The sequence below is a fragment of the Pelophylax lessonae genome (assembly GCF_965119305.1).
Source record: "Pelophylax lessonae genome assembly, chromosome: 4".
Taxonomy (NCBI): domain Eukaryota; kingdom Metazoa; phylum Chordata; class Amphibia; order Anura; family Ranidae; genus Pelophylax; species Pelophylax lessonae.
Genome location: NC_138771.1, coordinates 64,098,465 through 64,170,553, shown reverse-complemented (window position 1 = coordinate 64,170,553; position 72,089 = coordinate 64,098,465). Strand labels below are relative to the sequence as shown.

General features: G+C 42.5%; 1 protein-coding gene across 1 annotated transcript; it reads left to right on the top strand.

The window, feature by feature from the left end:
- Positions 1 to 36,696: 36,696 nt before the first annotated feature.
- HDC (histidine decarboxylase) lies at positions 36,697 to 64,482 on the top strand. Its single transcript, XM_082255630.1, has 12 exons — positions 36,697 to 36,823; positions 38,026 to 38,198; positions 41,685 to 41,798; positions 42,993 to 43,115; positions 46,064 to 46,198; positions 48,204 to 48,347; positions 49,626 to 49,692; positions 49,807 to 49,969; positions 53,030 to 53,120; positions 56,022 to 56,120; positions 63,420 to 63,521; positions 63,620 to 64,482. The coding sequence occupies exons 1-12, from the start codon at positions 36,796 to 36,798 to the stop codon at positions 64,304 to 64,306; spliced, it is 1,926 nt and encodes a 641-aa protein (XP_082111756.1). The 5' UTR covers positions 36,697 to 36,795; the 3' UTR covers positions 64,307 to 64,482.
- The last annotated feature ends 7,607 nt before the right edge of the window (positions 64,483 to 72,089 follow it).

Below are 72,089 nucleotides of genomic sequence, written 5' to 3'. Positions count from 1 at the left end.
TTTCTTCCCTGCTCATGGCTGTTGCCTTGCCTCGCCCTGCTTGGTTGCTGCACTTGCGGCCTTCTCCGGTGTCCTCCATCTTTCTTGCAGCTCTGTGTCGCAGATGGTGGCTGGCGGGCACATACCGACTCCAACTGACAGGCAAGGGCGGAGCCACGCACAGAAAGCACGAGAGGTGAGAGACGTCGGTCACGAACCTTCTATAAAACCGTTAGCACACCGGAACTTTCGCCATTGTTACAGAAGTTCTACAGGAAAGTTTCTCTGTACTACGGAACTTTCTCCATCAACAAATTTCACCCACCGCAGAATCTTAGCTGTAAGATCGAAGGTAAATTCATTTCTTTACAAGAATATTCTTTGTAGTGTATATGCTATTACAAATGATGGTTGACATTCCTTATGTTGCAGGTGACATGGCAGACAAGTTCACATCACCTTCCTTCTTGCCCCAATTTATTGAGGAATACAGACAGATGCCGTGTTTATGGAAAATTAAATCCAAGGAATATTCTAACAGGGTTCTGAAAAATGAGGCTTTGGGAAAGCTTATGGAGATGTGCAAAACCATAAGTCCTAATGCAGACATTAATTATGTGAGTAATAAAATTTCCAATCTGCGCACAGTGTTCAAAAAGGAATTGAACAAGATTAAGGAGTCAGAACGTTCTGGAGCTGGAACAGAGGACATCTATGTGCCAAGATTGTGGTACTTTGGAAGCTTACGCTTTCTGACGGATCAGTGTGACTGCAGGCCTTCATTGTCTACATTACCATTTACCTCTCCTGAGTCTGAGTCACCTGAACTGGTTGGAGAACAGGAGAACAGCACGAGGAGATACCGCTCCCACAAGAGCCATCATTGACCCAGGAGTTCTCAGGGACACCGGTAAGTTTTTTTAATTTCAATTTATAATGACATTTTTTTTAGTTAGATGAAAAAGATGTTTATATGTCTTTTCTCATTATCATCTCTAGGACAGCGACACTGTAATGCCCACACCACGCTTGCATTAGGCAAAAAGAAAGCGGAAACATATTGAGGATGCTGCAACGTCGTTTTTAAGTCAAGCTTCAGAAGCTCTAACCAAAAAAATATGATGCTTCAGATGAGTTTGAGTTACTGACTGCAAATAAATTGCGTAGCATGTCTCAGGAACAAAGACAAATGGCGGAGTGCCTGTTACTGAACATTTGCAATAAAGGAGTAAGAGGTGATATTACCAACAACACTTGTGTGTCTGAGTACATGGCTCCTACTCCACCTCCACCTCCAGCTTCACCTCTGCCAACATCGTATTGGCGTTATCCTGGACCAGATGCACATAATAACTCATCATGGCCCCAGGATTACAGATAGACTAATTTATGAGTTTGGTTACATATGAAATCTTTGGTTTTTCAACTTTGCATTTGCACTTTTTTAATCATTTATGTTAAGTTACATTTAGGCTACGTTCACATCTTGGCATTGCTATTTACAGACGTTTTTTAGGCATTTTTCAGGCGTATTTATGGGCGTTTTTTCAGGCGTTTTTGTGCAGGCGTTTTTAGGTTGACTAGTAACCAATGGAAAAAAATAAAAACGCCTGTAATCTGCCCAAAAAGAAGCTCATGTACTTTTTTGAGCGTTGGGCGTTTTGCTTAAAACGTCAAAACGCTCAGATGTGAACAGGGGCCATTGAAATGAATAGGATTTGTCTTGTTGGGCGTTTTTTGAGCTGATCCTAGAGCAGAAAAACTCCCCAAAAACGCCTACATGTGAACTTAGCCTAAATGATAGTTGTGTTTTTATTTATCCCACACACACATACATCGTTGCAATGCGTATTTATATCTACATGTATACACATGTAATGTAACAACATTGGTGTATAGAGTTTGCATATCCCCTGTAGACTGAATACACATGTAATGAAACAAATGAATTGCTATACACATACAAAGACAATGGATATCTAAAGTCTTCACAACACTGTAGGTTTCTGTATGCTGACATATCAACATTGCTGTATAGAATTTACACATCCCCTGTAGACTGAATACACATATAATGTAACTAATGAATTGCTATACACTTACAAAGACAAGTAATAAAACGAATATAGATACGAATTATCCATTTTAGTTGGTTTTTTATGATAAACTTCCTGGTCGTCAGCAACTTCCCAACATGCGCGGTCTTTCGTAGACCATTTTTCCCCGACGTACTGTGTACACATTAAACGAAAATTGGTTGTGCTAAGGACGGGCGATGAAAATTTTGGTGTTTGTCCCGGTTTTTTTCTGTTGAAAATGTCGGGATCGGCTGCTGAAAAGTTGTGTACACACTAGCCGAAAATCAGACGATTTTACCTCGGATGGGAATTTTCGGCAGATTTTCTACTAGTGTGTACCCCACTTTATCCAGACTTCCCACACTGCATCCTCTTCCCAGCTGAGAACACTGCATCTCCATAGCTGGTCTATTTGCACCAGTGTTGCTAGGGACAACAGCAGCAACAGCCTTTCTCCTCGGCAAACTCTGTTCAGGCATGTATGGAGCTTGTTCAGGCGCTAACAACCCCTCCAGCCACAGAGCTCTGTCTCTCATCTCAGCCATCCTTGCTTCTTTCAGGAGCGTTGACCGCCCCATCTTCAGTCACTCCACAATTCTCTCTCTCTCCCCCTCTCTCTCTCTCCCCCTCTCTCTCTCTCCCCCTCTCTCTCTCCCCCTCTCTCTCTCTCTCCCCCCTCTCTCTCTCCCCCTCTCTCTATCTCCCCCTCTCTCTCTCTCTCTCTCTCTCTCTCTCCCCCCCCTCTCTCTCTCTCCCCTCTCTCTCCCCCTCTCTCTCTCCCCCTCTCGCTCTCTCTCCCCCCTCTCTCGCTCTCTCTCCCCCCTCTCTCTATCTCTCTCTATATATATATATATATATATATATATATATATATATATATATATATATATCTCTATCCCTCTCTCTCTCTATCCCTCTCTTTCTCTCTCTCTCTCCATCCCCCTCTCTCTCTCTCTCTCCATCCCCCTCTCTCTCTCTCTCCATCCCCCTCTCCATCCCCACAACATGATGCTGCCACCACCATGTTTTATGGTGGTGATGTGCAGTGTTAGTTTTCCGCCATACATAGCGTTATGCTTTTAGGCTAAAAAGTTAAATTTTGGTCTTATCTGACCAGAACACCTTCTTCCACATGCTGTGTCCCCCACATGGCTTATTCCAAACTGCAAACGTGACTTCTTATGGCTTTCTTTCAACAAAGGCATTCTTCTTGACACTCTTCCATAAAGGCCAGAATTGTGGAGTGCACGACTAATAGTTGTCCTGTGGACAGATTCTTCCACTTGAGCTGTGGATCTCTGCAGCTCCTCCAGAGTTACCATGGGCCTCTTGGCTGCTTCTCTGAATAATGCTCTCCTTGCCCAGCCTGTCCATTTAGGTGAACAGCCGTGTCTTGGTAGGTTTGCAGTTGTGCCATACTCTTTCCATTTTCGGATGATGGATTGAACAGTGCTGCTCCCTGAAATGTTCAAAGCTTGGGATATATATATATTTTTTTTTTAACCTAATCTTGCTATAAACTTCTCCACAACTTTATCCCTGACCGTCCTGGTGTGTTCCTTGGCCTTCATAATGATGTTTGTTCACTGAGCTTCTCTAACAAACCTCTGAGGGTTTCACAGAACAGCTGTATTTATACTGAGATTAAGTTATACACACAGGTGGACACTATTTACTATTTAGGTGACTTCTGAAGGCAATTGGTTCCACTAGATCTTAGTTAGGGGTATCAAAGTAAAGGGGGCTGAATACAAATGCACACCACACTTTTCAGATATTTATTTGTAAAAAATGTTGAAAACCATTTCTCATTTTTCTTCCACTTCACAATTATGTGCCATTTTGCGTTGGTCTATCTCATAAAATCCCAATAAAATACATTTTCGTTTTTGGTTGTAACATGACAAAATGTGGAAAATTTCAAGCGGTATGAATACCTTTTCAAGGTACTGTAGTATTAACCACTTCAATACAGTGCACTTTCACCCCCTTCTTGCCCAGACCAATTTTCAGCTTTCAGCGCTGTCACACTTTGAATGACAATTACTCAGTCACGCTACACTGTACCCATATGAAATTTTTATCTTATTTTTTTTCACACAAATAGAGCTTTCTTTTGGTGGTATTTAATCACCGCTATGTTTTTTATTACTTACCAAGATCGGGGTCGCGCCGTGTCCTAGCAACACGACGTGGCCACGATTGCCGTACTGCGCACGCCCGTGGGCACAAGAGAGAGGCTGTTCTGGTGCGCTGTCATATGACTGCGTCCCAGAACGCACCACTCTGTCGTCATTTGACAGTGGGCGGGCGGCAAGTAGTTAAACACAAAAGCAAAACATGGATGGCTGCATTTTTTTAGGCTTTCTTTCCTTTATTTTCACCTAATGATCTGTAAGGTAACTCTCTTGTTTTTCTAAAGAACAAGCTGTTCTGAAGATGTAGCAGTTATAGGCTTGAAACAAATCATTTATCACTGACAGGGATGATTACAGTGATCAGCTTTTATTTATGTAAAAATTTTATCCAAAAATAAAAAATAAAATGATTGATGTAAACTGTTTAGAAAGTCTCAGCTGGAGTTTGGCTTCAATTTGTGTGTGCAGCGCCCCACCTAATACTTACCTGAATCCAATCTTGATGCAGATATGTGCACCCACCTCATGGTAGGAATAGCAGGTAAGAATACCATGTTAGTTATTTTATTAAGTTTTCTTTAGTATCACGTTAATGTCATGTAATTTCTCTTTTACTACTACTGCTGCTGCTACAACAATTGAGAATACTGGATTTTCTGTGACAACACATCCTAAGCTTGAGTACAGAGTTTCGCCACTTTTGTTGCATTTACTGTAGCATGCAGTAAGTGCACTTGAGTTTATGTGCGTTAACACCTGTTTAAACAAATTATTTTGCAATGATGTGTAGAGTTTTGGTTTCATAGCAGGAGCCTGCGTTCATTATTTTTTTTCCCTCCACATGTATTGTCTGTGCATTGAAGACCCTGCCGATGGGCTCCAATGGGAATCGTCCATGCCAGGCAGTTATGTGGATGTGCAATCTCTGCAGTCTAGAGGAGAGAAGATGCAAGGCCTGGCACGTTACCATAGACTTGGGTAACTATTTTGGGCATTTTGATTTTTTTCTAGTAGGGCAATTAGCATGGGGAGGTGGAGGTCTCTTTTAAAGTTGACCACCAAACAGACCTAGCTGTTACAATAATCATACAACGACATCTTTGGTAATTCAGTGGGCTATATTAGAAGTTAAAAAGAGGCGTGTTAAAGCTTCTACCCCCAAGTAAGTCATAGCAAAGTCATTGATCGTCACCTGAGGATATAACAATGTCATCATTCCCCACTTTCCACTGAGTATTAACCGCTTGTGATTGTGTCTAACCTTCATAAAACTTTCCATCCCTCTAATTAATTTAGTTGCCCACGTCTGTGTTCCTAAACACCTATGTTCTTTTCTTACAAACTGGTTTCCAAAACTGGACCCCATATTCTAAATTAAATTTTTTATACACCCTTATAAATAGCATATATAACTGCCTCTCTGTTTTTACACACATCATGTCATTTAACATAGGAGAATGTCATTCCTCTGTAGTTGGTGCATAATCTATCTTTTTCCAATGTTAAATTTATTTATTGTTTAAAGAGTATCTCAAGTCAAATTTTATTTTTCATAGTTTTGGACAGAGTAGGGAAGGGGTAGACCTCCTGTCAGATTTTCACTTCTATCTGGAGCTTCCAAGAGATTTTCCCTTGATTCCTGTCCTGCTGCAACAATTTCACCAGACAAAAAGTGAGGGAAAATCTGTAACAGAGACACAGACCTAAATAAAAATCTAACAGGGGTGCTAGCCTTTCCTTGTTCTTCTAAAGCAAAGCATATTAATGTCTGTCAGTGTTGCTATTGGAGAGTTTCCCTCAATCTACAAAAAACAAACATATTAAAAGAGAAATGCGGGATACTAAAAATAAATAAATAAATAAATAAATATATAAATAAAGCCCTACATACTCTCCTAGATGGCTGCAGCACCTATCTGAGCTACCTCTGTCCCCTGCCAGATCTACACCCAGAACTGAGCGATCAAACCCCGCTGATCGCTCAGGTCTGCTCTGAGCAAGGAGCGATGACTGTCTGTCACTGACTCTGTGCTCTGCCCCTCCAGCGCTCACTGGAGCACAGGGCTGTGGAGGGGGTGGGAGCAGCTGGCTCAGACTCCAGGCAGCGCAGCGAGAGGCTAAGTCGACTGCCAGTCAGACATTTGGGTGGATCCCAACGTCATTGTCAGGATCCTTGCAAAGTCTGGACCAGCTCTTTGACGTCAGTTAACAGCAGACTTTAGCCTGCTGGCAGCTGAATCTGGGTCACAGGAGTACAAAACTAAGTGCATTCCTTTGACCCACAGGAGAAATATGGCCAAAAGAGCTCTGGCCATACTTCTCCTTTAATTCTTCCAAATGGGCACACATATGGCAAAAAAGTTTACTAAAGGTTCTAGACTTTTAAGAGTTATAATATCTCAGGTTTTATATGGTGCAGCAATTTGCCATGGCTAGAATAAATGTGACTGTGCTATGGCAATACATAGACACTTAATCCATAAATGTGAATACTATATATATATATATATATATATATATATATATATATATATATATATAAACATTCAATATGTGAAAACACAATGTTCCAAAACTTAAAAACATAAAAAGTGTCCCATGAAATCAATCATTGGATGCAATTATTCCATGCTTAAACTTCATCCACTGGTGTCCAAATTCTTGATACAAAATAATAGTGTTCAATGCAAAAGTTGTGCAGTACATCCAGTGTTCAACACACATAAAAAGTGCAACAGAGCGTCCAGAAATTATCGTGTCCAAGAAATGTTGTTTTCACAACTCCTCCTCATCTCTGCAGTCCTTCACCTTTCCCTCTAACCACTCACCAAACATAAAATCCATCAGGCTTTATTCTTTTTAAAACAACCTGAATCCTATCCAGCCAATACAGGGTTAACCTTACACAATCTTTCCAGCCATTGTATGCTTAATCTTTATATACTCACAAGTGTGTTTTAAATTTTTGAACATTGTGCTTTTTTGCATATTTGTATATGTTTTTTGTTTGTATTCACAGGTTTATGGATTGATTAGGTGTATATTGCCATAGCGCAGGCACATTTTTTTTATTTTGGATTTTGAGCACTTATCGATTTGAGAGACTGCAGCTGTAGACTGGGATAGTAGGTAGGTTTGTAAGTTTGCACGAGCGCAGATTTTATTCTGAAAGTTATTCCCCATGTCTGTCCTAGTGACCATCATCACCAGGACAGAAAGCGATGGAAAATTTCAAATTTTACAAAATACTGTGTTGATACCTATGTAGTGATGTGATAATTTCTTTGCCCATCTTTCAAGTGTGTATTCCTGTTATGCAGTGTTTGTTTTTGCCCTTTGTCAATATGGCTGCTGTGCTCTCTTTCTCTCTCTGCAAGAAGGATGAGGTCATCAAAAAGAGCAGAGCAAGGATTTCTGGGTAAGACTGGGGAAAAGAGAGACATGAGGTGACACAGACATTTTTCCTGCTGGAGAACAGACTGTAAGTGCTGTAACATCCCCTCACTGAGACACACAGAGACACTGCTGATGATTTCATGTTCCTATGAGGAGAATTTCTTATGTTGTATGGTTCACTGAATGTTATTTCTTCAATACATGGACATTTAAACACTCTGCTGTGTGGATTACTGTCTATATGGATATGTTTTCTCAATTGGGATTTCACTTGCTAATCACAAGCCCTGATTGAGTGGAGGCATTGGCGCTTACTATAAATCCTGTCCTGATCACACAGATTATATAGACTCCGCTCCTAAATACTACACAGGTGGCGTCATCACACCCCAGTAGCCGCCAAGAGTGATTAAAATAGCGCTACACCTGTAATGAGAGTATTCGTTATAAAAATTCCTTTTTTTCATTTCTTGCGTGTTTATTTTTATTTTTTTCTTCACATTTGTTAAGCAACAGTTACAGGATTTGGCATAAACCATATAACAATGTGAATGTTACCACAGTGAATTAAACCTTTTTTCCAAAAGAAAAATAAACTTGCCTAATTAGGAGCCTGGACAGCAATTATTTGCCCCACTGGGACTCAGTCACTCCTGTGGGACCCAGCCACCATTTGGGTAGGAAACGCTGGTTACCAGTGCCGTTACATAAAAATCACACTTTTGTTATACTCTTTTTAAATAGAAGACTGTGTCAGTTCTATCTTGGAGTAAATAGCTGGGATGTGCAAATTACATAATATTGTGTTGAGAAGCTTTACAGGAAATTAAAGAGGGAAAAAACTAAAATAATAAAAATAAATAATTTAAATGAATTAATAAATTTTACTTCACGTTTTTTTTGTAATAAGCATGTTATGATTTGGAACAACAGAGAAAAAAACGTCAAAAGAATTCCAAATAAACTAGAGTCCCCACTTACATCAGAGACTCTTATATCAGATTCCTGCTTACATCAGATTTATTCCTTACATCAGAATTCCCATCAAAGCCTCCCCTTACATCAGGGTCTCTATTACCGTCAAAGCCTCCCCTTACATCAGGGTCTCCATTAGAGTCCCCCTTGCCCTAGACAAAAAAGAGCATTTAACCATTGCAGTGCAGTGGAGCCCCACTGCAAGGGGAAACTTTTGATTTTGCCCAGAGTTCAGCTTTAAAGGAAGTGGAAAAATAAAAGCTTTACTGGCAGGATCAAAAGGCAGTAGAATTATCCTACAAGGAGAAAAACAAAAATGCTAGTGATAGACTGCATCATATAGTTTCTTTTTTTTATTTTGCCAGTAGGTCCAAGGACTTGGATCCAGGACACCAAGGCATCTTTGTGAATCAGTATGTCTGTGTCTTTTCATAACATGTTAAGCAGTAGTATGGCCTTTGATTTAGGTATATGATGTAGCTATATCGTATGAAAGGCAGAAGGACTTGAATAGGTTTAGATTACACATGAAAGAAAAGATGCAATGAAAGGGAAAGAAGGAAGATGGGAAAAGCGGAAGAGACTGTCATATGAAGTAATTAGGTTCTCTAGTCAAGGTCTAGTAAGAACTAAATGGCGCCCATTGTCCTCCCCAGGCTGAGCAAGAACCACCATGTCATTAAAAGATGATGGCGTCAAATCAAGAGAGACACTTGATTTTTTAAATAAATGTCAAGCGTGTGACACTTGAAATGTCACACGCTTGACATTTATTTTCAATGTTTCTTGTCAAACTGAACATAAACCTAATTTATGTTATTTTGTGTACAAAGTGACACATGTTTAAATAAACACTTCCATTTCACAGTAACGCTATATTTTGTTTGATTTCATTATCTGCTCATTACATACCAAGTCATCTGGATTTTTTCCCATGACCAACTTAATGTCCATGCTACGAAAAACAACCGATTCAAAAACAGATTTTTGTGTAAACACTAAGCTTCAGTAAATTGTATTCACTTTTAATTGTAGCATTGTTTCTAAATGTCACTGTATCTGGCCCAGTCTACTCAACATTTTAAATCTGTTTTTATTTCTTTTGATATGTTTTGTGAGCAAATGTTAATGTTCTAGCAGCAATTTAAATACCTTTTATAACATTGCAAAATTATAAACATTGCAAATAATTGAGTTAAAAGAATAATGCAAAGTGCCAGGAGCAAACACTGTTGTTTTTGTGGTTTTCTTTAACAATTTTATTACATTTCTTTTACTACTGACCATTGAAAACTGCCATGCCTTCCAAAAGAATACTTCACCAAAGCAAATATTTATTTTATGAATTGGACATAGTCCAAGATAAAAAAAAAACGTAACGATTAGAAGTCTGTATTATCTAGCAAACAGTGAAGTTTTTGGTGGATTGACCCTTTAAAGTGGTTCTAAAGGCTGAAGGTTCTTTTTTAGCATAATGCATTAAAGTGGTTGTAAGCCTCAGACATGAAATATGAACAAAGCACATCCCCCTATAATGTGTACCTGTCTCAATTAAGAGCACTAAGCGTCATCTCTGTCCGCTGCTTCATTTCTCTGCTATCAGCATGAATGACTTCTGACAAGTTTTCCTGACACCAAGAAAAAAATTGTGACGGGGGGGATCTCCAACTCATTGACGACCTCAGCTTGTTTCCTGTGTGCTGTGTAAGGGGGGGGGGGGGCTGTCCCTTCTCTCCAGGAGCGCCGCCGGCGGTAGACCAGAGCATTCTTACCTGCTCTGTGCAAAATCTTTGCACAGAGCAGCTAAGTACAACGTGTATGTATGACCTGACAAAAATTACTATTTTCAATCACTTTAAGGCCCCTTTCACACATGTGGACCATTCAGATCCACCTGTCAGTTTTTTTGGCAGATCTGAATGATCACCCCATGCATCTCTATGGGGCATCGGATGTCAGCGGAGACATGTCTGCTGACATCCGATCCGTCAAATCTGGACGGATGAAAGCCCTATTTTCCATCCATCCAGCGGATCAGATGGAATCAGATGAAAACGGACAGACGATCCGTTCCCATCCAATTCCCCCATAGAGTTGCATGGGGACCTGACAGCTGTGTATACGCACACAGCGCGGAGAACAGCTGTCATTCTCCTGATCAGCGGGGGATCGGGGGATCAATCTGTTTTTCATCCTTTTTTTGCTGAATTGGGAGTTTTCCCATGAATCTTTTCTTTTCCCCAGTGGGCATTGTACTTCCCATGCTGCTTTGCGTTTTCAGCTTTGTGCTTTCCATTTCCTTGCAGTTTTCTAATTGCTATATAGCAATGGATGACATATTTATTGACCATGTGACCTTATTTGTCATGATGTCGTATTTGAGGAGACAAAACCTCATGATGAGGAGGAGGATTTCTTCAAAAAGACGCCGGTACTGGACACATCCCATGCTGCTCAAGAGGCCCTCTGAATGTAGCTCTGCACTATGCAGATTTGTGCCGTTTTCCAACCAAATTTTTTAATTTCACATGAATGAACGTATCAACATTCGACTTTTTATTGGAAAAGTTGCTTCCACGTTTGGAACGGATGAACACATACATGAGACGTTGTGTGCCTCCAGAGGAGCGACAGACGTTCTGCAGACTCTAGAGTGTTTAGAGCATCCGAAATGGGGAGAAGGCTACTTGAGGGCCGCTTCCATTTACCAGCAGACCAACCCCTTCCAGGAACTGCAGGGCCAGATATGCCACATGTGCTTGTAGCGGATGAGGCATTCGCACTTTCAAGGCATCTCCTAAGGCCGTATGCCAGGCACAATCTAACTTCCCCCAAAAAAACATTTAATTACCGGCTCAGTCGTGCAAGGCGCCTTATTGAATGCACATTTGGCATTTTGGCAAGCAAGTGGAGAATATTCCATACAACCATACAACTTAGCCTGGAGAATGCACAACTAGTTATGCAACCATGTTGTGTGGTGCACAACATTATACGGGACAAAGAAGGCATTTCTGTTGAAGAAGAGGACGAGATCAATTAACCTTCTATCCGTTATAGTGGACTGCGACCAAACAATTCTGACATTGCCGTGCGTGATACATTTATGGAATATTTTGTGTCTCCAGAAGGAGAGCTTCCATGGCAGTATCAACATGTGTAAATACTCACCAGCCACTTTATCAGGTCCTCGTTTTGAACTTCATCAAGTCATCTCTACCACGTCTAAATCATAAAATGCACTGAGTTTCTTCCATGTGATTAGCTGATTAGCAACGTGTGTAATCTTTGCATCTGTTGTGCACTATGTTTAAACTTAGAAATAAAGCACATTGTTCTTGCCTCAAAAAAGATATTTTTATTTTAATTGAAACGCAACCATGTATCACAAAATTTATAAAAAAAGGAGACATGAGAACTCTCATTCAATCCTTTGAACTATAGCACTTTGAACTGAATTTAGAGATACAAGTGATGCTGATAGAAAACTAAAAATGTTGTTTGGGCATTTTACCCATCAAAATTGTATGGTCCAAGGGAAGGAACCTCCACCATATTGACCGTCCCAAACTTTTTGTTAACGTATGAAAATATAGAGAACTATGTCACTCACTAACCTCTGGATACATACAGTTTGAACTGTGCATCTGCTGACATAGTATCTCACAAAATTGAGTACACCCCTTACATTTTTTGAAATATTTTTTTATATCTTTTCATGTGTCAACACTGAATAAATGACACTTTGGTATAATATAAAGTAGTGAGTGTACAGCTTGTAAACACACAGCCATTAGTAATGTCTAAAATGCTGGCAGTGGTTGAAGGGGTGGGGGGTCAGCCTGTCATTGCTCAGACCATAAGCCGCACACTGCATCAAATTGGTCTGCATGGCTGTTGTCACAGAAGGAAGTCTCTTCTAAAGATGATACACAAAAAACACAGAAAACAGAAGACAAGCAGACTAGATTACTAGAACCCTGTCCTGTGTTCTGATGAGACCAAGATAAACTTATTTGGTTCAGATGGTGTCAAACGTGTGTGACGGCAACGAGGTTAGGAATACAAAGACAAGTGTGTCTTGCCTACAGTCAAGCATGGTGGTGGGAGTGTCATGGTCTGGGGCTGCATGAGTGCTGCAAGCACTGGGGAGCTACAGATCATTGAGGGACCATGTATGCCAACATGTACTGTGACATACTGAAGCAATGCATGATCTCCTCCATTCGAAGACTGGGCCACAGGGCAGTATTCCAACATAACGACCCCAAACACACCTCCAAGATGACCACTGCCTCGCTAAAGAAGCTGAGGGCAAAGGTAATGGAGTGGCCAAACATGTCTCCAGACCTAAACCCTATTGAGCATCTGTGGGGCATCCTCAAATGGAAGGTGGAGGAGCGCAAGGTCTATAACATCCACCAGATCTGTGATGTCGTCATGGTGGAGTGAAAAGAACTCCAGTGGTAGTCTGTGAAGCTCTTGAGAACTCCATGCCTAAGAGGGTTAAGGCAGTGCTTGAAAGTTAATGGTGGCCACAAGACATATTGACTCTTTGGGACCAATTTTAACATTTTAGGATAGGGGTGTACTCACTTTTGTTGGCAGCGGTTATGGTTGTGTGTTGAGTTATTTTGAGGGGGACAGCAAATTAACACTGCTATACAAGCTGTACACGTGTCAATTCTTTTTTTTTTGTCATTTCTTCAGTGTTGTCACATGAAAATATGTAAGAAAATATTTCAAAAACTGTGAGGGGTGTACTCACTTTTGAGAGATATTGTATGTAATGTCAGACATTACAAAGGAGTGCAGCTCACTTGGGAAAATGTTTTAAAATAATTTTAAAGGTCCTGATAATAAGGACTTGGTGCATTTGAAAAATGGCCCGAAGATTGGAAGGAAATTACATAATGACCCTGGGAACCAGAGGACTCATAGGATTGAGATTGTGGATTTGGGGGACTGATATATGAGCCCTGGGATGCAGTTGGTTGACTTGTGAGAATGTGGCTTGGTGGGCGTGGGTTATGTTGGGTATGTGAATGGGGCAAAAGATGTGGCTGGACATGCAGATGCTGGATATTTGGTGGAGATGTATCATAAGGGTTCATATGGAGAGGCCGGGGGTTGAGGGCTCGCGTACTGAAATTCCGGCAAGTGATCTCCAGATACTGCAGCCCTAACACTATTGTATGTCAGCATACATACAATACTGTATGTCAGCAGATGCACAGTCCAAACTGTATGTATCCAAAGGTTAGTGAGTGACATAGTTGTCTATATTTTCATACGTTAACAATAGCTTGAGATTGAGATTGAAAATGGACATCTGAACATCCATTTAATGCGAGTTGGGGGTTTGGCTTAGATGAGTGTACAAAATTCTCAAGAAAGCAACATCCGGATCCTTCCTGTCCGCAAAAGGATCCGAGTTTGAGTCTTGACGCATAGACCTCATATCGTCCATAAATGCTAACACAGCTGCATCCATATCTTTTTTTGTTGCTGCTCTAGGGCGTCGAGACTTTCCTGAGCTCGCAGAGTTTCCTGAGCTTCTTGTTCACGATGGACGATTCTGTAGAGTACAATCATATAAATTCTGACATTTGGCATTCTAAAACATGCTTATTTTTGTCATAATTTTAAATGCTTACAGGCACACGTCCTCCTCGATCTTGTGAAGCTATGGTTTGCCGTGACGCTTGAGTATGTTGTGGTTGGTCCTCTTGTTCAGGTAAATCTGCTTGTTCCACCTCTGCTTCATGCTTAATATCGTCCTCCTCCTCTTCCTCTTGTTCCTCATCAGAGAAGTTTGAGGTAGTACTATAACAAAGAATGTAAAAATGTTTGCAAGTATATCTCTAATCGGTCATTATAGGAGGATAACATAAAAATGATAATCATGGAGTTTATGTACGAAGGGTAAAATTAGTCACAATTCTTCAGAAAAAATCAGTTTCCATGTTTCAGGTTTGGTTCACACTGGGGTAACTTCAAAGTCGCAAGACTCCTACGCCGTCCTGTACAGCGTGACTTCAGCGTGGCCTTTTTTCCGCCACAGTACAAAAACTAGCCCTGCTAGATGGGACTTCTGTGAAAACCATATCCCGTACTAAGGACAGTAATACGGCTTCTCCCCCGTATGAAATGTCTGCTGTGTGTTATGATTGAACTTCTATGAAATACATTGCCCACACACTAGATAAGAATACATATTTTGCTGTGTATGCAATCTATGATGTTTGTAAAGACTTGACTCTTGTGAAACACATTTCCCGCACTAAGGACAGGAATACGGCTTCTCCCCCGTATGAAATGTCTGCTGTGTGTTATGATTGAACTTCTATGAAAACATTGCCCATACACTAGGCCAATATAACAAGTTTTAATAGTTGTCACTTACGGTCTCAGGTCAATGACACCTCGCAGAAATTCCAACATGTGGAAGTAGATGGCTTTCTTCTTTTTTCCTCCTCCAGAACCACTATGGGGATAACTCAGCCTCTTCCTTCAGGTCCAGTCTGTAACGGTCCATTATAGACCTCCATCTTATCATGACTTTTTTTCCTAGACATATTGAAAAGTAGACACAATCACCGGCAGAATTTCCAAAACAATGCAATGTTATTTTAAGAGCACATGTGGACTACAGGTGTCAGCATGCCAATGGATGAGATGTAGGTGGACTACAGGTGTCAGCATGATAGAGGATGAGATGTAGTTAGACTCCAAGTGTCAGCATGCCAAAGGATGAGATTTAGGTGGACTACAGGTGTCAGCAAGCCAATGGATGAGATGTAGGTGGACTACAGGTGTCAGCATGCCAAAGGATGAGATGTAGGTGGACTACAAGTGTCAGCATGCCAAAGGATGAGATTTAGGTAGACTACAGGTGTCAGCATGCCAAAGGATGAGATGTAGGTGTACTACAGGTGTCAGCATGCCAATGGATGAGATGTAGGTGGGACTACAGGTGTCAGCATGCAAAAGGATGAGATTTAGGTGGACTACAGGTATCAGCATGCCAAAGGATGAGATTTAGGTGTACTACAAGTGTCAGCATGCCAATGGTGGGATGTAGGTGTACTAACAGGGTCAGCATGCCAATTAATGAGATGTAGGTGGACTACAGGTGTCAGCATGCCAAAGGATGAGATGTGGGTGGACTACAGATGTCAGCATGCCAAAGGATGAGATGTAGGTGTACTACAGGTGTCAGCATGCCAATGGATGAGATGTAGGTGTACTACAGGTGTCAGCATGTCAAAGAATGAGATTTAGGTGGACTACATGTGTCAGCATGCCAAAGGATGAGATGTAGGTGTACTACAGGTGTCAGCATGCCAAAGGTGGGATGTAGGTGTACTAACAGGGTCAGCGTGCCAATGGATGAGATGTAGGTGTACTAACAGGGTCAGCGTGCCAATGGATGAGATGTAGGTGGACTACAGGTGTCAGCATGCCAAAGGATGAGATGTAGGTGGACTACAAGTGTCAGCATGCCAATGGATGAGATGTAGGTGGACTACAGGTGTCAGCATGCCAAAGGTGGGATGTAGGTGTACTAACAGGGTCAGCGTGCCAATGGATGAGATGTAGGTGGACTACAGGGGTCAGCAGGCCAAAGGATGAGATGTAGGTGGACTACAAGTGTCAGCATGCCAATGGATGAGATGTAGGTGGACTACAGGTGTCAGCATGCCAATGGATGAGATGTAGGTGGACTACAGGTGTCAGCATGCCAAGGATGAAATGTAGGTGGACATGACAAAGAATAGATACCTAGTAGTTCCAGTATGCCCCCTGGTGACACAAATTCCCCAAAATATTAAGCAGACACTTACCACGGAGTTTACGCTCCTTTGCATTCAAAACATCCCAATTTGGCGTGACTTCTACGAATATCTCCTCCCATAGCCTCTTCACAGCACACCGGTCACTATATACTGGACATGATACGTCCCATAAACCTAGCCTGAGGTGAACTAGGTTGATGAGTCTCTCATGGGATACGTCAAGATCTCCTTTTATGGGATGCCACTTCCTGTGATGCCACTTCCCCCCTTATTTTTTTACTACCTGGGTCATAGGTCATATTTTATATATGTAAAATGGTGTTAAAAAATTATTTTGTTAAAAACGGATCAGACAAAAAACGGATGTCAATGGATGACAACCGTTATCATCCGTTTTCCGTCCATCCGTTTTTTTGACGGATGAAAGGTAGGGCATTCATCCGTTCAAAAAAACGGACATTGACGGAAGCGGATGAGAACGGATGTTAACGGATGATCATCCGTTGTCATCCGTTTATTACATAGAGATGCATTGATGTCTGTTTTTCATCCGTCATCGGATGGATGAAAAACAGACAAACGGACCGTATGTGTGAAAGGGGCCTAAGTGGTTCCGAAAAAACATGCTGTTTTATTCCCTTTAACCGCCAAGTACGCACTACATACATAGCCACTGATAATGCTACATGCGATGCTAATGAAAAAGTTAAAACAAGCTCAAAGCTACCTGATCACTTTTAAAATAAGCTGCCCAACGTTCGTCAGCTCTGACATCACACCCAGCTGCATGTATGGCTGGTCTCCTTGGCAGTAAGTAAATTCATGATAGTGAGGGGCAGTGACCATGAGTCTTATGTTTGGCAATCTCCTTGAAACTTTGGATGTATTATATAGTTTTGGATTGTGTTTTTACCAACAATATTTTTTTAAAGTGACACCAAGCTCTGGTTTAAAAAAAAAAATAAAACAATCTATTCTAGAGGACTGGGGACAGTAAACTATGGCATTTGTAGTGTGCATACAGCAGTACACATGCACTGCTCATTCCAAACAAATAGAAGTAAGAGGGTCTATAGATCACAGGGGGTTCTAGCTGAAAAACATAGTAAAAATCAAAACAATTTCTTTTAACCACTCTACAACCGCTCACAGTAATACTACTGCGGCAGAGTGGTTCGTTATCGTCCAGCCACGTAGTATTAACGTGATTGGACACTCCCCCTTCTGGGCGGCGCTTGCGCGCCGCCGGAGGCTCGCTCCCGCTGTTTTCATTCACAGCGGGAGTCGGGCCAGGGGAGGAGCAGCGGCGATCGCCGCTGCTCTTACCCGATCGTCGGGGATCAAGTCTGGAAAACCGCCCGCTGTGTGTAAACACAGCGGGCGGATCTCCATAGTGACAGGGAGTGACAGATCGGACTGTTCAGCATAGCTGGACATCCGATCTGTCCATGACTCACTCAGTCACCTCCCCCCCTACACGTCAGTAAGCACCAGGCATACATTAACCCCTCCCTCTCCAATAAAATTAACCCCTTCCCTGCCAGTGTCATTTTTACAGTAACAGTGCATATTTATAGCACTGATTACTGCAGTAATGTCACTGGTACCCCCAAAAGTGTCAAAAATGTCAGTCAGGGGTCCGGTCTGTCCGCCGCAATGTCGCAGTCCCGCAAAAAAAATCGCAGATCGCCGCCATTACGCGTTAAAAAAAAAACACCAAAAATGACAGAAATCTTTCCCTTTGTTAGTAAACGCAATAACTTTTGCGCAAACCAATCAAAATACGCTTATTGCGATTTTTTTTACCAAACATATGTAGCATAAAACAAATTGGCCAAAAATTTTTTAAAAAATTGGTTTTTACATCTTTTTTGGGGGGAATTTCATATAAAAAAATGTTAAAAATATTGTTATTTTTTCAAAATAAACGCTCTTTTTTTGTTTATAGCGCAAAAAGTAAAAATCGCACAGGTGATCAAATACCACCAAAAGAAAGCTCTGTTTGTGGGAAAAAAAGGACGTAAATTTCGTTTGGGTACGGCGTCGCACGACCGCGCAATTGTCAGTTGAAGTCGCACAGCGCCGAATCGCAAAAAGTGGCCTGGACGGAAGACAGCAAAATCCTCCGGTGGTAAAGTGGTTAAAAAAAAATTGATTATAGGGCTATTAAGTAGTGGATGTGTATGGATTATCTTTGGAAAATAAGGATATTGTTTAGTGCCACTTTAGTAAATGGTTGCACAGCTATCAGAGGACAAACAAAATAATAATAATACAACTTTTTATTTCTATCTACAAGTCATGTGCATTCAGAAAATATATGTATGGTTTTGTAGGATCTTTTTTCAAGGTTGTAACCTTGATATTAAAAAATAAAAATGCAAATTTTTTAAGGTTTTCGATATTACTCTGCTTTTCTTCCTGTTAGTATTGATAAAGAGTATTATAACCTCTCTAAGATTACCAGCTTCCTATAGACCATAAACCAAATAGGAAAATATAAATTCTTATGGTTATGTGGAAATATCATACCTTTTTCATTCAGGAAGATGGGGGAAGTTAATCTTTTTTTTTTTTTTTTTTATAAACATTTAACTAAATACCCTAAAGAATACTAAAAGTATAGCTATGCAAAAGTGCAGTTTCTGTATTTCCAGCATCATTTATGGGAAATGTATTTACCCTCGCGCCTGCTATGGCACTTCTAAGTTTACATTTAGATATTTACCCTATTCAATATAGAATAGTTGTGGCCTATACTCTTATTGCAGCAAGACTCACTTTGATGAGTAAAGCCCCGTACACACGTACCGATCGTCGGCCGAACGATCAGCCGTCTTTTGTCCAGGGCTGTCGTGTCTGTTGAAAACTGCAAAAGACTGCACACGAATTTTGTCGGCCAACAACAGCCGACTGCAGAAGTGATGTCATGTGATGGTTAACTTTCCTTGTCTTTTTTCTTTTCTGAGCATGCCCAGTCTTGCTAATCTGCTGTCTGTCGGCCGAAATCTGTACTGACTGGCGAACAATCGGCCGTTCTGGTGTTGGCCAACAAAAATTTTAATGCCTGCACGACAGATTCTGTTCGGCCGAAAATGCGCTGTTGGCTGTCGAAAGCATCATACTAACAAGCCTACAATCGGCCGATCGGTCGTCGGCCGAATATTTACGGCCGACAATCGGTACATGTGTACGAGGCTTTACTCTCAACTTATTTAACATTATCGAAAGACTGAACTCTCAAGGCCAGTATGAGTTAATGTTGGCGTATAAGAATTATATTAACAAATTTATGAAACTTTGCCAAGTATGACTTTCTCACCTTAACCACTTAAGCCCCGGAGGATTTGGCTGCTAAAAGACCAGGGGGTTTTTTGCGATTTTTTACTGCGTGACTTTAACGGACAGTTGCGCGGTACCTAAACGAATTTGACGTCCTTTTTTTCCCACAAACAGAGCTTTCTTTTGGTGGTATTTGATCACCTGTGCGATTTTTTGATCATGTGCTATAAACAAAAAAAGAGCGTCAATTTTGCAAAAATAACAATATTTTTCACATTTTTTTAAATGAAATTCCCCCCAAAAAAATGTAAAAATCTAAATTTTTTAACATTTTCGGCCAATTTGTTTTATGCTACATATGTTTGGTAAAAAAAATCGCAAAAAGCGTATTTTGATTGGTTTGCGCAAAAGTTATCGCGTTTACTAACAAAGGGAACGATTTTTTTCATTTTTGGTGTTTTTTTTAACGCGTAATGGCGGCGATCTGCGATTTTTTTTCGGTACTGCGACATTGCGGCGGACAGATCGGACCCTTGACTGACATTTTTGACACTTTTGGGGGTACCAGTGACATTACTGCAGTAATCATAGTTACATAGTTACATAGTTACATAGTTAGTGAGGTTGAAAAAAAGACATCAGTCCATCCAGTTCAACCTATGATGCGTGTGTGTGTTTGCTTTTAACCGTACATTGTATACCCCTGTATGTTGTGGTCTTTAAGGTGTCCATCTAATAGTTTTTTGAAATTATCAATGCTCCCTGCTGATATGACTGCTTGTGGAAGAGAATTCCACATCCTTACCGCTCTTACAGTGAAGAACCCCTTACGCACTTTAAGGTTAAACCGCCTTTCCTCTAGTTTTAGTGAGTGGCCACGTGTCTTATTGTATCTCCTTTCTCTGAATAGTTTGTTCCTTATGCTCGGGTCACCAGTACAGTATTTGTACATTGATATCATATCCCCCCTCAATCGTCTTTTCTCCAGAGAGAAAAGGTTCAGGGCTTGTAGTCTTTCCTCATAGCTGATGTCCTCCATTCCCCTAATTATTTTTGTTGCCCTTCTCTGGACTTTCTCCAGTTCCAGCACATCCTTCCTGAGGACCGGTGCCCAGAACTGGACAGCATACTCCAGATGTGGCCGGACCAGAGTCTTGTAGAGTGGGAGAATAATCTCTTTATTTCTGGAGTGAATCCCCTTTTTTATACATCCCAGTATTCTGTTGGCTTTGCTTGCGGCGGCTTGGCATTGCATGCCACTGCCAAGCTTGTTGTCTACCAGTACCCCCAAGTCCTTTTCCATCCTAGACTCACCCAGAGGTTCCCCCCCTAGTGAGTAGCTTGCTTTCTGGTTTCTGGCCCCCAAGTGCATTACTTTACATTTATCAACATTAAACCTCATCTGCCATGTAGTTGCCCACCCCGTTATTTTGTTCAGGTCTGCTTGCAAGGTTTCCACATCCTGCATAGAAGATATTGGCATGCCTAGTTTAGTATCATCTGCAAATACTGAGATTGTGCTAGATATCCCCTCCTCTAGATCATTTATGAACAAATTAAACAGGATTGGTCCCAGGACAGAACCCTGGGGACCCCACTTTCCACACCCGCCCAATCCGAGTACTCCCCATTAATCACCACCCTCTGTACTCTCCCCTGGAGCCAGTTCTCTATCCAGGTACTCACCTTCTGATCCATACCTACCTTCCTTAGTTTGTACAGTAATCGTTTGTGGGGAACGGTGTCAAAGGCCTTTGCAAAGTCCAGATACACCACATCCACAGGCTTACCCTTATCTAGGTGGCTGCTCACTTCATCGTAGAAGGTTAATAGATTGGTTTGGCACGAACGATTTTTCATGAATCCATGCTGATTACTACTTATAATACCGTTTTCATTACTAAAGTCTTGTATGTGGTCCCTTAACATCCCCTCCAAAATTTTGCAGACTACAGATGTTAGGCTGACCGGCCTATAGTTACCCGGGATATATCTCGGCCCCTTCTTAAATATTGGTACCACGTTGGCTTTTTTCCAATCAGCTGGCACCATACCCGTCTGTAAACTATCCTTAAAGATCAAGAATAATGGTCTGGCGATCACCTGGCTGAGCTCATTAAGAACCCTCGGGTGCAAGCCATCCGGTCCCGGGGATTTATTTATGTTAAGTTTCTCTAGTTTGGCTCTAAGTCTATCTTCTGTTAGCCATGGTGGCACTTCCTGAGGTGTATTATTTAGTTCGGCCTTACAAGCTGGGTTTGTGTAGCCCCCCGATTCTTTTGTGAAGACTGAAGAGAAGAAATGATTTAACACTTCCGCCTTTTCTCTGTCCTCAGTGGCCATATTTCCTTTATCATCTTTTATGGGGCCAATGTGTTCTGGCCTCGCTTTCTTACTGTTTATATACTTAAAAAACTTCTTGGGGTTCTTTTTGCTCTCCTCCGCTATATGTCTCTCGTGTTCTATTTTAGCCGCCCTGATTTCGTCTTTACATTTCTTATTACACTCTTTGTAGTGCTTAAATGCTGCCAATGACCCCTCAGTCTTGTATTTTTTGAAGGCCTTTTCCTTAGCACTAATATGCATTTTTATGTTGGAGTTTAGCCATCCAGGGTTTATTTTTGCTCTTTTAAATTTATTTCCCTTTGGAATGCACTGGTCAATCCCCCTGTTTAGTATACTCTTGAAGCACTCCCATTTTTCCTCCGTGTTCTTTGTTCCCAGGGTTCTATCCCAATTGATATTTTCTAGCAGTGAGCGCAGTTTAGGGAAATTGGCTCTTTTGAAATTCAGTGTCCTTATATTACCCCTCTGCTTCCTATTACTGTAATTAATACTGAAACTTATTGACCTATGGTCACTGTTTCCCAAGTTGTCCCGTATTTCTATATCCGTGATCAGGTCTGTATCGTTGGTAATCAGTAGGTCAAGTACCGCATTGTTTCTTGTCGGTGCATTCACCATCTGACCCATGAAATTGTCCTGCAAAACATTTAGGAACTGCCTAGCCTTGGCTGAGTGCGCGGTTCCTTCTGCCCAGTCTATATCTGGATAATTAAAGTCCCCCATTATAATGACATTTCCCATCCTTGCTGCCAATCCTATCTGTAAAAGGAGGTCCGCCTCACCCTCCTCCCTCTGGTTGGGGGGCCTATAGCATACGCCCAATATTACCTTCCCCGCCGTGCCATCCCTTTGAAGCTCTACCCATAGGGATTCTGCCTCATCCTTAGCTCCATTATTAATATCATCCCTCATATTTACCTGTATGCTGTTCTTAATATACAGACATACCCCTCCCCCTTTTTTACCCTCTCTATCTCTGCGATAAAGGGAATACCCCTGAATGGTCGCCATCCAGTCATGAGAGCTGTCAAACCAAGTCTCAGTTATCCCCACAAAATCTAAGTCCTCCTCAAACATCAGTAGCTCCAGCTCTCCCATCTTGTTGGCCAGGCTTCTGGCATTGGTATACAAACCTCTTAATTTTGATCGGTTACAAATATCCTCATTTGATGTTTTTAGGCTGCTCTCTTGAATTTTCCCCATACCCACCCTGGGTATAGGAGCTCCGAACACCCTACCGCTAATGCCCCCATTTCTGCCCTCTGAAACTTGCTTTCCACTGGCTAATTCTACATCTGTACCCTCCCCCCATTCCCTAGTTTAAAAGCCCCTCTAACTTTTTGGCCATCCTCTCACCCAGTACGGCTGCACCCACCCCATTTAGGTGCAATCCGTCCCTACCAAAGAGCCGGTGACCGACTGAGAAGTCGGCCCAGTTCTCCAGGAACCCGAAACCCTCCTTACTACACCAGCTCCTCAGCCACTCGTTAACTTCCCTAATCTCCCTCTGCCTCTCTGGTGTGGCTCGAGGTACAGGTAGTATTTCGGAAAATACTACCTTGGAGGTCCTAGTCCTCAACTTAGCGCCTAAGTCCCTGAAATCGTTTAGGACTCTCCGTCTTCCTCTGCCTATGTCATTGGTACCCACGTGTACCATGACAGCTGGGTCTTCCCCAGCCCCACCCAATAATCTGTCCATCCGATCCGCAATGTGCCGAACCCGAGCGCCCGGCAAACAACAGACTGTTCGGCACACACGGTCTTTGTCACAGATTACACTGTCTGTCCTTCTAATAATTGAGTCCCCTACCACCAGCACCTGTCTTTCCTTTCCCTTTCTCCCGGCCTCACTGGAGGAGTTCTTCCCCTGGCTGCTAGGGGCGTCACTCTGCTCCAGCAATGCTGGTCCCTGACTGGTTTCCCCAACATCACACAACGGGGCGTATCTATTGGGGTGCTCCAGCCCAGGATCAGCCTCCTTGCCTTGTTCCCTTCTACCCCTCCTAACTGTCACCCCTCTAAACTGCTCTGATGCCTGCACCTCCAATACTCCGCCCACCTCTGTGCAGACCCCTGCCTGCACCTGACTGGTACGATACTGGCTCTCCTCCGGTATGGACATTCGTCTCAGTGTTGCCAGCTGCTTCCCTAGATTCAGGACCTGAGCTTCCAGGGAAGCAACTTGCTTACATTTTGCGCATTCGTATTCGCCCTCGATCACATGTCCGAGGAACGCATACATATCACAAGATGTACACCGAGTCCCATCTCCACACCCGCCGGGCATTGTACCTACTATCTAATCTAATGGGGATTCAGTAATTTAAGTCTATCCTATGTGGCTATTTCCTGGCTTCCTAACGCTACCTTCTCACCCTCTGGTACTCCGCTTCACTCACTTGACACTCAGTTGCACAACACTCACAATCTCACAGCCCGGTCAGTCTCACGACACTCCCAGTCGCACCACCCGGTCAGTCGCACAACTCTCCTGTCGCACACACTCACAGTCTCACAGCCCGATTTAGTTGCACCACACTCACAATCGCACAGCCGGTCAGTCGCACATCACTCTCAGTTGCCCAACCCTCAGTTGCACAGCCCAGTCAGTCGCACCACACTCAGTCGCAAGGACACTCACCAGTCGCACGGACACTCACCAGTCGCAAGGACACTCCCAGTCGCACGGACACTCACCAGTCGCACGGACACTCACCAGTCGCAAGATGCTCACCAGTCGCAAGGACACTCACCAGTCACAAGGACACTCACCAGTCTCAAAGATGCTCACCAGTCGCAAGGATACTCACCAGTCGCACGGACACTCACCAGTCGCACGGACACTCACCAGTCGCACGACACTCACCAGTCGCAAGGACACTCACCAGGCACAAGGACACTCACCAGTCTCAAAGATGCTCACCAGTCGCAAGGATACTCACCAGTCGCACGGACACTCACCAGTCGCACGGACACTCACCAGTCGCAAGGACACTCATCAGTCGCAAGGACACTCACCAGTCGCACGGACACTCACCAGTCGCACGGACACTCACCAGTCGCAAGATGCTCACCAGTCGCAAGATGCTCACCAGTCGCAAGGACACTCACCAGTCGCAAGATGCTCACCAGTCGCAAGATGCTCACCAGTCGCAAGGACACTCACCAGTCGCAAGATGCTCACCAGTCGCAAGGACACTCACCAGTCGCAAGATGTTCACCAGTCGCAAGGACACTCACCAGTCGCAAGGACACTCACCAGTAGCAAGATGCTCACCAGTCGCTAGGATACTCCCCAGTCGCAAAGATACTCACCAGGTACTCTCAGAGCCTCAGTGTTCAACCTCAGTGACCAGTCCTGTGTGTGTCCCTTTAAGCCTGACACTTGCTTAAGCTCCTGCCTCCCTCCTCTGTCACTTGCCTATCAGTCTCCCCTCAGCTCCTCTCCCTGCCAATTGTCAGGTCAGGTATTGTGCGTCTCCTCTGCCCCCCTGCCCTGCTATACATATGCACTGTTACTGCAAAAATGACACTGGCAGGGAAGGGGTTAACTGTATTGGAGAGGGAGGGGTTAAGTGTGTCCTAGGGGCGTGCTTCTAACTGTATAGGGACATGGCTATTGGTGTAAAAACAAAGATCAACGGTCCTACATAGTAGAACCGTTTGATCTTCATTTTTACACCAGGGAGAATGACGGGCGGCTTGTTTACATAAGCCGCTCCGCCTTTCTCCCTTCACCGGAGCGATCGTAGTGTGACCGGCGGACATCGGGTCCGCCGGACACACGCACTGACTTGTCTGTCTGCCCGCAATTGGCTCTCAAGTCATCCATACATCACTCTGCCTGGCCGGGGCTGACCGCCGCAGTATATAGTCGCGCGGCGGTCGGCAACCGGTTAAAGCCCAACTCCACTTTTGTTGAGAAAAAAAACATTCCCCTCTGGGTGATCTATGTACATTGCATGGATTTTAACAAACTTTGTTGCAGAGTCCTACCTTTTGTTATTCTAAAGAAATCATTGTTCCTTTGTGCCTCTGTGCTGAGTGGATCAAATGGGAGTGGTTTCATAATTATCTGTCAGCTGTGGCAGCTGCAGGGCTCTAATAACGAAATCTGCTGGGCCCACATCCCTTTTGGACGTGTTCCTATTGGGAGTATAAAAATGACTAAAAATGACATTTCTGCTGCAGGGGATGCCAGAAATCTGACTTGTATCTTAAGCAGACTTCTGGGAAAATTGGTGAGCCAATCACACAAGCAGGAAATTATATTTCTGGGGTGTGGTCAGTACACATTCTGTGTACAGAATAGCTCCAGGTAGCCATATTGCAATGCATTTTCAGAAAATTGCAATAGCTGCAGATGGAAAAGGAAAGGTCATTTTTAATAACATTCAATTACAATATGATTTGTGTCGCAATTGTATACGCTATATTGTTTTTTATTTATTTGCTGATTTTTTTTCTGTATGAAAGTGGAGTTACCCTTTAAGGCCCCTTTCACACTGGCGGACCGAATGGGTCCACCTGTCGAGTCTGCGGCTTCTGCTGTGATTTGTCACAGCAGAAGCCGCTCAGCAGGTGCCAGTTAATGGATGTCCACTGGCACCCGCCAATCGTGTGGAAGAGACAATGGATGGAGCACTACCTATGTATACGAAGCAGAGCGCTGTTCTGACTGGGGGAAAAAAAATCTGTCACTTCCCTTAGTACAAACATCAAACACAGTGCACAAAAACACCAGCTAGGCACACATTAAACCCTTTGATTATGGTCAAATTACGCTTTACAGAGGAAGTGTCTTAAGGTAAAAAGTTTAATAGTCTACTCGATGTATTCACTGTGCATATCAACCCCAGAAAATATATTTTAATTACTGTGCCACAGACACACTTAAACCTCATAATATTTGCTTTTCTGCACACAAAATATAGACAGAGAGCTAACACTTCTTCTGATCCTGATTTAAAATGTAAGTTCACCTTTACAGAAAATCTGTAAAGTGGCCTTACACTGGGCCCCCCCCTCTCTATCCCTCCGGTCCCGCTGTCAGGCACCAGGAGACCGCATCACAAGTCCGGGGATTTGAAATTCTCCTGGCTTTCTCTCCTCTCAGTGCTGACAGGACAGGCTAGACTGGTTCTGATTGCTCAGCGCCATTGGTGTTGACTATTTAGAATGCCACTTTTCCATACAATCTGAGATGTACTGAGAGAAGATCAAGCCACGGGGATTTCAAATCCCCAGAGCGGTGAAGCGACATTCTGGTGCCTGACAGCAGGGGATAGTGGGACTACAATAAAGTGGAACCAGGGGGGACATGGAGGGGGTCCTGTGTAAGGTCACCTTTACAGATTTTCTGTAAAGGTGAACTTACACTTTAAGGAAAAGCATCATTAAAATAGTTTGGGCTGCTTATCAGCCAGGAAGTGCAACAAGACAAAAGCACTTCGGTAAGAGGTTTGCAATGTATGTCATGGCGTATAGAGTGCAGTGGTCAGAACTACAGTATGTAATGCACAACACAGCATACAGGGTTCAGTTGTCCAGGCTATGGAATGTACAGTATAATACAGTGGGTATATATAAGAATCACCCCCGTTAAAATAATTAAATTTTTTGTTTTATTCAGCGGTATTTACTCATTGCAACTTACAGTATAACATGCAAGTGAAAGATATAACACCGACATGTAAGATAAAAATTCAAAAACAGAATCACTGAGTTGGAAAAAGGATCATCCCCCTGCTAAAAATGACTTGTAAACTCAATCGTGTGTAGCTAATCACTTTTTCAAGGGAACACAAAGACAGTTGACTTTCAACTGTGATCAGCTGTGGTCATTTTGATTAGCTCAGTATAAAAAGAGCTTTCCTGTTAGTACAACTGAAGCAAACAATCAACTATGGATGGCCAGGCACTGTCAAAAGTCAGCAGATGGATACAAACATTTTCAAAGGCTTTATCAATGCCTAGAAGCACAGTGAAGTCTATTTGTAAGAAGTGGAAAGTATTTGGTACAACACTGACCCTCCCTGGATCAGGACGTCGCTCCAAACTGGATGAAAGGGCCAGGAGGAAACTGGTCAGAGGCTACCAAGTGGCCTACAGCAACTGTGAAGCAGGAATTTATGACAAAGAGTGGTCATTGCGTGCCTGTGACAACAATATCCAAAAATGTGGTTTGTATGGGAGGGTTGCAAGAAAAAAGTCACTCAAGAAAGGCCACATACAGTCACGACTGACTTTTGCCAAAATGCACCTTGAAGATTCTGAGGCCACAAAGGTGTTATGGTCAGATGGGACTAAAATTGAATTATTTGGCCTGAACACCATACGCTATGTCTGGCGGAAAGTCTATACAGTCCATCATTTTTTGCACTATAAGCAAAAAAGAACGTAAATTTTGAAAAAAATAAATAAATAAAATGTTTTTTCTGCTATAAAACATATCCAATAAAAAAAAATGTACAAAATCAAATTTCTACATCAATTTAGGCCAATATGTATTCTCCTACATATTTTTGGTAAACAAAAAAATCCCAATAGGCATATATTGATTGGTTTGTGCCAAAACCAATCTACAAACGCCTCTACACACTAAGGGATTTTTATTTAGTTATTTTTTTTACTAGTAATTGCGGTGATCAGTGACTTATAGTGGGACTGCGATATTGCGGTGGAAAATTGGACACTGACACTTTTGACATTTTTTTTGGGAACCAGTGACACTAATACAATGATCAGTGCTAACAATATGCAGACACTGGCTGGGAAGGGGTTAACATCAGGGGTGCTCAAAGGGTTAACTGTGTGCCTAGCCTGTGTTTTTTTACAGTGTGGGAGGTGTTTTTTCTAGGGGAAGACATGGATCCTTTTTCCTGCTTTGCAGACACAGGATCCATGTCTTCCCTCCTGTCAGAACGGCAATCTGCCTTGTTTACATAGGCAGACTACCATTCTGCCTCTCTGCAGGATGATCGGCTCCCGTTGTATATTCACGCCCCCCCCCCCCCGAACACAGAAGTGCAGGATCATGTATATATACGTGATCCTGCGCACAGCAGCCTCCTTGTAGCAGTAAAACTGCTATAGGTCGGTCGACAAGTGGTTGAACCCCATTGAAAATCTGTGGAGTGACTTGAAAACTGAAGTCCACAAACAGTTGCCATCAAATTGAACTGAACTTGAGCAGTTCTGCAAGGAAGAGTGGGTAAATACAGTGGCGTAGCGTGGGGGGTGCTGGGGGGCCAGCCGCACCGGGCGCAAAATCTGGGAGGGCGCATTCCATGGCAGGCCAGTGTCACTGTCCCCGGCCGGCCCGACGTGCTCCTGCGGTGTCTCAATTTAAAAATGTCACCGCCCAGCGCCAACATGTCACCGCTGCTCGGGAAAGTCTGTACACGTTCGGCTATTACCAGGAATAGCCGAACGTATACGAGCTTTCTCGAGCGGCGGCGCATGCGCATTGACGCGTTGGCGCCGGGCGGCGCCATTTATAAATCTAAGGTGCCTCACGAACAGGTAGGTGAGACTCCTCCACAGTAGGACAGAGGATGGTGTAGGAGGAGTCAGTGTGGGGGGGGGTTGTCAGTGTAGGTGTCAGTGTGGGGGGGGTCATTGTAGGTGTCAGTGTAAGGGGGGTCAGGGTAGGTGTCAATGTGGGGGCAGGGGGTCAGTGGAGGGGGGTCAGTGTAGGTGTCAGTGTAGGGGGGTCAATGTAGAGGGGGTCAGTGTAGGTGTCAATGTAGGGGGGGGGTCAGTGTAGGTGTCAATGAAGGGGGGGTCAGTGTAGGAGGGGTCAGTGTAGGTGTCAGTAAAGGGGTCAGTGTAGGTGTCAATGAAGGGGGGTCAGTGTAGGGGGGGTCATTGTAGGAGTCAATGTGGGGGGGGGGTCAGTGTAGAGGGGTCAGTGTCAGTGTAGGGGGGTCAGTGTAGGGGTCAGTGAAGGAGGGGCAGGGGGGAAGGGTCACTGTAAGGGGATCAGTGTAGGTGTCAGTTTAGGGGGGTTAGTTTAGGTTTCAGTGAATGGGGTTCAGTCTAGGGGGTTCAGTGAAGAGGAGTCAGTAAAGGAGGGGCAGGGATAAAGGGTCAGTGAAGGGGGGCCAGTGTAGGTGTCACTGTAGGGGGTCAGTGAAGGTGTCAGGAATGTCAGTGTAGGGGTCAGTGTATTGATCAGGCCGGTTAGTGCAGGAATCAGGTAGGTCAGTGTAGTGGTCAGGTAGGTCTGTGTAGTGGTGCGGTAGGTGTCAGTATAGTAATCAGGTAGGTTAGCGTAGGAATCAGGTAGGCCTCTGTAGTGGTCAGATAGGTCTCTGTAGGTGTCAGTATAGTGATCAGGTAAGTTAGTGCAGGAAACAGGTAGGTGAGTGTAGTGGTCAGTGTATTGGTCAGGTAGGTTTGTGTAGTGGTCAGGTAGGTCTGTGTAGTGGTCAGGTAGGTTTGTGTAATTGTCAGTATAGTAATTAGGTAGGTCAGTGTAGGTGTCAGTATAGTAATCAGGTAGGTTAGTGTAGGTGTCAGTATAGTGATCAGGTAGGTTAGTGCAGGAAACAGGTAGGTTTGTGTAGTGGTCAGGTAGGTCAGTGTAGGTGTCTGTGTAGTGGTCAGGTAGGTCTGTGTAGAGGTCAGGTAGGTCTATCTAGTGGTCAGGTAGGTCTGTGTAGTGGTGAGGTAGGTCAGTGTAGGTGTCAGTATAGTAATCAGGTAGGTTAGTGTAGCAATCAGGTAGGTCTCTGTAGGTGTCAGTGATCAGGTAGGTTAGTGTTAGGAATAAGGTAGGTCTGTGTAGTGGTTAGCTAGGTCAGTGTAGGTGTCAGTGTAGTGGACTGTGTAGTGGTCTAGTAGATTTGTATAGGGTGCTGAAAACCCACGCTACACCACTGGGTAAATATTGCAAAGTCTAGATGTGCAAAGTTAGAGACATATCCCAACAGCCAACAGGCTGTAATTTAAAGCAAAAGGTGGTTCAACAAAATACTGACACAAGGGGGGGGGGGGGGGTGACCTTTTTTCAAACTCAGTGATTCTGTTTTTGCATTTTTTTTATTTTTTTTTAGACAAGTTGCTGTTATATCTTTCACTTGCATGATATAAGTTGCACTGAGTAAATAGAGCAAAATAAAACAAAAAATGTGTCTGTCTTAATTTCAAGCCGCAAATCAACAAAATGTGATTATTTTAAGGGTGGGTGGTTTTTTCTATACCCACTGTATATACAGTACATAGTTCAGAACTGTGTAACATACATCATTTTGCATGTAGTGCAGCAGTCAGGATTACTGTAGGTTTTGTACAACATATTGTACAGTTATTAGTGCTGCGTAGCATATATAGTGAATCAGTCCGGACTATGGGCTATGTAATATACAACATAGCACATAGAGTGGAGTGATAAGGACTTGAGTACTAAATTTAGCATATAGAGTTCAGTAGATCAAGACTGTAAGTACTACAAACCATATAGAGCAGCCTTTTTCAACCAGGGTGCCTTCAGGTTTCTTTAGGGTTGCCTTGACAAAATGCCTAAATATTGCCCAAAAAGTATATACAAGCCAGCAGGTGGATCAAGCCTACCTTTTACAGCCTACTTTACAACCTTCTAGTCTACCGAATCCTAACAACTAATGACCTTATCAGTTTATAAGGAAGATGTCAGGCACCTGCACAGCATCCTTGTTTGTCCCTCTCCATCAGCACTGGGGTCATGTTAGCTGAGTGGGGGGAGAGAATCTGAACAAGGAAAGGCTAGAATTCTAGTCAGTACAAGGGTGTAAAGGTGTATCGGCTTTGGAAAACCAATGCAGCCCATAGAGGAGTCCACTTTTTTTCATTCAACCAGCGGGTTGAACGAAAAACCGACTTGATTCCCTCATCCACACATTCAAGGTGCCATTGTATTCGCACAGAGGGGAGACTTCTCCATCATCAAAATACGCTGTTCAGCTTTGCCTACATCGCTGATTGAGAGGAGAATAATGTAATTTTGACTTACCGTAAAATCCATTTCTCTGAGTTTATTGAGAGAAACAGCTTATCTATTATTCAGAACCATAGGGTTATATTGCCCCCTACAGGAGTAGGACATTAGACAGAAAAAATACTTTCCTATGGGCAGTCCTAGGTGGTATACTCCCCCCTCACTGCTATAGGTTTTCAGTTTTGTAACAAGCAGTGTCAAAAGTATTGCAACTCCATAGAGGGGTGGGTGCTGTGTTTGTCAATGAACTTGGATGGACACAGCTTCTCTATTTTTTAGAACCATAGGGATGTCCCCAAGCAGTGCCAAACATGGGGGGTGGGACAACGAAAAATCCCAAGGCTAAATACAATAGCCATCCAGGTAAACAGGAGCTCAACGGAAAAACAACTGGAGCCCAACCTGAACAAAACACCCCCAAAGAGGGAACAGACCCTCTAAACAGCAGCCTGCAAAACTTTGCGGCAAAAAGAAGCATCCGCAGATGCCAACACATCCACTTTGTAGAATGTAGTGAAAGTGTGCACTGACGACCATGTGGCCGCCTTGCAAACCTACGCCACTTGTGCCTGATGGCGGAAGGCCCAAGAAGCACTAAGCGACCAAGTAGAGTGTGCCGTTACAGAGAAAGGAGGAACCTGACCCTTGATAGAATAGGCCTGAGTCACCGTCTGTCCGATCCATTTGGAAATGGTTGCAGAAGAAGCGGACAGCTCTTTTCTTGGCTCGTCTGTGATCACAAACAGTGAGTCTGACCTCCGAAAAGACTCTGTGGCTGCCAAATACACCTGAATCGCCCACACCACATCCAAGGCATGCAAAGAAAATTCCTTAGAATGTTTAGGCCTGGGACACAGGGAGGGAAAAAAACAATGTCTTCATCCAAATGGTAATCAGAGACTACCTTAGGAAGAAATGGCGGGCATGGGCGAAGAATGACCCATCTTTGTGGACCACCAAATAGGGGGTACGACAAGATAACGTCGCCAGCTCTGACACCTTATGAGCAGAGGTGATAGCCACCTAAAAGGCCACCTTCTGGGACAACGTGAGCAGGGGAATCTCTCGAATATTTTCAAAGGGGGACTTCTGGGGAACTGAAAACAAGTTCAGATCCCAAGGCAATAGAAGAAACTGCACCAGTGGAGTCAGATGTTGAACCCCTAGAATAAAGGTACATATCAGGGAGTGCGTGGCCAGGAGTTGCTGAAAGAAGACCACCAAGGCCGACACCGGACCCTTGATAGTACTTAATGCCAATTTCTGCTCAACATCTCGTTGAAGAAAGGTCAAATTCTGACCCACCGAAAAGGAACGAGAGTGAACTCCAACAGACTCATACCATGAAATGTACGCTTTCCACTGGAGAGGAGGAAAGACGCAAATCAGATGACACTGGCCCCCTGGGGCCACCAGAGCATCTGTGGCATCCACCAGAGAATCCCATGACCTAGCCACAAACCTCAGTAGCTTTTTGTTGAGCCCGGACACCAACTGATCCACCTAGGGGGTGCCCCATGGGAGACATATCTGATGAAACATGTCTGGATGAAGAGACCACTCCCCTTGCTCCAATGCCTGCCGACTGGGATAGTCCGCCTGCCAGTTTTCCACTCCTGTAATGTGGAATGTTTGGGAATTTGCAGAGAGGGCTGGAATGCAACGTTCTGCACCAGAGAATGCTAGCTACTCCCAGGGCTGCCAACACACTCTTTGTTCCATCCTGGTGATTGACATAATCCACTGCCTTGGTATTGTCCGACTGGATCTGCAACGGAAACCCCCGGAGGAGATCCGTCCAGTGATCCAAGCACAGCCTGATCGCCCGAAGTCCTAAGACATTGATCGGCAGTCTGGACTCTTCCAGCGTCCAACAACCCTAAGCTCAGACCCAGGACATCTCCCCACCCAGACAGACTGGCATCTGTATTGATCACTGTCCAATACAAAGGGAGAAGGATTCGCACTGCCGAAGAGCCAGGAAGCAAAGCCACCAGACCAGAGACCCCTGGTTTCCCGACTCGGCCGAATCTAGTTGTCCAGAGACCTTGGATATTTGTCCCATTTTACCAGGATCCCCCTGTGAAGGGACCTCATATGGAACTGTGCAAATGGAACCGCCTCAAAGGTAGATACCATCAGGCCAAGCACCTGCATGCAAGTCCAGAGGGAGGACCACCTGCTGGACAGCAGTAGGTGAATCGCAGCATGCAACTTCTGAAACTTGTTCAGAGGAAGGATTAAACCAGAGCCAGACCCGCATAATCCAATTTCCTGGATGGAATCAGAGCAGACTCATGATATTTTAGAAACCAACCGAACTCTGTCATGGTCTGTATAGTAAACTCCATGTCATTCATCAGGGCAGCAGAAGACTCTGCTCGTGGAGGAGGTCGTCCAGGTAACCCAGGACTGAAATTCCCCACTGACATAGCATCGCCAACACTTTTGTGAAGACCCGAGGAGCAGGGGGGAGACCAAAGGGTAATGCCACAAACTGGTATTGCTCCTCTCCCACAGCAAAACTGAGTTTAAAGCTGGTGTCGGGCACATATTGGAATGTGCAGGTAAACATCCTCGATGTCCCCCTGATGTAGGGATGTCACCACCGTGTGAATGGACTCCATTCTGAATTTCTGTACCCCACAAAGCAGTTCAGGGTCCTGAGGTCCAGAAGTTTCATAGTTACATAGTAGGTGAGGTTGAATAAAGACAATAGTCCATCCAGTTCAACCTGTGTAGGTGTGTGTGGCTGTAATCATCTCACATAGCCCTTAATGTCCTGATCCTTGAGATGTAAGTCTAAGAGTCTTTTGAAAGTCTCCATACTACCCGCAGAAACCACCTCTTGTGGTAGACAATTCCACAATCTTGTAGCCCTAACAGTAAAGAACCCTCCTCATTGCCTGAGGTTAAAACGCTTCTCCTCTAATCGCATTGTATGTCCTCGAGTCCTCATGCAATTCCTTCGAATGAACAGCTTTTTTTCTAAGCTGAGATCCCCATTAAGATATTTATACATTGCTATCATGTCCCCTCTCAGACGTCTCTTCTCCAGGGAAAATAAATCGAGCGATTGCAGCCGCTCTTCATAGTTAAGGTCCTCCAACCCCCTAATCAGTTTAGTTGCCCTTCTCTGGACTCCCCTTCCTGTATTATTGACCTTTCTCCCTGAGCTTCTGTATTGGTAAATTATTGGTTATGTTGTGTCGTGTTCTAACCATGTTCACAGCCGTGTGTTGAGAGGAGCACCTTTAACCCAATCCTGCCTGGCATAGGTTGGTCTCCTTAGACTCACTGATGTGCTTTGCACACAGGATCCTCCCCTGAGTGCCAGTACCAAAGAACCCTGGGTAGGCCTCCTGGCCTGGCTTAACCAGCACCACCAAATAGCCCATTCAATACCTTTATCAAGCCTTACAGCAGTGGACCCCAAAACCATGCTCACTCAGCACCTATTAGTTCCCATCTTGGTGTTAGGAGAAGGAAAAGTACACACAACAAAAGCCTTTTAACTCTTTACTAAAACAGTTAATTTCCAATTATGTATCCTTTCAGTCAAGCCAATGGTGAAGCAAATTCCTTAGCTACAAACAGATACAGAACAGCAGAGATGAGAGCCAAGTCAAGGAGCAGCCCATATCTTTTGGGTTTTGCCTACATCTCAGGCACAAGGGATTGGTAGTAGTAGTTCCATTAGTTCTGAACCTCTCCTTCCCTTCCTTTCCTTCTAAGGAGAAACAACTAGAAGCTAGAGACTTGAAGATTAAATCTTTCCATGTCTTGGTTCTTGCACTTTTTTCATGACTAACTCCCCAGACTTATTCCTGCCAGACTATTTATACAAAGCCCTCTTTTTAAGATATCCTACACTGACAGGGTTGGCACTTCCTCACTATCCATGGTATGCCCCACTCACTGCTCTGCATACCTCTAGGCACTTACACAGCCTACTCTTTACTACAAGGTTCCCAACCCTAAGTATGCACCCACCCTGCAACATTATGTGCTAAGTTTAAAAGCAAATAATGATTAGCAGATTTCTTGTTTTAGGGGTGATAAGGAATCCAAGGGGACCTACATTTTTCTTAAATTAATATCTTTATTAATTTAATAATAGCTTATATCTAATAGATAGTACTCCTATAATTCTTGTTTTCACTTTAAAACTGGCAACATACATAAAAGGAAGGATGTTTAAGATACATGCATTGACATGTACAGTATCTCACAAAAGTGAGATACTTGTAAAAATTGAAAATATTTTAATATATCTTTTATTAATATATCTTTTGTACTCACTTTTGCGAGATACTGTATGTCTCTTTTGTCCATGCATACTCTAAATAACCAGCTTGTGAATATTTAGCTGGGAATGTCTGGAGTGATATGAGGGGTCCATACATGCTAAAATTGACCATCGAATATGGGTACCTTTACACTTTCAATTGCAGTATAATTTCTGCTCTCAGATCCAGATCTATCAGGTGGTTGTATGTGTTTCTAGCAGAGAATAGGTCAAAATTAGTCCTCAAGCATCCGGTGAAATGATTATGAATGGAACAGGCTGTGTAGATACAGGTGAAGACATCAAAGATAACAGGGAAAGCAAATAGAGCTTGAGAGTTTCTTTTATTTCAATCGGCTTGATGGAGAGGCATCTGAAATAAATGGAATAAGATAAACTCAGCATGTAGACGGAAATAAATGTAAATGACGTATGACTAAGAGATAACAGGGGTATAAAACTTAAGCTATGAGAGGGAGGTTCAGGAAGACTACTGTGGGAAGAGTGGGCTCTCACATCTTGTTACACAATCACAATGGAATCAGAAGAATACAGAAAGAGAGGTAAGTCTCTTAGACCCTCATGCATGCGTGTGAAATAACCTTATAAATTCTGTCGTCTGTCTAAATTTCAGGCTTATTTTAACATTTGCACATTTTATATGATACACACAAAAAAAATATTTACACAAAAATTAGCATCACTGTTAACATAACTTATAATAAAACATCACAATTCTATAAATGAATCCACATCAGCATAATTGATACTTTATAACATAACCACATGGTCCATTAGGTTGGAAATTAAATAAAATAGTATAATTTAGGATTTTACAGATAGATCCACAGTATAATATAAGATGAAATAATGCAACCCATATGACAGTTACGAGAATAATCTTTCTTCCAAACAACTCCATGGTTTACTTCCACAGTCAGCAACATGTGGGATCATAGTATATAGATTCGTAGTATTTAATTAGATTTTTTAATTATTTAATTGTGCTCTATTAAGCTTGGCATTTGCTTAAGCTGTAATACAGTATTGTGTACACAGGATATAAAGAACATGTGTATAGATTAATACCAGACTAAATTATAAATCAGGAGACACTAATAACAATAATAATGAGTAATAGTAATTTGAATTACTATTTTAATAGAGGACTAGTAATTTGGTCTTTTTAATAACCTAAGTACAAATTAGTTCTATTATAATATTTGCCCCGAACACTTGACAAATACTAAATACAACCTTTAAAAACATTGAGCATTACATTTTTTTTAACATTTTACTGGAATATATACAAATGTTTTGACATAATCATAGGAAGCATTCTTAACAGCAGAAGGCAATATATAGTAGGGAAAAAAAAGCTAAAAAAATAAAAGGCACTACAGATTGTAAAAAGCAATATGAATATATAATATGGGACTTCTGTGCTATGTATACTGGAGGAGTCCTTAATGACAACGTTTTTTCTTCCAAAGACATGAGAGGGGAGATTTACTAAAACTGGAGCACTCAGAATCTGGTGCAGCTGTGCATGGTAGCCAATCTGCTTCTAACTTCAGCTTGTTCAGTTAAGCTTTGACAAATACCCTGGAAGCTGATTGGTTTCTATGCAGAACTGCACCAGATTTTGCACACCAGTTTTAGTAAATCCTCCCCTAGATGTCACTCATACAAGATCTATGTTTATCAGTCAGTAAAAATGAGTTATGGAAGCTGCTTCAAGTCTATATTTTATACATGTGCCTAGGTAAAGAGTTGGTTGATTACATCTGCCATTATCTCAGCACTGTGAGGGAAAGACGTGTAAGCCCAGATGTCCAGCCTGGTTATATGAGAGCCCTGCTGCCCGACAGTGCCCCGGTGGAGTCAGAGAGCTGGGACAACATTTTCAGGGACATTGAGGAAATCATCATGCCTGGGGTAATGTAGATTGATAAAGAACCATGTATATTCAAAAATCTTCTAGAAGAATTACATTACATACCCTTACTGAAGAAAACATTGACATAATGTATGATTGGTTGAAATTTTTTTTAAATATTTTTCCATTCTGATTTTGCTTTCCAATCCACAAGAAAATTTCTGATCAGTTGAATGCAACTAAATGCAGGGAATTTGCTGAAATGGAAGTATGGAAAATATTAAAGGGTAACAGTAAACACACCCAAAGTTATGAAAATATATGAACTATATAAAGTTCACACAACTTTATAATGCTGTATTTTACTTTATCAGAACATTAACCTATCATCAGTCTAAACTTAAATAGATTTTACAGTGACTTTGTACATTTCTTGTTTATCTCTATGCCTACCTGACCATACCTTACCTGGTAGACAGGTAACAATCATTTAGCCAAAAAGTTTGCCCTTGGTGACAACCATTTACTCAAATTGTTTACCCGACGGGACAATCATTTAGTCATATAGTCTGTCCTGTATGCCAATAATTTTTTTTTTTCCATGTTGACATCAGCTCTGTTCAGTAACATTTTTCAGCATCAGGCTTGATTACTTGGCAAGTATCATTTTTTTAACATCACGCTTGAGCACCTGGCAAGTATATTGCTTTAGTGTCGTCCCTGAGGGTCTAGTGATTTTAATTTTTCTTACATTTGTCCATTTGTTTCCCCTGCGCAATTGGGAAAAAAACAGGAGGCATATCATTTCCTTAGTATGATGTATGAGAGCAGTAAAGATTTCTCAGATTCTGAATTCTAATCCTGACTTTGAACCAGTAGAAAGCTGTGATAGGTTAACAGTCAGTTTGGGTTCCTTAAGATAAAGCAATTACTGCAAAAACAGTCAGACATACTAGGCTACAAAACTGCAGCATTGTGAACCATTCAAGCAAAATGCATAGCACCAGCAGTGCAGAGCAGCAACACCAGCCAGAAAGTGGTGGACCAACACTGTCCCAGAGAGTCCATGCTAGTGTTCCTGATGGCTTTGAAAATCCTTTATGGGTATTCCCCAACTTTGAACTACATTGACAATTTTTTACTCCAGCGTACCACTTTTTAGAAACCTGTTTCTAAAAAAATACTATGGCTTATGGTAAAATGCAACCACGTCAAAAGGTTTTTTTTCACAAACCTTTGTGAATACGAAAAGGTGGAGTTAGCAAGTCTGTAAAGCCTGGAACTCCTGGAATTATGATGCAAGGATGAAAAGGATGTTTATATTCTTACCACTGTCCAGAGAGGCCATAGTGCCAGTGCAATTGAACTCTGTAAGAGATACAACAACAAAAAAAACTCACTACAACTAAGAGTACATTCTGCACAATGGGAAGGGTAGATTTAAATTACCAGATGGGGAGGCCCTACATGGGAGCTCGTAGATCAAGGCGCTAATGTGCTTTTGATCTTTATAACAATCTATTTATGTAATTTGGCCGTGATCAATTCATATCCTATTTACAAACCTACAGGACTAACGGATGCTTTCCAATATATCTGGAAAACATTAAAAGATTGCCATCAGACAGACTATTAGCCTCCAAGGCTTTAGGAGTGAGTAAGCTGCATGAGAGACACTTTCTAGGTCTCATTCCTATTTCCAAAACCGTTGGGACACCCCAAAATTGATGCCCTGCATGCAGTAGAGAGAGGAATGCAGCATGACATGTGATATAATTGTTTCAACTGTCCCGTAAAACTTTAAATAAATCCATAAATTAATATTATCATATGTTTTCCAGTTTGACTGCAATATTAATAATCCAATTTAAATGTTTTTTTATTTATTTTTATCCACTTTCTTTTTATTGACAACTAATTTTGGCAATGAACATATTGCTTTTTTTACCTTTTCATTTCTCTTATGTATAGATCACTATTTGAGAAAAAGTCTCACCTATGTAGTACTCAGGAGAAGTATCAGAGTAGGTTCTGGGGTGTGGTTCTGCATATGCCCATACTATATGTTAAAAACAACTTGTGAATATGAGAAATGTGTGGAAATTTTTTTTTTTTTATAATTCTCTGCAAATTTTGGACAAAAATCAAGATCTTCAAAAGGCTCACTATAGCTTTTATTAAATACTTTGTGGCGCCTACCTTCCAAAAAGGGGTCATGCACTCAATTGTGATAGTCTGGCAAACAGATATGTAATTTAGGCCCCTTCAAAGCCCAAGGTGCTCCTTTGCATTTAGTCTGCTCAAAAGTCTACATTTGTGCTATTCTTATACATAGCATAAATAGTATAAGCAGTTGAATGCATTTCTATGTGTAGTGCTAAAGCCGGCCATCGACAGTTTGAATCTCAGCCGGTTCAGCAGGAAGCGGTTGAGATTTGAGCCATGTATGTGCAGGTTGAATGTACCCAAGTTGATTAATCAATCAACTTGGGTACAACCACTTTGCCATATTTTACATGCGATTATTGTTATAGATCCTTGCAATAATCAGTCTTCTCCCGGCAGGGATGACTTTCACCACCCCACTGAGAGAACACAATGGCTCTGAGTGAGGGATTTGATTCCCCTGTCAACACTGTCTGTGTTGATGGGGGAATCAAACTAAATCACTCTGTCTTTAGCTGGCCTAAGAATTTCCAAGCTGTGTGTGAGAAAGAACTTGTTAAAATTACAATTCTGTGCGAAAAAGATATCTGATTGTTTACAGAACTCATGTGAGTCATCACAGTAATGATTAAAGCCTTATCCAGCAGATTAGTCTTGGGTTTCAAGAGTCTCAAATCAACTTAGCCTGTAGTTACCTGTGATTTCGTTCCTATGTTTTGAATTTTTATTACAGGAAAAATCATGATTTCTATATAACTTTGATTGCCTATATCTCTAAATCTAGTAATCATTTTGACATACCTCTGCTTACACTTTCTTCATCATATGCTCAGTTTATATTGCTAAGGGTTGTCAAATATTTTATTCAACCTTCCATTAGTGGGGCAAATACAGTTTATTTTGTCTCAAAGAGAATGTTATAATCTATTCTGTTAGCACAAGCATATCACTGCAAACAACTCCCAAAAGTTGAATGACTGTAAAATGTATTCTGATTTCCAGTCCATCACTATATGTGCCTGGTAAATACAGTATACACTCTCTCTAATCAAAAGGCATACACTGGGTTTGTTTTACTAAAGTCAAAAAGGCCGTTAACTTGTAAGGGAAGCTGCTTAGTAAATGTGGTGAAATTTCACTTTGCCAAGAATACCCAATCACATGTGAGAAAAAAAAAACAGCATTTTTGCATGAACATGATTTGTTGATAGCAGTCAGCAGAACTTCACTTCATAAAGCTATGAGAAAAATCTCCTTGTAAAGTTCAACTTCCCTTTCAAATTGAACCTTTAGAAAATCAACCCCAATGTCTTTCTGTTTGTAAAATGGCCCCTCCTTTGTTCCATCTATTGATTAACCTTCATTATTTGTCCATGTAGGTTGTCCATTGGCAGAGTCCTCATATGCATGCTTATTTCCCAGCACTAACATCTTGGCCTTCCTTATTAGGAGACATGTTAGCAGATGCCATAAACTGCTTAGGATTTACATGGGTAAGTTGTACTTATACTGTCCACCACATCACCAACTCACATTAATGGATGTGCTTGTCCTGACATAATGTTGGCTCGATTTTTTTCAGCCTACGGCTATTAGTTATTATGATCTGGGAAAATAAAGGCTTAAAGTTAATGTCAATGCACTAACTTGTCTGGCTATTCCATTGGGTGTGCTTAGGCTTCTGTTTTTTTTATTTTTTATTGTGAGGATTTGTGGGTCCAAACTACTACTATTACTTTCAATACTACTTCTGTTATTGCTACAACTGCTAGTGAAAGACAAACAAATCAGGTTTGTGATTTACTGACTTGCATTAGCATATGTACACTTAAATTTGCTGATATTAGTTGTAGGGTAGCGACTTGGTGCCCCAGAAGTACCATAAAGCATACAAAATAGAGAATTGCTGCTTCACTCAGTGCAGCCAGGATCGGAGTACCACATTTCCCTGTTGTGAAGATCTTTCCATAAACATGAACACTTCCCCAGAACATGCATGGGTATGACTGTAGAAAAAGGAAGAGGAAACGCAAAATAGGTCAGCTTATTACATAGAGAAAGTTATTGTACAAAAGCTTAACACAACCATTGGTTCTGCCCTTTGATTTGTTGACCAGGAATGCAGAAGTAGCATGGTGCCTGCAAACATACAAAGTTGGGTGATAATCATCTTATTTCTGGGTTCAGTACTTAAATAGGTGTTGTTTTACTGAAGGCAAGGGCATTTTTCCCAGAGCTTAGTGAATGTGGTGAAATTTCAGTTTGCAAAGAATTCCTAATCACGTGTAAGAAAAATAAAAAAATATAATTGTTTTGCTTGCACATGATTGGATGATGGAAGTTAGCAGAGCTTCATATCATTCACTAAGCTCTTGGGAACATTTAATTGCAAAGTGCACAGTCTTTATAATATATAGTCTATCTTGCCTATTATTCAGAGCCAGCAATGATCCAAAGTGAGACTAATTGGGGCAGGAATGGGAAGCCTGCAGACTAGTTCCAGTCTCATAGGGCACACTCATTTCAGATCAATATATTTCCAGATATATACAAGTAAATGAACTACAGATAGTTGAGGGATCATTACAATTCATGACTTGTTGTTTAGCCTTAAATCTTATGCTGGATTTATATTAAATAAATGCAATGGGATATGTAATGCTTTTTTTCCCATACCCCATGATCAGGCCTCCAGCCCAGCATGTACAGAATTAGAAATGAATGTGATGGATTGGTTGGCAAAAATGCTGGGACTTCCTTGCCATTTTCTACACCATCATCCAGATAGCAAAGGAGGAGGAGTGCTGCAAGTAAGTTCCATTTAAATACATGTACTTTTACATGATCAGACATCATCATGGAACATGTTTACTTTAATCTAGATATTTTATATATTTTCTAGCCAGCGAGTGCATGTTAGAATACAACAAACAGCAGATATATAATTAGAACTCATGGAATTGATAGGTAGATTGCTGGCCAACATACAAATTCCCAGCTTGTGGTAACTATGTGGACCACACATACAGAATAAAGCAGATTTACAGAAAATGTAAAAAGTAAGATAAAAATTTGCATGAACCACTCTTTATACAAGTCCTGTGTGAAACATGAGATGTAATTAGTGATGGTCATCTAAATCATTGTTACACAATTGTACATAAATCTAAGGGAATCATTTTTAAAGCAATGGTATGGTTTTACAGCACCTATACTGTTGCTTAAAAAAAAACATGATACATTTATAAAGCACATTGTTGTCCTCTATTCCCTTCACGCTAAACATATGCCAATATATGGCCCCACTGGACTGGGCTTCATTTTCTATGGGGCCAGCTATTTGCGTATCTCTCTTTGTGCTGGGAGTGCGCAGCATGGAGACTGGGGTCTCACCGAGAGCCCTGGGCCCCATTCTATCGATTGGAACTCGGAATGTCTGATTCCAGGTCACCTGATCGCTGTAATAGCCTCTGATTGGCATCAAAGGTCAAGGTCAGGGTTAGTATTTTTTAGACAGGATTTTAGTATCAGTGTCAGTTAGCATCAGTGTTGGTGTGTTTTAGGTAGGATTAAAAAGAAAAAGCAAATCGCGCACTATTGTTTATGGGCTGCACTACAGGTACAAACAACAAATACCATACACATATGCAGTATCCCTGCTATCGTCAGGAGCAGGAGCATTTATTTTGGGTTGTTCTATGGTGGCAGGATATGGTAGTAGCAAGAAATAAACAGTCAACAAAAACAGAAGATTTTTTTTTACGATTTTGGGTCAGTTTTTCTTTGATAATAAAAAAAAAAAATCAAGAGATTCCCATTTACCACCAAATGAAACCCCAATTTGTCCTGAAAAAAACAAGGTATAATCCACCTTGATGCACAAAATAGTTGTGATGATATGTATTTTACACATGTCAAAGTTGCAAAATTGGGCTTAGGCATTTAGATTTGCTTTACCCTTAGGCCCCGTTCACACTGGGGCGACGCTACTTGCCGGGGCGACCTCATAGGTCGCGGCGCGCTGCTCGCACCGCGACCTCAGAGCGGCCGGCACGGACTTCATAACATTGAAGTCTATGCAGGTCGCTCCGGGTCGCCCCAAAGAAGCTCCGGACCCTTTTTCTAAGTCGGAGCGACTTGTGTCGCTCCTATTAGAACGGGTCCGCAGCTTCTCTATGGAAGGCGACCTACGGCGACCTGTCAGGCGACCAGGTCGCCTGACAGGTCGCCCCAGTGTGAACGGGGGCTCAGGCGCAAAGGGGTTAACAATGAGCTTTCTGCTTCACTTTCTTCAGGACCCTGAAACAAGCTCAGCACCATTCCATTTCATAATTGAAAAAAGTATTATCAAATTCATGTTTGGCCTGCTCCTATCCAACACTCCAGTGGACACTGCAGGCACCACACAACCAAATTGTATTTTATGAATGACTCAAGTAAAATGCAGACAGTGTCTGATCCCCAATATAAATAAACTCCTAACTGTATATAACAAGGCAAATGAAGGAAATACCACTTTTGTGTATATTGTTGACTACCTGAATCCCATCTTGATTTTCTATATTTCTTGGAGACTCCAGAATTTCCGATTGCCATAGCTATTACAGTCTAAATGATGGACTCACATTCTACCAATGGATTCTTCATGATGCAGTATAGTCAATAGATAATGACAGCTATGTTATGGCCTTGTGGGAAGAAGCAGAGACACCCATCGTTGTAGGGAAATCTCACAGAAAGTTATGGAAGAAGCCGGCAACTGATTCAACCCACCAGATACTTAATACATATTTTGGAAGATGTGGCCTGTAACGGAACTTCAACCCACACTGTATACGGCTTCCTCCCAGTCATGAACATAGATACCAGATTTTCCCAGCCGCTCTACATACAAAGCTAGCGGACATCTTAACTTGTACTGGAATCTCAGTTTATTGAACAGTCACACAGAATTTATATACAGCATGGACCCCCCTCACCCTCTTAATCAGATTACCACACACAGGTCAGGGATTGCCTGATTATATTTTCATATGCAGATGAAATTGTATACAGAAATATAATTAACCTGAAGTAATTATCTAGCCATCTGGACAGAAACAATGTGAGGTCATTAACATTTAACAATGGAACAGACAGACTTAACACAATCCACATCACACCTCAATAGATAGACAATAGGGAAAGCCTGCCAGTGACAGTCTGTCCGTCTCCTACATTGAAGTACATGGAATACATATCTAAAGCATCGCTTTGAGTATTTAGGAGTCACAGACTTCATGGCATTAGGCTATAGGTCTCACAGTGTAAAGTGGGATCAAATCTTCATATTTCTTGAGAGATATTGTTGATAAATATTACTCTCCCATTTGAAGTTATCCAAACCATATTCTCAGTGTCCATTAAGTATCTGTCTTTCACTCCCAATGACGGTGAGTACCGTCACATGGCCCTATGAATAATGGCCTGTGTCAGTGGGCTTTGGGCTTGTGTTGATGGCATCACTTTGACATCCATTTGAGACTCTTCTGAGATCATTCAGAATTTGACATTTGTCCTGCAGTTGATCTTATTTTGACCTGCATTTTACCTACTTCAAACAAGTTTTGACCATGCCAAGTTTTCCATTGACTTGGAAATGCTAAACCCGTTCAAAGAAAACCCATTTAAAACATCAATACAGTCCCTAAATGTGTTCTGTATTCTGTAATGCCACATCTGTTTTCTTTTATACTAAAACAATTCTTTTCATTTTTAGAGCACTGTAAGTGAATCAACACTGATAGCTTTATTGGCTGCCAGAAAGGATAAAATCATGCAAATGAAAATCTCTGAGCCCGATTCTGATGACTCAAGCCTGAACTCCCGACTCATTGCTTATGCATCTAATCAGGTAACATGTTAAATCTACAAAGGTTGCCAAGACAGTTCCATATGGGTTCCCTAACAGCCTGCTGTATCTCTGGAATAAAGTCCACCATACATAGGTAGAGCTCATTACACAGAACAAAACTATCAGCAGACAGCATCAAAACCTGTTTTCATATCACTAGTTAAGATGGGTGGTATTTTCCCCAGCTATTCTTTTTATCTCATATCTGATAAAATAAAGATTAATAGGCATAATCCAACATTTAATTTATCTGTCTCATAGACCATAAATGGGAGATCATTCGACATGTACTGAATACCAGATATACACATCATGTGAAAGTTCATATAAGGGTCTAATCAATTGTTTCTTAACATTCAGATTAACCTGTGTAGACCTATTTATAAAATTGAGATTCAGGCATGACTTTTGCAATACAGCAGGTCAAAGAGTAAAGATAGGCAGTAACAAACAATCATAAATATTCTAAATGACCCGACTGCAGTAAACTAGAATATGCACTTTGCATACTTTCACTTGTTTACTGCTACTTTGTCATTTGTTACTGCATTGCTGCCAACTCTTGTCAAAGTTGTCTATCAGAATGCCAGAAAAAGCACAGGCAAGGAACGGTCATTAACAATGATGACTACAGCTACCTCTGTATTCGCTTGTGTTTAAAGTGTACCTGTCACTTAACCACTCTTAAGGCAGCTATAATTAACCTAAACCGGTATTACAGAGAATCGCTTATAGTAGTTAGTCACATTCAACTGGACTTGTTCTGTAATGTAAAGACATTTTTATAGCTTACCAAGCCTCTTCTTCTCTTTTAGTGAGTGTCAGTAACCTACTCCAGCATTTATATTTAATTAGGTAGCATAGTAACCTTGATCCAATCACCATGGGATGTATGAAAGCAGATGTTAATGGGAGATGTCAAATATTTTTCACACCTTCCATCCTGTTCTTGGACAATCAACATGGATCTTGACATAACCCAAGTTGATTGGATTAAGATGACTATGCTACCTGTGTGGATATGAATGTTAGGCTATGTCTCCAACTTTCACCAGAATGGAAGAAGTGGCTTAGTAAGCTATAAAAAAAGTCTTCAACTTTACAGAACAAGTCCAGTTGACGGCCTAATACTAACTCTACCATGACCTTAATAAATGGGAACCTTAATTGATATTACAGAGAATACATTCAGTCATACAGGGTACTAGTGACAGTCTGCATGTCAGCTGCTCACTGTGCAGCATAACTCTACCCTAATGTTTAATATGAAAAGCTGAATAGTATTTTCAGGACATTTGTATGCTAAAAATAAAGGGGATGATCCCTAAGCACTCATCAGGGTTTTTTTATCTGACCAAAGTGAGAACTAGTTTCCATTACATACATTAGCAATGGTAAGATGTTGCACAATTCTAAGGCTAGCCATACACTTTACACTTTTAAAATTATTTTTTTCAGCCTGTGGGGTAACATGGATAAATCTCCCCTGCCAGCTATTGTATTCTGACAGTTGACATCTGTGCCTGTCAGAATACACAAACAATGATAGCATTTGATTGCATGCAGTTACTGTTTGGCCAACAACTTTCCACCTGGCTCCTTCAACAAAAGTTGATTGAAAAATTGATTTTGTTGAGCCCGGCGGTGCTAACAGGTCCAACCATGTCTTGAAATTTGGCCAGTTCAGTGGTAATCAAACTAAACCTTAGCTGTGCATGGTAGGCTTAAGGGTGGCCATAGATGTACAAGGCAAATGGTGATGCCTCTGCCTATTTTAAATCATCCAGGACTGTCTGACTCTTTCTGTATGGCTTGGTTAATAGAATAGTGTGTAGTGGTGCAAAAGCATTTACAGTTTGTCCCCTATTTGAAAGGTGCAATGGCAGCAAAAGATTCATCTCTTCCCAGGCATATCCAAAACCTAAAATAAAACTTTTTGGGCTTAAAATCTGCCTTAACAGTATGGCTATGATTTCACCAAATAACTTGTTGGTTGCTTTCTCAGGCTCATTCTTCAGTGGAAAAAGCTGGCTTAATTTCTCTGGTAAAAGTTCGGTTCCTGCCAGTAGATGAAAACTTCTCTCTTCGCGGAGAGACTTTGCAGGCTGCAGTGGAAGAAGATCGAAAACGTGGACTTGTTCCTGTCTTTGTGAGTCTCTTTAATCTCTTCTATAGAAAGTGGTCTACATAGGTGTCTCTTGGTTGTTAAGGTGACTGAATGTATAAAGGGGATACCATGACATCTTTGTAAAATCTACCATGCATAGCATTTATAATCAGAGCAAGTGATTTACAGGAAAATCATTAGGTTTTTAAAGAGGAAATACATTTTTAAGCATCTTTAATTTTTGTATGATCATCTGCCCAATATTGATTTAATGCAATATTCTTGATCTTGAACTCTCACACCCAAAAATGAGGTAAACTATGGGTAATTTGGCCACACACACTATGGCAACAAGTGGATCTTCAGTTGCATTTGTCCAGATCACAACCAATCACATTCAACAACAGCCTGTTATTACAGATGAAACATTGCCATAAATTTAGGCCTTCAGCTGCTTTTTTGACCACAGTACCAAGGAGGACCCTAATCTTGTACTATACTATTTTGACTCCCATATGGTCCATGTTGTTAAGGGCTCATTCCTATTAGATGTGGTTGGACATGTATACAATAACATGACAGTACAATGCATTTTCAAAAGCATTACATTTCTGCAGGACACCTTTTCAAGTAATTTGAATGGCAGAATGTGGGGCAGTCCACCAAAAAAGCAGCAAACAGCAAAATCAAATAGAAATGCAAATTCTTGCGTCCATGCAGTTTACCTGCATAAAACAATGTAGCAGAATGCATTAAAATCCATCAAGTGATAATGGAGTCCCAAGCAAGAGCTGCTCTGTTACTAAATGTTCTGCAAAAATTCAGAAAAAGGAATATTGCTGTCACCTCCTGCAGTACAATAATTTCCATCATTACCCTCATTTATGCAAAAACAGATATTAATATATAATTTTATTATCTACTTTTTATATCCTACCAAATTCATTGGGAGAGACTTTTCCACACAGACAGGTAGTACAAAAAAAGTATATTTCAGTTACTTTAAAATTGTAGGTTGATTTATCAGTTCCCTCTGATGTTGTTTGAAAGCAGAACAAAGCCAATGTAAAATCTGGCCACTTGATGTGTGTTTAATTAATTAAATATGGTTCCTTTGACATCAGGTATATAGGGGCTTGGCACCTGCTTGGCCAAAATTGTTGAAGTTGGCCGTCAACTATTGTATGGACAGTGCTTGTGAACATTACAAAAACTGTTTAAAATCCTGTGCTAAACGAGAGATCATCTGATTTGTACTAAACAGACCCGTGGTATTTCCTAAAAAAGCAAAACTAACATCCTATAATTGTTTTAATACAGGTTTGTGCAACGTTGGGTACAACCGGTGTGTGTGCTTTTGATAACCTTGCAGAGTTGGGGCCAGTCTGTAAGTTACTTTGCTGTTAATGTTAATTAACCATTGATGTTTCTACAGCATAAACAGCAAATGCATATGTACCTTTGTTTACCTCTAACTCACTTGTATATTATTACTGACCAGGTACCAAGGAAGGACTGTGGCTTCACATTGATGCTGCATACGCCGGCACTGCCTTTCTCTGTCCTGAGTTCAGGTCTCTGTTCAATGGAGTGGACTTCGCTGATTCTTTTACATTCAATCCATCAAAGTGGATGATGGTTCATTTTGATTGCACTGCTTTCTGGTGAGTTTCATGTACTACAAAAGTAAAAAATCAAGATATATCATGTTCTCCTAATACCTTTCAAGAAACTGAAGCTTGATTAGTTTACATTATTGGAGTAGTAGCCAGCAGCAACAAATAAGGCTTTGCATAATATGGGAAAAATGAATAAGAATTCTGATTGGTGACTAGTTTTCATGTATTAGCCCCTGCTGTAGACAATGTTATTCTGTGAAATTCTGTGTTATTCTGTGAAATGGAACTGTGAGGTCCTCATGTTGTCCTATGCCTGCTATGCTCATGCAGATATTATTGGTGAATTAAATTTTTTTTTTTAGCAGTACTGTGTGATTAGATCCCTTTGGACAGCGTATACAGTAATTGATCATACTGATTGACCATGGGCGTCATTAGTAACTGGACAGATTTATTGGCTTTTTGGTAAGACAGATATGAACAGAAACATTTCCTCAAGGGTAGATTGTTCACAAGCATAATTAATTGTATGTACATGTTGGGTGGAAAGAATGTTATCTGAGGGTCTGATGGTTAATTTATGTATGGACAGTCAGTATGCTGCACTAGGCAAGACTAAAATCACCCCACCAATTTAAATTTAACCCGCTTCTTCCTTCTCAAGTGGCTATTTGGGGTCTCTGGTGGCTATGCGGGGTCTCTGGTTGCTATGCGGGGTCTCTGGTTGCTATGCGGGGTCTCTGGTGGCTGTGTAGTCTCTGGTGGCTTTGTGGGGTCTCTGGTGGCTTTGTGGGGTCTCTGGTGGCTACGTGGGGTCTCTGGTGGCTACGTGGGGTCTCTGGTTGCTGTGTGGGGTTCCTGGTGACTATGCAGGGTTTCTGGTGGACTGTGGGGTGGTAACATGCAGTCACTGATATTACTGGTGTACGTCAGTCAGGCAGTTCAGATAAACAATTGACTTGTAAATGCCTCTGCAAAATTAGATAGAGCTCTGCAAAGAAAAAAAAAGAGCCTGCTCCTCACTCAACCCCACCTATACAGCTTCTTCATTGCACTCCTCATTCATTCTCATGCCTGTACAGATGATAAGTAGCAGCTGCCTCCCTCCAGAGCTGCTCTTCCTACACACTGTGGCGCCAATGCTTTGTGCATTTGTGCAAATCATTTGTTCAAGGGGGGTTATGGTGTGGGGTTGTTTTTCAGGGGTTGGGCTTGTCTCCTTAGTCCCAGTGAAGGGAACTCTTAAGGCATCAGCATAACAAGGCATTTTGGACAATTTCATTCTTCCAACTTTGTGGGAACAGTTTGGGGATGGCCCCTTCCTGTTCCAACATGACTGCGCACCAGTGCACAAACAAGGTCCATAAAGACATTGATGAGTACGTTTTGGGATAGATAGAACACCCGATAGAACACCTTTGGGATGAATTAGAGCAGAGACTATGAGCCAGGCCTTCTCTCCAACATCAGTGCCTGACCTCACAAATGCTTTTCTGGAAGAATGGTCAAACATTCCCAAAGGCACACTTCTAAACCTTGTGGACAGCCTTCCCAGAAGAGTTGAAGCTGTTATAGCTGCAAAGGGTGGGTCAACTCAATATTGAACCCTACAGACTAAGACTGGGATGCTATTAAAGTTTGCGTGCGTGTAAAGGCAGACGTCCCAATACTTTTGGTAATATAGGGTAGATGGCAGTGAGGAATATCTTTTATGTAATTCTGCCTAGTGTCATTCTGCTTTTATTGTATAAGCAATGAAAGTTGCAACGATTTGCCCTTGGGACTTTAAATGAGGTGCGACACACGCAGTGATGAGATATAAAATGCAAGTTTAGTGGTACATATTATGTCAACAAGTAAACACGGACAAGTACCGTATTGTCAAACAGATTTACGATGTTAGACATAGTAATCTATATATTCATAGTCAAGTACATTACTCCATAGAACAATCCATGGTAGGTATGAAAATGCCTCCTGGTAGTCCAACGCGTTTTATGAACAACCGTTCACTTCCTCAGGGGTTGATGTGATCCATAAATTAAATCTGTTGAAAAAGAAATCGCATGCTCATGTTCCATGAGCTGCCACTGGGAATGTCTATCTGGGAGCTGTGGGCCTGGGATCCACAAGGGCCTGGCAGGACAAACAGGGCCATATGCAAGCACAAACAATCATAGTGTGGCATCTACGATGATGGCATAGTGAAGCAATGCTCTGGGAAGAGGTTGCATGTATTTTAACAATCACCATGGAGCCACTGAAGGCCCACAGCTCCCGGGATAGACATTCCCAGCAGCAGCCAATGGCAGTGGCAGCCAATGGAACATGAGCATGCGATTTCTTTTTCAACAGATTTAATTTCTGTATTGCATCAACCCCTGAGGAAGTGAACGGTTGTTCATGAAATGCGTCGGACTACCAGGATGCATTTTCATACCTACCATGGATTGTTCTATGGAATACTGTACTTGACTATGAAAATAGAATATACTATGTATAACATCACAAACCTGTTTGACAATACGGTACTTGTCCATGCTTACTTGTTGACATTGTATGTACCAATAAACTTGCATTTTATATCTCATCATCGGGCGTGTCGCATCTCATTTAAAGTCCCATGGGCAAACCGTTGCAATTGTATTTGTTATTTAGGGATGAACGTGTGCCACGGGGTGCATCAGGCCATATTTTATTATTTTATTGTATAGGCAAAACAGTATAAAACCGCCTCCAAACATTAGGTGGAAGAATAAAGATCTTTCTACTAGCATAGGAGTTGGGTGAATTTGTGTGATTGTGGCTGTGGAGGGGGGGAAGGGAGAGTGTCATTAGATTGGCTATGATAAGCTAAGGGGACAAACGATTGCGCTGGTATCCTCTGATAAGCCAACACCAGCTTCATCCTTTCCAGTCCCCACCACTTCCTAATCTGTCATGCACACTTGACAGCGGAGTATGGCTCTTCAGACATAGTGTACTGATGGTAGATGGACGCTCATTCAACTGCCCTCTAAAGCAAGATTAAATGGCTTTAGGGTGACACAGATTTTAACCCTTTGCTTAGGCAGACATCCACTGATATCTCCTTTATTCTGGCAGGGTGAGAGATAAATATAAGTTGCAGCAAACCTTCAGCGTTGACCCCATCTACCTCCGACATGCCAATAGTGGAGCTGCAACTGATTTCATGGTAAGCATTTTTTCCCTATTAGATTGTAAGCTCTTTTGAGCAGGACCCTTTTAACCCACTTGTATTTTATTTTATTGTAATGGTACTGTCTCCCTGTATATTGTAAAGCACTGCACAAACTCGGCGATTGCCACCGGCCACCCGCGATCGCTCCCCGCTGAGAGAGAAGGACGGTCAGCTATTGTAAACACAGCTGACCGTTCTTCTCTCTGGAATGATCACAGAGAGCTTGTGATCCTTCTATATAGCATCACAGGTTTCTGTGATCATTTCAAAAGCCCAACCCCCATACAGTTAGAAACACGCCCCTAGGCTTACATTTAACACCTTGGTCACCCACTAGGTTAACCCCTTCCCTGCCAGAGTCATTATTACAGTAACAGTGTATATTTTTAGCACTGATTACTGTAGTAATGTCACTGGTACCCCCAAAAGTTTCATAAATGTCAGCTAGGTGTCTGATCTGTCTGCCGCAATGTCGCAGTCCTGCTAAAAATCGCAGATCATGGGAATTACTAGTAAAAAAAAAAAAATAATAAACAAAAATTACATAAATCTTTCCCCTAGTTTGTAGACTCGATAACTTTTGCGCAAACCAATCAAAATACGCTTATTGCGATTTTTTTTTTACCAAAAATATGTAGCAGAATACTAATTGGCCTAAAAGGATTGTTGCTCTTTTTTTATATAGCGCAAAAAATAAAAATTGCACAGGTGATCAAATACCACTAAAAGAAAGCTCTATTTCTGGGGGAAAAAAGGACATCAATTTTATTTGGGTACAGTGTCACACGACCTCGCAATTTTCCTTTAAAATAACGCAGTGCCGAATCGCAAAAAATGGACCGGTCATTAAGGGGGCAAATCCGGTGGTTAATCTAGGGCTGCCACCTCATCCCAATAAACCAGGACACATAATAATTCCACACGTTCTGAGGCTAATATAATGCAGATAAAGCACTAAGTGAGTTTAGTTACCACCTTAATAAGCCATAGAACCTCTGTAATTAATGTGTGTCCTGGTTTAAAGGTAAGAGATGGCAACCAATGGCGGCTGGCCCTCCATGGTTCGGGGGGGCGTCAGACGGACCACACCATACCCCCCCGGACCACACCAGCTCAAGCCCGCACACCATACCACCCCCCCCCCCCAGCTCACTCACCCTGGACTGACGTGCAGGGCAGGCAGTGGCGGCGGCTTCCCCCGGCAGTGGCGGCAGCTTCCCCTGCATCTGCTCCCTCCTCCTTGGCTAATAGCATAGCTTCTTCTTTCGGCCAGTCCAGAAACGGCTTTTAGGACCTGCTTCCTGATTGGCTGGGAGGAGAATCAGTGTGATAATAGTGAATATTCATTCGCTATTGTCACACAACTGGGTGGGCTCAGGGACCCTTTTTTGAAGCCTATTAGAGCCTCTGGCTGTAATCACGTGCTTAATAAAAAATAAAAAAAACCCTATTGGAATCCATGCGTCCGGTGCCCTGCATGTAGATTAGGAGGCCGGATGCATGGATGGGGGGGGCGGCACCCCTGCACCCCTAATGGACGGGCCGCCACTAGTGGCAACCCTACCTTAATCAGGCATACAGATTTTCAAATGTGATTTTATATTTCAGCAACCAGTGTCAGATTTTCATTTTACACAATGCTAGCTGTCAAGTGCTAACCATTGCATTACCTTTATAGGTGCTATCTGTGTTAGGACTGGTAGGTCTAAGCAAATGTGCAGTTCTCAATCCTGTTACCAAACAGATTAAGATCAGGGGCGTAACTACAGGGGTTGCAGAGGTTGCAATTGCAACCCGGCCCCGTGCTCCAGGGGGCCTGTGTGGCTCCCCTGTACACCTGGATAGGAGGGGGGGGGGGGTGCAGCATGTAGAGACATCACTGTCCTCCTTTTTCCTCCTGTAGCTGCAGGAGGAAAATTGAGGAGATTGGTTCCTCTGTAAGCTGCTCCCGCCACTCCTCCTATCCAGTTCACTTGTGCTCTGCTGTCTCTGGGCCCCTGTGTGCTCCACTGCACCCCCTACTGTGCTGCAACCCCCCCCCCCCCCACTGTGCTCCCTTCCCTCTCCTGCCGGCTGATGCAGGGGATGTGTCACAAGAGAGAACGGGGTAGGGGTCGGTAAATATGTAATTTACCAGTTCCTTCCTTTTCTGAATAGACAGAGTCATAGTCAGTGAAATTGAAAAAAAAATTAAATAAAATGATAACAAATAATACAATTAAAATACCAAAAGATAAAAACTACTGACACCAGTGGGTGAACTTCCAGGATTGCAAAGGTCCCACTTATGACCGGGCCCTGGCATTCCACCACTGTGGGGAGGCCCCAAGATGGCAGGAAGGGGGCCCACTGCAGAACTTGTGAAAGGGTCCCGCAATGAGAGTAAAGGGCCCCAGGATCAGGGCCCTAGGCTTGAAGGGAAGGGCCCCGGCCTGGGGTTCGGGAGGCCCTTCATGGTTTCCTGCATCGGGGCCCTGAAGGTTCTAGTTACGCCTCTAATGAAGATTGTTTTGGCAGAAGAAGTCAATTTATCTATTTTTAAAGCAATAGATTATTTGGTATTAGAATGGTCATTGTAAGTGGTAGATTTGAGTACTAGATATACCACATAATCCTTGTCAGCTGAATGTTTGAAATATTCTGAGTTAACGTTGTCAGTTAATGACACGTCAGTCATACTATGGCATGTTTAGACAAAGCACTTGAAAATGAAGAGCCCAAGGCAACCAGTGAGGTGCTTGTAAACTGTCAGCTACATAATGTTTTATGCCAACATCAAAGTTTCACTTTGCATCAATCACTATTAGTAACAAACAGACAACATTTCAGTAGTTTTGACATATTTTGTTTAAAGTCAAAAAAGCTCAACTCTTTTTTTATTCTTTGACACTGGAGCATTGGCAGATTCCTCTGAGTCGACGCTTCCGCTCCCTAAAGCTCTGGTTTGTGATTCGTTCCTTTGGAATAAAGAATCTTCAGGCACACATCAGACATGTGAGTATGAGTATCCTACTGGTCTGTGCTTGTATCAGTCTATTTGTCAGCCAATACAATGCAGAAAAAAAAACCAATTCGAATCCTCCCATAGAATAGACATTTCATGATATATAAAGATATACAGAAGTGAACTAGGAATTTAAAACCAATAAGTTCTCAGAAAAAAAATAACAATGTTTTTCAAACACAGACCAAACCATGTTCTGGGAGAGATGGTGCTAGTTATTATACCTATAAATAATATTTGTGAGGGCCTGTGTGGATGGATTTTGGGCTTGTGTCAAGGGCATTGACCACTTGCCGACTGTGCTATAGTTGAAAGATGGCTGCAGTACAGTCATCCCAATCTGGGAGGGCGTCAATAGATGTCCTTCCAGAACCCTGCCCCCTGGGCACCTCCTGCGGGTGCATCAGGTGCACTCTGTGACCATCAGTGCAGCCTATCATTGCCAATCAGTGCAGCCTCATCAGCGCACATCAGTGAAGAAGAAAAAAATCTTATTTGCAAAATTTTATAACAGAAACTAGGAAAAACATTTTTTAATGTGTTTAGCAAAAAACAAAAATCCTAGTGGTAATAAAACACCACCAAAGGAAATCTCTATCTGTCTCAAAAAAAAGTGATAAAAATGTCATATTAATACAATGTTGCATGACCGCGCAATTGCCTTTAAAGTGTGACAGCACTGAAAGCTGAAAATTGGCCTGAGCAGGAAAGGGGTAATAGTGCCTGATAGGCAAGTGGTGAAAGTGGTCCTAAAGGCAGATGGTTTTATACCTTATTTTTTCTGCTTTAAGGTAAAAAACCTTCTGCATGTAGTTCCTCCCTCACAGCCAGTTCCCTGTCCATCATAGCCAGTGATGAGTGTCAATAGACACAGATAGCGAGGCTCAGGATTAAGCATGATACCTCCATAGCAAGAGGCTTGCTATGAGAAAATTTCCTGGGGGAGGGGGGATTGGACAGACAGGTGTGCTGGTGAAAGACCAAAGAAGAGGAGGTTTGGGGCTGCTCTGTGGCCCAAGACATTGTGCTGCCTGGGTCCAAGAATCAAATGCAGCCACCCCTCCAAAAAAAAACATGCCCATCAAAATGCCCCCACATCCATTATTTTATGTCATGATAATTAAAACTAAAATTAAATTGATCAGGAAGTCAGATTTACATGCAACATCACTTTGTCTATATGCAAAATTATATGACATATAATTATGTTCAATTCCATACCACAAACTCCATATCATAGACTCCCCTCATCACAGACCATCCCATCACAGATCCCCCCCCCATCAGAGACCATCCCATCACAGATCCCCCCCATCAGGGACCATCCCATCACAGATTCCCCCTCCCCTTTCCATAATAGACTCCCCTCATCACAGATACCCCCCGATCACAGACTATTCCAACACAGATCCCCCCCATCACAGACCCCTCTCCATCACAAACCCCTCTCCATCACAGATACCCCCATCACAGATCCCTCTCCATCACAGATCCCCCCATAACAGGGTTCCCTCGTCAGAGCCCCCCCATCACAGATCATCACTGTGATCAGTGGCAGTGCTGGGGGGTTGATGGGATCAGTGACAGTGGTGGAGGATGGTATGAGATCAAGGGCAGTGCTGGGGGGGATCATGTGGCATCAGTGCCAGCTGTGGTGGTGGGGATTGGGTTCAGTGGCAGTGCTGGGTGCTAGGATTAGTGACACTTACTTTCCGTCAGTTTCCACTCCTTTTCCCCTGCAAACGTTGTCTCTCGGGTTCCTTCGCTCCACAGACACCTAATAGAAGATGTGGTCTTCTCACACAGCATCTGCAATCTTCTCCAGCTCCTCCCTCTTTACTATCGGGTCAACTGATTTGCGTTCCATCCGATGCGGTTCTGCCGGGTTGGCCCACAACTTCCCGGGCAAGGAGACGCACCTGCCCGCCATCCAAGCTGAGCCCTAGCCCTTCCTAGGCTTCTGACAGGGAAGAGAGGGCTGCCGGTTCCCTGAAAGCCACTGGCACTGATGGTGCTAGCTCCCAGCCCTCTACAGCTCACCGATCCTCTGCCCACCACCAGTGGCGGCTGGTGCTCAAAATTTTTGGGGGGGCGCAAAAAGAAAAATGTAATAGGTATTGCTTCGCGCCAAAAAACGCAGTGAAAAAATTGCGTGACTTTGAAGCTGTGCCCCCTTCAATGCAATGAACACTGTGCTGTGCCCCCTTCAATGCAATGAACACTGTGCTGTGCCCCCTTCAATGCAATGAACACTGTGCTGTGCCCCCTTCAATGCAATAAACACTGTGCTATGCCCCCTTCAATGCAATGAACACTGTGCTGTGCCCCCTTCAATGCAATGAACACTGTGCTGTGCCCCCTTCAATGCAATAAACACTGTGCTGTGCCCTCACAATGCAGAGTTCAGCGTGCATGCCCCTTTCAATTCAGAGCGCCACAGCATTGTCCCCAATCACTGCAGAGTGCCACAGCATTGTCCCCCAATGATTGCAGAGTGCCACAGCATTGTCCCCCAATGATTGCAGAGTGCCACAGAATTGTACCCCAATGATTGCAGAGTGCCACAGCATTGTACCCCAATGATTGCAGAGTGCCACAGCATTGTACCCCAATGATTGCAGAGTGCCCACAGCATTGTACCCCAATGATTGCAGAGTGCCCACAGCATTGTACCCCAATGATTGCAGAGTGCCCACAGCATTGTAACCCAATAAATGCAGAGTGCCCACAGCATTGTACCCCAATAAATGCAGAGCGCCTCAGCATTGTACCCCAATGATTGCAGAGTGCCACAGAATTGTACCCCAATGATTGCAGAGTGCCACAGCATTGTACCCCAATAAATGCAGAGTGCCCACAGCATTGTACCCCAATGATTGCAGAGTGCCACAGCATTGTATCCCAATAAATGCAAAGTGCCACAGCATTGTATCCCAATAAATGCAGAGCGCCACAGCATTGTACCCCAATAAATGCAGAGTGCCCACAGCATTGTACCCCAATAAATGCAGAGTGCCCACAGCATTGTACCCCAATAAATGCAGAGCGCCTCAGCATTGTACCCCAATAAATGCAGAGCGCCACAGAATTGTACCCCAATGATTGCAGAGTGCCACAGAATTGTACCCCAATGATTGCAGAGTGCCCACAGCATTGTACCCCAATAAATGCAGAGCGCCACAGCATTGTACCCCAATAAATACAGAGCGCCTCAGCATTGTACCCCAATAAATACAGAGCGCCTCAGAATTGTACCCCAATAAATGCAGAGCGCCACAGAATTGTACCCCAACGATTGCAGAGTGCCACAGAATTGTACCCCAATTATTGCAGAGTGCCACAGCATTGTACCCCAATGATTGCAGAGCGCCACAGCATTGTACCCCAATAAATGCAGAGTGCCCACAGCATTGTACCCCAATGATTGCAGAGTGCCACAGCATTGTATCCCAATAAATGCAGAGCGCCACAGCATTGTACCCCAATAAATGCAGAGTGCCCACAGCATTGTCCCCCAATCAATGCAGAGTGCCCACAGCATTGTCCCCCAATAAATGCAGAGTGCCCACAGCATTGTCCCCCAATAAATGCAGAGTGCCACAGCAATGTACCCCAATAAATGCAGAGTGCCACAGCATTGTCCCCCAATAAATGCAGAGTGCCACAGCAATGTACCCCAATAAATGCAGAGTGCCACAGCATTGTCCCCCAATCAATGCAGAGTGCAGCGTGCGTGCTCCCTTCAATTTAATGCACTTACCTGGCGGCGGCGGCGGCGGGTTCTTCCCTCCTCGATCCACTCCGTCCTCTCTGCGGCGGCGGGAAGGAGAGCGGCTTCTCCCTCGTCCTCCGAGCGGCGGTGACGGTGAGTGACTGACTCACGCACCGACACCGCCCCCATTGTGGCGTCAGGGATCGGATGTCCTGGATGATGATTGGTCCAGGCTGGAGACTGGACCAATCACAGCCAGGATATCCAAAAGTGGGGGTGTCCAATCACAAGGACTTGCGATCGGGTTACGCCCCCAGAAGGCTGCCGATCGGCGCCTCTTCTGGGACGTAACCCCCCCCCCCCCTAGCCACCACTTCCATTGCAAAGGCCGGCGAACCCAATTTTTTTTTTACAAAAAACTTTATTTGTTCGCTGTCATTTTTTTTTTCTTTTGTTTTTTCTTTTTTTTAGGGGTAGGGGGGCGGCGCCCTGGCGCCCGCTATGCACGGGCCGCCACTGCCCGCCACCCCGGGGTTCACTCATCTAGTGAGACCGGACTGTCCTCTGTGGATTCCCACTCTAGGAGTCTCAGGGTCTCTCAGCCCCCCGTGTCCCTCTCTACTGCCAGCTCTGGTACCTGGACATTTGACAGGACCGAGCAGGCCCCTACTTGTTCTGGGTGGCCTGGGCTAGTTCTCTCCCCTATTCTTCCCACTGTAGAGGGAGCTGTCAGTGGCATGAATGGTATGCTACTGCTTCTTGGGCGTCAATTTTCCGCCCCTCTTAAAGTGATGCTTGGGTCCAATGGACCCAGTGGGACCCATGGTAGGGCCGGCCCTGAGTATGACATGTTTGTTATTTTAAAGGCAAAAATATGAGATCATTCAGAACACATTAACAGGTGTATTTGGCTTGTAGTTGACCTCCTTCTGACCTGTCGTTTTACCTGCTTTGCATGCCTATGGGTTGTTTGCAAAACCTCTTCAAGCAAACTATCAACCCAAACTCTAACACAAATTGCGAATTGTGTTCATTCCATTGTAATTTCACAAATCACCACAAGATGGTGCCAGATTAAAACAAAACTGTTCTATAAACTGTACTTTATGCCATTACAGGTGATATAGTGATATATTTCAAGCATTTATTTCTTTTAATTTGAATGATTATGGCTTACAGCTAGTGAAAACCCAAAATGTAGTAAAATTTAGAAAGTTTGAATATTACATAAGACCAATAAAAAATAAAAAAAGGATTTAATACAGAAATATTGGCATACTGAAAAGTATGTCCATGTACAGTATAGTATGCACTTAATACTTGCCTGGGGCTCCTTTTGCATGAATTACTGCATTAATGTAGCTTGGCAGTGGAAGTGATCAGCCTGTGGCAATGCTGAGGTGTTATGGAAGCCCAGGGTTCTTTGATAGCGGCTTTCAGCTCATCTGCATTGTTGGGTCTAGTGTCTCTCATCTACCTCTTGCAAATACCCCACAGATTCTCTATGGGGTTTAGGTCAGGTGAGTTTGCTGGCCAATCAAGCACAGTGATACCATGAACATTAAACCAGGTATTGGTACTTTTGGCAGTGTGGGCAGTTGCCAAGTCCTGCTGGAAAATGAAATCAGCATTTCCATAAAGCTGTTCAGCAGAGGGAAGCATGAAGTGCTCTAGAATTTCCTGGTAGAGGGCTGCGCTGATTTTGGACTTGATAAAACACAGTGGACCAACACCAGCAGACGACATGGCTCCCCAAAGACTGTGGAAAATGTTGCATCTCATTTGGAAATCAAGGTCCCAGAGTCTGGATGAAGAGTGGAGAGGCACAGAACCCAATATGCGTGATGCTCAGTGTGATGTTTCCACAGTCAGTGAAACCAGATATATGGTCTATGTTATTACATGTACCCTATGTAACAGACAACATGTTGGTATTACAACATGATGTCAATGTGACACAATACGAGACCATACCACATTTCAAACATAAATACTCGCAAAGACACCAACGTAGCAAAACATTTTGTACTGTGTCACACCTCTGATTTACAGTTTTTTAAAGTCCAAATTATTGAGAGGACAGACTGCCCCAAAAGAAGGTGGAATCAGTTTTCCCTTCTCTGTAAAGGAGAAGTATACTGGATTTTCAGACTTGACACCGGAATTCTGAGGGGTCTTAGCCATGAATGGAACATTACTCATTAATATGAGTGAAATACCACATATCTTCTTTCATTTCGTCTTTTTCCTTTTTTGCTTCCTTTTCCTTCCCTTTTTTAATCTTCTTTCTCCTCCTTCCCTCTTTTGATTGAACCTTGTCTATGGTATCTATTTTTGTAAAACAAAGGAATTGTCCAACATAAACGGCCAAAAAAAGAAAGAAAATTCCTACCACAGCGCCACTAAAATACCGCTTCCACACTTACAGTATAGCAGTGAATAAATTAATAAAATTAATATGATGCAAGCAGACATTAATAGTAAATAAAATATAAAAAACAGTACATTTTCCCATACAAAGAAAAATTCAAAATGTAGCGCATCAAAAAAGGTCCCAGAATATTGCAATAAGCATGAAGTAATAAATAAGAGTGCATAAGTATAACTGTAGATAAGTCCTCTTTGTGACAGTCCTTCAGTTTGCACACATGCATATGCCGACCACCACACCTTGTGAAGGGGAAAAGTGGTAACCCCCCAAGGGGTAAATACTTACCAGATGCCTGGTAATATAAAACGTGTTAGGCCAATTTCACAGCCAACTGTATTCCATGCTGGTCCTGACAGCATGGCTCTTCATCTTGGATCAGAGACACACTGTTTCCCACTGCTGGTCGGCTGAAACTACCACCTGCAGCTGTATTTACTCCCAGGAGGCATCCCGCTGGACGTTATGGATTCATTGATTTGCCTGTTTTCAGGTCACAATTCCCCCCCTTTTTTAGTCTCAATCCAAAATTTCAGCAGAGTATATTGTATATGTCAGAACGGTGCTATGTAGTAAGTCGGAACAGGTCATTAATTTTTCTTTTTTGTTTGCTAATTTAACCAGCCGAGTTCTGTTTGATCTGATGGCTGATGATGCATATAATTCAGAGGTATACTTACACTCCCACCCTGTGTGTGGGTAAATGTCAAACCATCTGACCAGGTGGTCTTCTGTGTTCTCTTTTGACATTAAGTTTAATAAAAGCCAGTCACTGCTGTCCTCTCTGTGCAGGGAGACTGACCTTGTCTCCACCCCTTCTGTAGTTCTCTGCAGGCAGCCTGTAGTGGGTGGGGCTTCTGGGTCCCTCCCACAGTTCTGCTCTCTGCACAGGTTACGTACAGCACAATGAAGATGTCACTATTTTTACAAGGTAATTAGTACAATTGAAAAGGCATTTGGTACAATCCAATTGATGAATGGCTATTTGGCTATTGAAAAATATATTTAAATTAATGTTTTTGTGTCTGCTAAATTCCTTTTTTTTTAATTCAAACTCCAAACTATTGATAGATGTAGCTGGCATCTATAGGCAACAAAATGTTTGTGTAATTTCCAGTTTGATTTATAAATTTGTATTCATGATTTCAGGGAACTGAAATGGCCAAATACTTTGAATCTTTGGTGAAAGTTGACCAGCTGTTTGAAGTTCCTGCTAAGCGACATCTCGGCCTGGTTGTCTTCCGCCTTAAGGTAAGAAAATCGGTGCTTTTAGTGTTTTTTTGAGGACTTGACAATGATGACAATGATGATAGGCCTGGACTAACTTAATTTTTTTGTCTGTAATACAGGGCCCAAATGTTCTGACAGAACAAGTACTAGCAGAACTTACCAAATCAGGAAATATGTTCCTTGTACCAGCCACAATCAATGACAAGTTTATTATTCGCTTCACTGTCACCTCTCAGTTTACCACTAGGGAAGACATTCAGCGTGACTGGAACCTTATTAGAGAAGCTGCAATAAATGTCACCAATCGACATCACGGTGCCATCCCCAGTGATTGCCCCCAGTTACACAGAGAAACAACCATGGAAGTTGACCCGGAGATCACTGTGCAGCCCAAACATGGAGGTTTTAACCCTAAAGACTGGGTTGAGCAGATATCTGAAGCTGACTTGGATCCCTTTGATGACTGCTTCCCCGAGAGTGTTCCAGTGGCTAGCAAACATAGGCCAATGTCCTTTAAGTATCGATACTGGTCTACTCATGATAAGAAAAAGACTGCGCGATCTCTTAGCTGCAACAGTGTTCCTGTTCATAATAATCCTAGAGAGAAATTCATTGATAAGATTGTCCCGCAATTCGAACTTCAGAAGGATGGTAGCATTCTGTCCAAGCTGCCAGGAAAGGTTATGATTTTAGAGAAAAATGCTTTCAGGAAATTAATCAAGTTCTATAGTATGCCTAGCTTCCCAGAAATTAGCATTCAATGTGGCCTCAAACTGCCTTGCTGCCCTCTACAAGCGCTGGTGTAGAATACCTGCAGGCGTCCAGTGGCTTCATATTAAATGTGCCTGTTGCTTATACACAAGTCAGCCAATTTAAAACATGAGTTCAAACTCAACCTGTTGATTTCTTACTTAATAATAGTTTTAGATACTGGGTCTACCTATTTTTCATTCTTGGCTAAGGTTCTTATAAACCAAGATTTATTTACCATTTATTTTAAGTTTCTACCAAAATCACCACTCCTCTATTCCTTGGGGAAAGTGGTGAAAGAAGTATGATTATTTCTAAGACCCCTTACGTGTGGGGCCACCCAGCTGCAGTGCAGTGAAGCATTGGGAGGGACAGACGCAGCACCAAGCCTCGCTATAGGAAACACATCAAAGTCTATGGCAAACTGTGACTGGACAGGGATGAATGCTTTATTGAGTGGTGCTGGTGGTTAGGACCCAGGGTGAGGTTCCAGAATGCAGGTATTAAGATCTTGGAGGGACACACTGCAGCTGGATGGTCCTGTGTACAAAGGGCCTAATGTGATCATGTAGCTAACTTTAGCAAATGCTGAGATTATTGGAATCATTCTTTGCATACTATTGGAAAGTGTCAGCTACATGAAGCTTAATCTTTTACTTTGTCTTTTGCCTCTCTGCTTTGTGTGGAGGTGGCAGCTGGTAAAAGTGAAGTCAGTAACCCACTGCTATCAGTGTAGGTTCCTACCTGAGTCAAGAAGAAACACCCCTCGTTATCATAAGAGATGGCTGACGACAAGGTGCATTGGCAATAGGTTCATTTTTGCTTGAATAGATACATTAATGAATGAACTGGCATTTTAATGTAGTGTAGACAAGGTAACTGCACATTTAATAAGCATCAATAAATACGATCTTAATATGCAATCAAATTTATTACAATGTCTCCTATGAGGTTTTATTAAAAATGTACATTGGTATATATTTTTAATATAGTTAGTTACAATAAACCTAATGTCCCAAGCAGCTTTCATGTAACTTGGTACTATTTGCTGGACATGTGCTCACTTAGCACTGAAGATGCAGTAAAAAAAAAAGGCACTCAATAATTTTTATTTTTTTTTGCCAAAAGTAAAATAATAAATATATGTCACTGATCTAATTTCCAGCTATATGACATCCTTGATTTACAAACTGCATCTATCCACTAATTTAAATAAACCTTTACATGATTAATAAAAATCACAGATTATGTACTCCATATTTTTCTGTTCAAGTTTAAAATACCAAAAATGATGGCTAATTTTAAGAAATAAAAGCAAAATAAACATTTAGCACTTTCTTCTGTGAATTTACTGTGTTTTTTTCCTAAAGGGATAAGTATGCCTTCTGATTGTTGTTCTCCACTTATAGAATGTTGAAACGATTCTGCTGAACCATGTTTTCCCTGAACCAGGGAATTGAAGGAGCTGCATTGTTTGTAGAGATTTAAAGTATAATAAAGTTAGTGAGTGGAATTCATAGAGAAGGCTTAAAACATTGATCTGGCTTTTATTGCTGCATATGTGCCCCTTTTAAGAAGATCCCCCTCCCCTTTTGTTCCATTTACCGTTATCACCAAAATTGGGAGAAAAAAAATCAACATTTTGGATCCTTTCCAGGACAGTGATTGAGGGGGAACCTTCCAATTGGGACACTAGACCTGGTAATTTCCTATCACTTCCTGTTTTGGCTATGGAAAAGCAACTGAAGGGAAATCTCCCTGATGGGACACAAAGGGCAAAAAAAAAAAAAAAACAGACAAGGGTTTATAACCTGTTATTATTCTATCCAGGATGTTAAAAAAAGTTTTTTATTTCTACTTTATTTTATTTCTACGCGAAAGAGAGGTAGAGGTAGAACATTTATTGCAACAATCTAAACTTTAAAGAACAAATTCAAGAATGAGATTAGTTGAAACACTTACTATATGGGCCACCTTGATTCAAACAAATTATCCATTATGGAGGGCCACCTCCATATGATGAAGCTGTAATTCACTATGTCACATACAGTAAGCAAAATCCTCTCCCGTGACTACTAAAAACAGAGTCGCTCACTCCCGAAATGTCTGCCATTCAGAAGAAGCCTTGTATTTTTTTTTTTTTTTTTTATGAATATACAGTGCTTTCTAACTGGCTAAGGCAGAGAGAGAGAGAGAGGAGGGTCAGATGGCACCACAATCTACCCCTTGACCATCCAAAGAACATTATATATTCATAGTAAAGTTTATTCACCTCAAAATATTACTAATAAAAACAGAACTTGATATGCCGCATGTAATGGCACCTGTGTATTCACTCCACCACCTGGTCTCCTTGCAATCATTGCAGCATTTCAGTTCACCTGACAGCTTTGCCATGAAACTCCTCTCAATAGTGTGCTGACACCTGTGGCAAAGCTAGACATTCTTTCACCCAGGGCAAAGACTCAGTTCGGCAGCCCCACAGGGTTTAGGGGTGGTCTACATACAGAGTGCAGGTTTTAGGGGTGCCTATGTACAAAGTGCAGGGTCTAGGGGGGCCTATGTACAGAATGCAGGGTCTAGGGGTGTGCTACATGCAGAATGCAGGGTTTAGGAGTGCACTATGTACAGACTGCAGGGTTCAGGGGTGCACTGTGTACAGAGTGCAGGGTTTAGGGGTGCATTATGTACAGAGTGCAAGGTTTAGGGGTGCACTATGTACAGAGTGCAGGGTTTAGGGTGCAGTACAGAGTGCAGGGTTTAGGGGTGCACTACATACAGAGTGCAGGGTTTAGAGGTGTACTATGTAGAGATTACAGGGATCAGTGGTTCACTGTGTACAGAGTTTAGGAGTGTGCTGTGTACAGAATGCAGTGTTCAGGGGTGAAGTACGTACAAAGTGCAGGGTTTAGGGATGTGCTTTTTACAGAGTGCAGGGTTTAGGGGTGCGCTGTGTACAGAGTGCAGGGTTTATGGGTGTGCTATGTACAGTGTGCAGGGTTTGGGTGTGCGCTGTGCACAGAGTGCAGGGTTTAGGTGTGTAGTGTGTACAGAATGAAGGGTTTAGAGGTGCACTAGGTACAGAGTGCCGGGTTTAGGGGTGCACTAGGTACAGAGTGCAGGGTTTAGGGATGTGCTACATACAGAGTGCAGGGTTTAGGGGTGTGCTGCGTACAGAGTGCAGGATTTAGGGGTGCAGTACATACAGAGTGCAGGGTTTAGGGGTGCGCTACGTAAAGAGTACAGAGTTTAGGGGTGTTCTACGTACAGAGTACAGAGTTTAGGGGTGCGCTACTTATAGATTGCAGGGCTCAGGAGGTGTGCTACGTACAGAGTGCAGGGTTCCGGGGTGCGCTGTTTACAGAGTGCAAGGTTCCGGGGTGTGCTGTGTACAGAGTGCAAGGTTCCGGGGTGTGCTGTGTACAGAGTGCATGGTTCTGGGGTGCGCTGTGTACAGAGTGCAGGGTTCAGGGGTGCATTGTGTACAGAGTGCAGGGTTCAAGGGTGCACTGTGTACAGCTTGCAGGGTTCAGGGGTGCACTGTGTACAGCTTGCAGGGTTCAGGGGTATGCTGTGTACAGAGTGCAGGGCTGAGAGGTGTGCTACATACAAAATACAGAGTTTTCTTTGTGTGCTGTGCACAAAGTGCAGGGTTTAGGGGTGCACCATGCACAGTGTGCAACGGCTGATACAATAGACATGCGGATTAAGAAGAAGCTCAAAAAGGTAGGAAAACTCAGACTCCCAAGCAATAGCTATGCAGTCATTTGTCCATCCCCCCGCCCCCCTTCCTTTTCCGTACTCCTCTGGTCCCCCCCGCTCCCCCAACGCTAACCTCTTCTCCCGCCAGCTAGTTGTGCAGTAAGCTATGCCTGAATAAAGGCACAATTCTCAGCATGGAGAGGTTCAGCATGTAATCGGCAAAACAGCCACAAAATAGTTACAACATAACCCTCTTCGGCATTTGTTCTCCTGGTCTTCCTGTTCCCCGCTCTCCATCATTAATAGGGGAGACCAGGAGAAGGAGTGTCGAGGAGAGTTATGTTGTAACTATTTTGAGGCTGTTTTACAGAACACATACTGAGTAAGAGCATACAGCCTAAGCTCGTTTTTCTGTACATCTCCTACGTATCACAGGAGTGCAGTTCATTCTATACTCCTGTGACCCGTTTTCAGCAGAGAGCGGACTGCTGACATCACAGATGTCGGTCCAGGCAAAGCATCATCCCAACCATTGAGTCGGGATCTGCCAGGTGCCTGGACCGACACCTTGCTCAGCCTCTCAGCGAGCTGCTGAGAGCCTGACCTGGCTTCTCCCCGCCCCTCTACAGCCCAGTGCGCCAATGAGCGAGGAGGGGGCAGAGCAGAGATCTGTGACTGACAGTCAGCAGCTCTCTGCTCGGGGAGCTGTCAGAACCGAGCGATGGGGGGGTGTTCGATCGATTGGTTCTCAGTGCAGAGGCACCGGGGGGACAGATGCAGCATCGGACTGACGCTGCATCCACCTAGGTTAGTATACATGAGGGAAAAAAATCAAACTCATACTTCCCTTTTAAAAAAAAAAAAACATATACACATTAGTTAATAGCAGCATAACCTGAAGGGGATACCAGTGAAGTCACTGTGTGACTTTAAAAACACTTTAATTTTTTAGTGTTTTAAATAATTATGGGCTTCAGGCTACAGGCCTTGAACACTAGTTGCACTTTAACCTCTGACCTCTGAGGCATAAGGTAATGTGTCTATCCAGAGCAATTGCTGAAAAGCTGTAAAATAATGAGTATAGAAAGGAATTGTTTAATGTTGCCTTAACTTTATAAGTGGCAGGAGGCATGTTTGCAGAGTTTCAGTAACACTAATTTCATTAATCACTTGGATCAGTGGTTTTCATTTCCTCATTTATACCAGTATCTAAATTAAATGTAATGGCAGGGCCTGGTAAGCTGACCAAGGACACAGTAAACCTACTTTGAGTATTTTTTTCCTGCAAACAAGCTGTTATTTGGAAGAATCTTCTACTTTTTGTAGCCAGGTGGCTAAGTAACAGGAGCAATCTAGTGCACTGTGTGCTCTCATTGGACTGTCTGCCTCCACCCAACAAAGAAAGCAAAGGAGGAACTCAAGAGACTTTGGTGCAGGTCGCACTGAACTATGGGAGATGAAGTTCAGAGAAAGGACAATGACAGTGAATAGGGTAATGAAATATACCTCCAAGCGTTAGACACAAACAGATGAGGGTAAAGGAGCAATTTTCCTGGGCTGTAGAGGAGAGATCTTTCTCTTGCTGGAGGGGAATGTAGAGTGTTCATCTCTGCCGCTGTGTGTACTCATCATCTGTAGCCTGAGGCCTGGAGCCCTGAGCACCCGGAGTCACATTGAGCGCAGAGCCATAGTGATTGCTGACCGCTAAGGGTCCCGATCAGAGTTCGCTGTGTGCTTGGCACTAGAGAGTGTCCATTTACAGTGTTTGAATTTACCTCTGCTAGCAGATTGCGTAAGAAAGGGACTGACCATCCATCTAGTTGCCTAGACCTCTGCATTAGAAGAGCTTTAAAGGCACCACTGAATTGCCATCTGAAGATTGCAATTCTGGAGCCAAATACAGTACTTACCAACTGCTCCCCAGGGACCCTGAACTGAGTTACTAATAGTCAGAGGTACCTCTCCTGGGTTATACATATTTACCTAGCAATAGATATATACAGAGTGTACTCTGGGACTATTGACTTCAGAGGAACTAATGTGGGATTGTTCATCTATGTTAACACTGTTCATTGCTGATACTGCTCATTATTAACACTGGTCATTACTGATGCTGTTTATTGCTAGGTTAATCTTACTTTGGTAATATGGGGGTGATTTAAACTAAACTGCTATGCTATAACATGGTAATTCTTTCAGCTAGCTTACTGCGAGCAAACAGTTTAATTTACATGCTCGTTGATATTTGTGCATTGCTTCGTACTTTTGCTCTTTGACAATATACTTGCTTTGCTTTGAATTAAATAGCCTGGTGCTCATTTCTTGATACAGTAACATAGTTGTGAGTAGAATAATAATACTCGCATAGGTGTTTGCAGAGTCCAGTTATTTAACTGGGTGTGTCAGAGGGGAGGAAGCAGTGGCAAAGAAAAGAGAACCTGTTATACCAAGCGGCTCCTCTGGAGGTAAGCGCTACATTTTGTTGCTGGAAATTGCCATCTAATACCAGCCGCAGCCTTAACAATTCAATGTGCATACTCAGCTCATGTTATTCTGATTGTTAATAAACCAATCTACAATTATCTTCCACCATATTAAGGGCTGGTTCATACCTATGCGTTTTTAGTGCTTTTTGCAGAAATGCATTACAGTCCATTTAACATGGTCTCCTATGGGACATGTTCACATCTATGCTTTTTTCAGCCACTGCGTTTTTTTGCTGCGATTTGCGTTTTTTATCTGCCCAACAAAAAATTGGGCCAAAGATTAAAAATGCAAAGCGCAGCAAAAAAACGTGTGACAAATGTGTGTGCAAAAAAACACAATAAGCACTGCCGAAATGGGTTTAAAAGCAAACTGCATAGGTGTGAACCAGGCCTAATACCCATTGTGATATATTAGTTTATACATGCTTACAAGAGTGAGAGAACATAATTTCCAACATAACGTATATGTTTCTGCTGACAGCATTGACACAATACGCAAAGGTTGCATGAAACAGAGATTTTGAAACTTGGCAATTTCTTTCCTAAAAATAACTACTTTCATCTTCATCTCCCCAAGAATATATTTTCCCCAATGACCCTGTTTATCTTTCTATATATAGAATTGCCTTCAGTTTTGTGTGTATCAGTGTGCATTTTTCACATTGGTGTTTGTTACGGTAAGACAAGGTCTCTGGTCCTTGGGGAAGGAGCCTGGAATAAATTAATTCCAGAGGGATCTTTAAAATGCTCCAGAGAATAATTCATGCTTTGTTAGAAATTAAAATGCACAACAAGGCTGAGCAGCACCACGTAAATAAAGTGCAATAATCATCAGCTTTCCCGAACATATCTATATATTTATAAAAGTTCCGGAGTTGCAAATTACAAGGTCAATAAAACTCCCACAAGACAAAAACTGTTTTTTTATCCAAAAACAAGGTGCACAACTGTCTGTTTGCACTTGAACAAGGAAAATTGGAACTGCTCTCAGATTAAAGGGTTATTTTTTCCAAAGCAGATTAGCAAATCAAGGGTATCACAAGATTCAGTGCCAGGCCTATCCAAAATACCTATTGCTGTTTTGATCAATGTTTGATTAGGGTGCACTAACGCTGAGCACAATTGAACCGAACCTTGCCCGAGTTTGATTGTCTCCACTGTGCCAGGGATCACCTTTTCCAAGTGATCCTGGGCATAGTATACTTAGCCATTGGCAAGTATTGTTCAGAACACTCACCCTTCACCAATAAACCAAATCTAGCAAGTGAACAGTGCCCAGGCCCAGAAACAATATTACAAAAATACTGTATTAGTGGGTTAGGTATAGTTGTCAAGTTGTCAGTTATGAAGAGGTTAAGAATCAGTGACTGTCATTACTTTTGGTGCAATCACCTTTTTTGGTTCAGAATCTGAAAACGAATTTACTCTTACTCTACATGACAAAAAAATTGTAAAATTCACTTAAAGTGGAGTTCCACCCTATTTTTATACTTACCTCCATCTTCTCGCTCCGGGTCACCTGAAAAAGAAATGGATAATCGCATATTTTTTTTTTTTTTACTTACCTCGTAGCGAAGAAAAAATACTTACCTTACTTCCTTCTTCCTCCTTCCTCGGCCGCGGCCCGTCGTCACTTCCTGGCTCTGCAATG

Bases quoted from the DNA above. Each gene is read 5' to 3' on its own strand.
- HDC (XM_082255630.1), top strand. From the start codon at position 36,796: ATGGAATCAGAAGAATACAGAAAGAGAG. The intron at 46,199-48,203 runs GTAACATGTTAA...TTGCTTTCTCAG, and splicing joins TTGCTTATGCATCTAATCAG to GCTCATTCTTCAGTGGAAAA. The intron at 53,121-56,021 runs GTAAGCATTTTT...TTGACACTGGAG, and splicing joins GAGCTGCAACTGATTTCATG to CATTGGCAGATTCCTCTGAG.